General features: G+C 34.3%; 7 protein-coding genes across 7 annotated transcripts; 3 read left to right on the top strand and 4 right to left on the bottom strand.

Moving 5' to 3' along the window:
- Positions 1 to 6,179: 6,179 nt before the first annotated feature.
- Positions 6,180 to 7,753, bottom strand: LOC128549702 (uncharacterized). Its single transcript, XM_053527056.1, has 2 exons — positions 6,955 to 7,753; positions 6,180 to 6,636 (listed from the first exon to the last, which is right to left on the bottom strand). Exons 1-2 carry the CDS (start codon positions 7,488 to 7,490, stop codon positions 6,180 to 6,182), a joined length of 993 nt encoding a protein of 330 aa, XP_053383031.1. The 5' UTR covers positions 7,491 to 7,753.
- Positions 7,754 to 14,773: 7,020 nt separating this feature from the next.
- Positions 14,774 to 16,484, bottom strand: LOC123562330 (uncharacterized). Its single transcript, XM_045354970.2, has 2 exons — positions 15,949 to 16,484; positions 14,774 to 15,323 (listed from the first exon to the last, which is right to left on the bottom strand). The coding sequence occupies exons 1-2, from the start codon at positions 16,482 to 16,484 to the stop codon at positions 14,852 to 14,854; spliced, it is 1,008 nt and encodes a 335-aa protein (XP_045210905.2). The 3' UTR covers positions 14,774 to 14,851.
- A 10,921-nt stretch (positions 16,485 to 27,405) lies between these two features.
- Positions 27,406 to 33,578, top strand: LOC123562875 (D-erythrulose reductase-like). Its single transcript, XM_053527043.1, has 8 exons — positions 27,406 to 27,763; positions 28,176 to 28,273; positions 29,423 to 29,577; positions 30,136 to 30,279; positions 30,604 to 30,629; positions 31,818 to 32,014; positions 32,275 to 32,392; positions 32,923 to 33,578. The coding sequence occupies exons 1-8, from the start codon at positions 27,709 to 27,711 to the stop codon at positions 33,030 to 33,032; spliced, it is 903 nt and encodes a 300-aa protein (XP_053383018.1). The 5' UTR covers positions 27,406 to 27,708; the 3' UTR covers positions 33,033 to 33,578.
- A 2,940-nt stretch (positions 33,579 to 36,518) lies between these two features.
- Positions 36,519 to 43,138, top strand: LOC123564480 (L-xylulose reductase-like). The gene is made up of 7 exons (XM_045358115.2): positions 36,519 to 37,397; positions 38,144 to 38,241; positions 40,886 to 41,040; positions 41,643 to 41,685; positions 41,946 to 42,110; positions 42,495 to 42,612; positions 42,860 to 43,138. The coding sequence occupies exons 1-7, from the start codon at positions 37,346 to 37,348 to the stop codon at positions 42,967 to 42,969; spliced, it is 741 nt and encodes a 246-aa protein (XP_045214050.2). The 5' UTR covers positions 36,519 to 37,345; the 3' UTR covers positions 42,970 to 43,138.
- Positions 43,139 to 43,512: 374 nt separating this feature from the next.
- On the top strand, positions 43,513 to 51,082 carry LOC123564479 (L-xylulose reductase-like). Its single transcript, XM_045358114.2, has 7 exons — positions 43,513 to 44,408; positions 44,777 to 44,874; positions 45,692 to 45,846; positions 48,502 to 48,544; positions 48,783 to 48,947; positions 49,630 to 49,750; positions 50,825 to 51,082. Exons 1-7 carry the CDS (start codon positions 44,357 to 44,359, stop codon positions 50,932 to 50,934), a joined length of 744 nt encoding a protein of 247 aa, XP_045214049.1. The 5' UTR covers positions 43,513 to 44,356; the 3' UTR covers positions 50,935 to 51,082.
- Positions 51,083 to 53,283: 2,201 nt separating this feature from the next.
- On the bottom strand, positions 53,284 to 63,635 carry LOC123564478 (uncharacterized). The gene is made up of 5 exons (XM_045358113.2): positions 63,506 to 63,635; positions 62,965 to 63,180; positions 61,175 to 61,369; positions 60,630 to 60,819; positions 53,284 to 58,143 (listed from the first exon to the last, which is right to left on the bottom strand). Exons 1-5 carry the CDS (start codon positions 63,507 to 63,509, stop codon positions 57,540 to 57,542), a joined length of 1,209 nt encoding a protein of 402 aa, XP_045214048.2. The 5' UTR covers positions 63,510 to 63,635; the 3' UTR covers positions 53,284 to 57,539.
- A 4,302-nt stretch (positions 63,636 to 67,937) lies between these two features.
- On the bottom strand, positions 67,938 to 71,652 carry LOC123564477 (uncharacterized). The gene is made up of 3 exons (XM_045358112.2): positions 71,494 to 71,652; positions 70,844 to 70,967; positions 67,938 to 68,155 (listed from the first exon to the last, which is right to left on the bottom strand). The coding sequence occupies exons 1-3, from the start codon at positions 71,585 to 71,587 to the stop codon at positions 67,999 to 68,001; spliced, it is 375 nt and encodes a 124-aa protein (XP_045214047.2). The 5' UTR covers positions 71,588 to 71,652; the 3' UTR covers positions 67,938 to 67,998.
- Positions 71,653 to 72,089: the final 437 nt, after the last annotated feature.

The following is a 72,089-nucleotide window of genomic DNA, read 5'->3' as shown; positions in this document are numbered from 1 at the left end:
CACCACTCATTGAGTACACTGAAATAAAATGCCTAACGGTCACGTCTTCACTCAGGAAAGATTCGATTTGTATTCATAAAGGTGAATGAGAGTCGAGTCAACTCCCAAGAGTGAGTGAATGTTGAGGGAGGTCCTGGGGACACTTGAGTGTTTTTCAAGGTCTCATAATGTAAGTTAAGATGATACATTTACAATATTTAATTAATTAGAAGGTAAGATAACAGTGTCATGTATGTATTTAAACAGAAAGTTCATATTTGTGCAAGGTATTTTGGAAAAATATATTATGTTCTTTTTTAATACATGTTGCTGAGGGCGACAAAAACGCTAAAAGACCCAACAAATTAAAGGGAGTAAATTGATGCAAACGGTTAAAATAGATATAGAAAATCAAATAAACATTTACGAAACCTAATCTAACGGGGCTCATCAGTCACTCCCAGAAAAACACATCGTAATAACAAATATTTAAATTTCACAAGCCTAGATATTGGTTAATTCATACATTCCCTTAAATTTAATGCCATGAAGAAAACCTATGTTTATTAAATCTCATTGTTTAAATGACAATGGGAACATTTATTTTATAAAAAATTATGTTTTTAATAATTGAAATTTATTTAAAAAAATACGGCCTGGCATTCGGGAAACACAACAATTAATTGCAGAGTTAAAAATACAAATAGACGGGCAGACGGACAAACATACAGACTAGCAATAAGATGACAACTTCCGATTACAAAAATGATGATCAGCACTTTTGCATACCTTAGATGCTATTGTCATATAAACCGTTATAATCCGCTAAATCCATTACTCGAGCTGTCCTTCCGAAAGTTAAGATTGAGTGGGATTTATGAATATGACTATCGAACTCCACTCACACATCCGCAAGGTCTACTCCAGGTTCACTTGAGTGATACTTACCCAAGTTTGAGTCAAGTGTGAGTTTGAGTGACGACTATGAATATGGCCCTAAGGACGCCACTCGAAATAGTAAAATAGACACTGGGACTGGCTAATGGGAATATAGATTATAAGTCATTTACTGTTACCTGCGTTAATTGTGCCAGAGAAATTTAAATACACAACCTGACAGATGACACTGATGTTGAACAGGCAAGTTATTGGTATGATAGACATGCAAACGTTTTCCTGTGAGTGAACATTGCTTCTAAGTAATAAAGAAGTATCAGTTAGCAATTGTTTGTCTCAGAAAATTTTATATATATTTTATAGCTAACATTTAGCCCTGGAAAAAATGAGTATATAAAAGGCACATTATGAAAGAAGATTTGAGTATAGTATGTTACAATTATAGGGTAAAATAGAGCAGCTATTTGATGTATTTTGTATTGCTAACATTTAGCTCTGGAAAAAGTGTGTTTATAAAAGGCACATTATGAAAGAAGAGTAGGATATAGTATGTTACAATTACAGGGTGAAATAAAGCAGCTATTCATGTTTAGGCTGCTTGCTATATGTTTATCTAGCAGTTGCAGGGGATGTTAGAATCTGGCTTATATTATTTCCAGCATCATTATCCAGATAGATATACTACGCACAATGATGGATAATAAAATGTGTACTATCTTCCTTTGATATCCTTTCCGTGACCGTAACGTAGTAAAACGTATTAGCGTCTGATGACCCTTTCACGGTTCAGTAGAATCAACATTTATTACACGAAATTCATTTTTAAAATGTTTCTGAAATATCATATATAGGTCTGCAGCTCTCAAATACGGAAATATCTTACATCCGAGGCATATAATGACACTTTCAGACAACATAAAAAGGACCTTTTCAAGATTTGACGAAGTTCCAAATATTCCTTATACCCTTGCTCCGTTACGGACGGACCCCTATGGGATTTGTGTTTATTTCGAGTTCAAATATATTTTTGTAGATGAAAAGCTAACATGTCGTGCTAAAGCCCAGGGATTTTCAAATCGTTAGAAAATGCTGAAAATTGACTCCCCATTAGCAAAAAGAAAAACAAATAAGTCCACGCGCATACATTTTGACGGGGTGACTCCAGCGCGTGACCCCTGACTATCGACCAATTCAAATATTTCTTCATAGATGAAAGACTGATATGTCCTGCTAAAGCCCAATGTGATGATCTGACATGCTTTGCACAAGTTCCATGACTCTTCTTTGCATTTTTATAGAAATTTGCTCCTTTTTCGACTTAGCAAGTTTTGGTTAAGTGTTTTACAGTATGTAAGCTGATGTCTCAGTACCCATCAATGCAAATATCACACATTTGTTTACTATAATCATCTGACATGGTTTAGCATTTTGACAAAATTATGCACCGTTTATGACATTAATTTTCATTGACAAAGCTGTTGAATAGTCGAGTGTTGCTGTCCTCTGACAGCTCTTGTTATTTGTATGTTTGTCTTGCATGTGATAAAGCTATCATTTATATTGAATAAATTCATTTTGACCGAAACTGTTCCGTTTTTATTCCATTTTTAATATCTTTGCATAGTTTGTGTATGAAATTACGGCCACTGTGACAGTCTTTATAAGTTTTTTTCTTCAAAATTACAGAATGACTTAGTGCCATGAGAGAAAGATCACTGATAAAATCCCTCATTCCTCCTCCTAAACATGATTTATTGTCAGTATAAATTTCTTGTGTGTTTCTTGAAATTGTTTTCCTACCAAGCGCACATCACCACAGACACACAAACACTTCATCACATACATGCACCCATCAGAAATATAATATATTTTTGTCAGTTGAGGCATTGCAGTTATTCAACCTTAATTTCCATTGACAAACTGGTATTGGGAAGTAGGCGTGTTAATCACATAAGTAGTAATCCCACTTCAATGAAGAATATATCTATTTTGCCAACAATGGACCATTTGATTTCCTATAGAACTCTTGGTTCCTCAACAATCAGATGAAAGAATCTTAAGATGTGTGCCTCAGAAAATCTGCTCAACCCGGGGCTAGAGGGCGATGACGGTAGCATGCATCCTCACTACCATCCATGGACAAGCTCAATTCAACCGAGCCTGCAACATTTTCGTTTATGTCCTGTTGAACGAACTGTAGTTTTCCACTTTTTTATTTTATTATTACAGCAGCGTTGTTTGTGCCGTGTGGCGGCCGTAAAATGTCTCCCCGTACTTTCAATCAGAGCTGTTATATTTCGATCTCTTCTGATTGTTCAGCATGACATTTAAGTTGTGTTAGTGTACTTTTTAATTTTTAAGCTTGAACATTTCGGCTTGGGTGGTTCCAATACTCCCGCGTTAAAAGCTTTGGGTGTTTTTGCTTTTTAATTTTTTCTTTTGGCAGTTTCTGTGATACGCAGGCTCCATAACCACGCTCAATATCTTCTAAACTACTGGAATGATTTTCATAAAACTACTATTAGTTGTAAATCCTATCAAGAAGACACACAGACCACCACCCAGGTTACTAGGTCCAAGGTCAAGTCACAAATGTCAAAATGCTTTATTTTGTGTCCACTCTGTATTTTGTAAACAGCTGGGATGATTTTCATAAAACTAGAAGCAGATGTTAACCTCGCCAAACCAACATGCAGAGCACACAATCCAGGTCTAAGTTAAAGGTCACACTTGAAGGTCAAACATCAGATAGCTTGATTTCGTGTCTGCTTTATATTGGCTAAACCACTTGCATGATTTCCAAAAAAGATGACATCAGTATTTTACCTCACCAAAATGATATGCAGAATGCAGAACCACCGTTAGCAGAGTACACACAATCCAAGTCAGTAGGCCCAAAGTCAAGACCACATGTGGAGGTCAAATGCCAAATTATTTCCCTCACCAACATAATGCCACTGGGTCTTAGGTCAGGTTCACAGTTGGAGATCAAAGGTCAAATAATTTAAATTTGTATCCACTCCATATTGCCTGAACCACTAGAATGGTTTCATGAAATTAATATTAGTTGTTTACCTCAACCAGACGACATTCACAGCGCACAACCCAGGTCATTAGGCCCAAGGTCTTGGTATAATGAGTTCAAAGATTAAGTAGCTTCATGTGTCAGCTTCATATCTTCTTAACCACTGGAAGGAATTTAGTTAACTAGAATCAATTGTTAACCTCATCAAGATGACTTGCAGATTGTACAACCTAGGTCACTAACTTTAAGGTCAAGATCACATTTGAAGTTCAAAGGTTAGGATCAAAACACTTAGGTTTATAGTAGTCAGATTGCATGTGGTCACTAGCTGACCCCTGATGTTTCTGAGATAAGTAGGTCAAGGTAATATTGACATCCAGAGAAAAAGTCTTACGCGTAATGGCAGAGCCAGCTAAAGACCATTTGCAACATTCATCACTTGTAAATTGTAATGGTACGTTTTCTAGATAATGCTCTGTCTTTTACAACGGACAATTATCATGACTAGGGTGTGATGTTGCAATGAACACAGTCATGTACGAACCAGTTTGTAAATGCTTACACGCACTACGTATGAAATTCATCAAACTGTCCTGTAAAGTTTGACTTGGACCGTTTGAGGAGAGCATGACAGACAGTTCAAAATATCTCCATACGAGACAAATATAGAGGAAGGCAGATACACTAAGACCGTTAATATTTGGCAAAAGAAAAGGATACGTCTAAATGCTTACTGAAATAGAGGTTTTCATTAACTACACACACACGCACGCACTTACGCACACATACACACACATGTATATGTTTACTACGCTGAGGATTTAAACAGTTGCGTAGAAGCGTACAAACTTGGTATATGTCAAATCTGTTTTGAAAATGCACATTAATGGCAAGCAAAAGCTATCCAGGATCGCACTAAATGGGTGCGGTTGTTGCTGAGTAAGAGTTTGGTATGTGTACATAGACACTTTTTTTTACTTTAAACGTAGGAGCGGACTAAGCAACAATAGTTTTGCATTGGCACTGTGTCTTCAATGAAAGATTGCTTCTTTCAGCGGTGCTGCTGACATGTTTATCAATGCTGAAAATAATTAGACAGACACAGCATTTGCAATGAAATCGACCCTTCCGACATGTTTATTTTATACTGAAAATAATCATTTAGCCGACATATGCTGCTAGTCTGCTCATTATATCTCTAGCAACCATTATAGTCCAATTCCCCTAATTGAAATTAACATCATTTCCATAATATCAAAAGGATTGCAGTTAATCAAGTTGAATTGTATGCTGATGAATCGTACATATTATAAATAGATCGCTTTCTAAATTAAAGACTGAAGTGTCTACCTAATTCAAATCATCATGCCAAAATAAGCTCGTACAACTGTTATTTCTAGTACTATTGACTGCAGTATGACAACATTCCACTACTGCATGGAAATTTACGACAGAGATCGAAGATTTGATGCCATTAACTCCACCTTCCTTATTTGACAAAGATTCTAACAAGAAAGTAACACAGGAATTTGAAATAATGTTTCAAAACCATTGCGATTAAAAATAATGTCCTGTATGTGACACTTCCATATTCGCATACGTGACAATCTTGCCATCGACTTTTATATATGCTTTTCTGGCAGCTTTAACTTTTTGCATTATTGGTTTAAATGGTATTTCATGTTGCTGCAAAGAATATATAGTATTGACAGTATGTGCATAAATTGAAAAGAATTCACTTCCACTATCCTGAATAAACATGTGTTTAATTTTGAATTATGTATAATATTAGTAACTTGATAACTTGAACTTTTAACCTTCAAAAAAAAAATGCGGGTGAGCTATCTCTTGGAGGTTATCTAAATACGCTTAAGAAGGACATCTACTCTAAACTCGATTCTGAAGGATTATGTTTTTTTTCTTCATTAATTAACAGACAAGTTTATTCCATTAAAACTGTCTTCTGTCAGGGATAACTGTCTTCGTTCAGCCAATATACTGAAAGAGTTGTTTGAACGTTGGCCGGAACATTCTTAAAACAAAAAGAAAAACAGACCATGTGACCAAACAATCATTTTAAACATTTGAAACATTCGTTAAAAAGAAATAATGAGGCAAAATCGTACTGTGACGGCATCTTAAATACAAATTAATCTGATGCCAACATCAAACAAAAAAATCCATACAGGAATCACTACCACTATTAAAAATCGGAAATAACAGTTTTGACGTCTTCATATAATCATGTATCCTTGCGAGTTAACAAAGTCAATTATATCTATGTTTTCCCCTTGGAAGCTACGTTTGACATTTTCATCTCGTTGGTGTCTGCTTGTCTATGCTCGTTGGCTATGCGTCTGCTCTTCAGTTTTCTACGTCTGATGATCAGATAGACACAGAGATTCAAACATCCCCCAATGTTGGATAACACTACTACAATATGAAACAATGCCAGCGGTATATTTACATCTAGTAGTAACCAGATTCCGAAGAGCGACAGAGGCCCCCATTGAATAAAGAAAGCAACAACAAACATGGACATATTTTTCGCGGCACGTCGAGACCTGTTTGTGATGTTTGGAGTCTGTAAAATTTGGTTTAAAGAGATTGTTTCTTGCCTGATGCGTTTCCATGTTACAACATACATGACACTGTTCATGACCAGAACTAATAGAAGGGGAACTGTTGTGAAACAGATGTTGGCAGTTTTTGCTTTGACACCGTCAAAAAAGCAGCTGAAATAGAAAAAACATCTGTTAAGTTTAACAACAGGCACAAAGGTAGTATATATAATAAGTGTAAATATTACATACTTTTTATGATGTTTTAGTACGTTTTCAAACCCTGTAATAATATAAAGGGATGTTGTTGTAAAGTATTTTTCCTTTTCACTGTTTTTTTCTAAATGGGCGTTAAGTTGATGTTTTTCCTATTTGGCAAACGAATCTAATTGAACAAGTCATTTCATTACAGAAATTGCTTGCGATATATTTAAAAAAAAATCAGATGTCGAAAACAAATTGCAATGGGAATGTAAACTCTGTTTTACATACGATGATCCATTAGGTCCAAGTTGTCCAGTGACAGCAACAGCTGTTGCGCCAATAAACGGGAATCCGAATGTCCAGGCCAAAAGCCTCCAGTCGTATGTTCCGAAATTTATATTTCTTTTGAAGACCATAATCGTAAATGCATTAATGGCTACAATATTAACCATTAAGTTCTGTGATGCAACGAATTCCGCCAGCAAAAAGGCATATAACTCACACAGCTCCTTGGGACGTACATGATCTTTTGTAATGACGTAGTGTAAATGGTCCATGCTGTGAAAAATATTGAATCCGCCGTCGCAAATTGCCAAGTATATTATCAATCGTTCACTTTTGGTCCAGGAAAAGAAAGTCCTAAAGTTCCCATGTTTAAACGACAATGTCAGAGTAATGACAACACAGCACAGACTACAGCATAAACAGAAAAGTGCAGGAATATGGAGATAATAGAAGGAGCCATTAGCCAAACCATATACAGGCAAGTCATACCCACTTTTCAACACTATAATTTCACCTGCAGTGTCTGTAGAATTATTCATTTCTACCTCAAATTGGCTTATGTCTAATTAAATGCATACAACGAATTCATAGTTTGTGATATTCAATTTGAAGATTCATTACTATGTATTTCATATATTCCGTTAGATTCATTTTTGCGCTTTACTTGCTTTTCGCTTCTTTACATTATTTTTAAATTCTTCTTGTTAAATCTGGCACTTTTCTATGGTCCATACATTATTTTTGACAATTACCTCCTCTTTTCATTGCGTTCATATTTCACTTTCAAGTTTGTTTGAAATAATACTTTTCTCTTATGCTGGCATAAGTAATACAAGTGAAGTTATTACTATATTTTCACTAAACTGACTGTTAGCAACAAAACACATAGTTTTCCTTAATGTCACGAAATGTTTGACGAACCACTGGTATTGGAAGCATTCATTTACTTAATTGCTTCTTGCTAATGCCAACCAATCTTCGGGGACAATAAATGCTGTTTGTCAGCAAAGATTACTGATCTCCATCCGTTTTATTTTATTTTATATTGACCTTATTCTTATCTGCGCAAGTGTTTCGGATCTATTTTACAAAATTTATCTGAAAGAAGCATGTTTCTTATCCTTGCGAAGAGTTATCGTTGTACTTACATTCTTAACCTTTCTTTTCGTTTTATTTAGGTTCATACAAATCGTATCGACCATGTGCCTGCAAACAACTTGTATGAAGGGCTACAGAGTTCAGTGTGAGAAGAGCTGCATTTTGTTGATATAGCTTATTACAAAACCAGAACGGAAATCTTTAGTAAAAACACTAATACCGATATATGTTTAAGGGTATTGCTTTATGAAAATGTCTTATATTTTTACTTAATAGAACAAGGATTATTTCTTCTATCATCATTCTGGACAATGATTATTAGTTTTGTTGTCATGGAGCATTTAGTACACTGAAAGCTACTTTTCAGTCAGTTTAAACCATTAACATAGTGTGGATACCAGAGTGTTATAAGACTTGTTTCTCTACTATGCCTATGCAATGTTATGAAATCTTTGGCAGTGTTCAGACATAGCATAATATACTTTGAACACACCAATGTTGACATCATAACGTGCATTCATGCATTCAGACCCATACAGGTACATCTTTTACAAGCCTCCATTTTTGTGGTAAGACATTGCTCCATGTATCAATGGATTTTGAATCTACCTACATGACAAAATTGTATCATGGCGAAATGTTTGAGAAGCGTCAGTTACTGTGGTGCCCTTTAAGGTTTAGAGTTTATTTTTAATGTATCAAGATGTGCAAAGTAAAGTGACCCATTTTGCTCGAACTGAACACAATTTCATGTTCATAGCTTTGCTCTGAACAAACCAAAGTGTATAATATTGACATTAACGTATACTACATAACATGTTTACATTAGTCTTTCTAAATTTGTTTATGTTACACTCGTCGCTGTGACTTATTTCTGTTTCAAACTTTTCTTTTAACTTGTTAATATTAAGTCTTCAATAGTGACAATACATAGTTAACACTGTACTTTTCCTGAGAGGTTTGATGTGTTTAGTTCACTACGTTTTAATGAAGATGCTTATTACATCGTTGCGCAAATATGCCACAAATGCGGTCTCGATGTCCGTAAGTACGCACATGCCTATGCTACACAACTATGCACATGTAATAACCAGGGCGGTCTAAAAGAAAGACAAAACTTCTGTGATGGCGAATAAAGCACGGCTACTAAACCATTATGCCACCACTAAAACATGGTGATAAGGAAAGGAGCTAAAATTGTAAGGATTTACATTTTTTCTTATGTTTTTATCGATATATCTTATTTCGAAAATCGGATAATGTAGTTCCGTGTAAGAACACTTTTACTACAGGCTGGTTGTAGTTGTGTTTAAATATTACGTGAATTGTGGTGCTAAGAGCTTTTCTCCTATATGCGGACGTTGTATATTTTGATATATGTCTGTGTTCAAACTTCATTTCGATGCATAGACATATCAAATGAACATTATCGCGCCTGCAAATGGTTTTAATATGAATGATACTCACACCTGCAAACATTAGAGTTAATAAAACCTCCCTTAATGGAAATATGCCAATATTTTTTAAAACTGGCGGAGTTATCGCGTTAGTAGTGGTGCTATACAGTAGTGGTGGCGCTGTGGCGTGTGGTTTGCCTTTTACTGTTTTCTTGCGGTAACGAATTAACACTACCATATTGTTTTAAATCTGAACAAAGAAAAAAAAATTCTTTCAACTATAACTCCTAAATTTTCTATCCAAGTAAAGTAAAACAGAAAAGATTAAACAGTACATAGCAAATTAATTTATAAAGAATAGTGTCCAGCAAATAACATTTCTTATAGCCTTGTGTTTCTTCAAAAAATGCGTCATTATACCTCTGTAACCCGTCAAACGTCATTTGCAGGAAATAACTTCATTGCATCGATAAACAGCATACATGGAACATTATTAAGTGTAATTGTTTCGACTGCGACTTGACTCAGAAGTGACAGAAATTCGCTTTTTTGTACGTTATCTTGTGTGTTTGTTTGTTCGGGTTAAGCGTGTTTTTCAACATCAAATGTTTCAAGAACTTTTTCTAATACTTTGGAAACGGTTTCCTCCTCAAATTCCTCTTTGTTGGAAAAGGAATCAGACGACGTATCTGCCTAATTCATGACAGAGAGATATTGGCAAGATATTGTTCTTCTTTTGATTGTTTGGAGAGGCGAGATTTTCCTTTTCCGCTTGAAAATCCCCATCTGCAATAGATAAACAGCGTATGCAGAATTTATTATAGTGCTACTTGAGTATATAAAACATTTGTGTGATTCAAGAATTAATCGTTCACTAATTGTTTGCACACATGCTTCTCTTAATTGTAAAACAACAATTAAGACATGAGAATAAAAAGGTGAATGACAATCCAAGGAAGCATACCATATTTCTCATGAATAAAAATACTTATTTCGGGTAAGATATTTAACACTAACTATACGTCATAGCGCCACCACTACTGTATAGCTCCACCACTGATATGATAGCGCTAGCAAGTTCAACAAAATACAGGCATATTTCTTTTGAAGGAGATTTCATTTATTCTGATGTTTGCATTTATAAATATCATACATATTTAACTCATCTGCCGGCATCAGGATGTTCTTATAGTATGTTTATGCATCGAAATGAAGTTGGAATACGAACATATATCAAAATGTGCAAACGTCCGAATCAGGAGAATAACTCTTGACATCTCAACTTACATAATATTTTAACACAATGACAGTTAACTTGTAGTAAAGGTATTTTACATGGCACTACATTCTCTAACTTTCTAAATAAGCCCTATCAAATAAAATATAAAACAAAATATAATTTTTACTTGCCTATTTACAATATGAAACGGGTGATGCCGGTCAACTACAGAAATGCCGACAGCTCATGTTCTTATCGCCACGTTTTGGTGGTGGCGCTAGGATTTAGTAGCCACGTAAAGTATTGTAGATACAGTGCCAGCTGCTCATCCCAGTGACCGTGGGTCCAAAACTCACTGGAGCCACTGGAGTCACGACTGCACTTTCTTCCACTCCATTCACAATGAAGTTCAGATTAAACTAAAAAAAAACAGGACATGAAGGGAACCACATAATGGTCACAATATTTTAAATCTGCAGGGCAAACGAAAAAAGGCACGTTTAATACCATATACATTATACATGTAAAATACATCACTAAAAAATTCTAAGTAGCAAAGAATTAAAGTAATCCTTTATCAAAAAGTGAACAATTCTAAGCACAAGGATATATAAGAATTTGAGTGTGATGATCAGTGGCCTGTTTAAGCTTTAAAGCCCTGAACATTTTAAAAGCTTTAAAGCTCTGAGATTGTATTGTACAAGGACTGCATGCGTTTGTGTAGTATAAAGAAAAAAAGTTTTATGACAAATTAAAACATGTCCATGTATTTATAGCGAATACGTATTCTAGTTCGAACATTGTTGTTGTGTTTGGAATCATACTGCACAATTTAGTTCATAAGGTGACCTTTCTGTTTTTGATTGTAGAGGAAAAATCCCAGGCCAATCTTTCAGACATGGCGGATACCTGGGTGGGTAGAACCACCGACCTTCCGTAACAGTTTAAAGCCCAAGCAAGTTTTTTTCACTCATAATGGTGAGGGACAAGTACGAAACAAGCGGCATGAACCGCGAGGCAACTGAGGCCCCCTTTGGTAAACACATGAAGACATATTAGACAATAATGAACAATATTCGTCGATTTGAAGAAAAACTTTTCAGTCTCAATAAATATAATAATATTCATTTTGTTCTGTTCCGCACTATGTTCAAAATGTACAGAAAAGAAAATGTACCGTATTATTTTTTCAAGAGGTTGATTTCTGTTACAAAACATATTGTAAGAATTTCTTAGATGGTTTCTATAATATTTTGTTAAGCAAAAAATAATGCCGTAAGTTAACTCATTTCGCCATTTATGTTTAATAATTGTCTGCATTTGAACTGGTTTCCATCATGTTCCACCACATCATTAAGTAGTTCGTCAAGTAGTGTTGTCTGAATGCATTACCATGATATTTGATAAATATGAAAGATGTTCGTTATTTGTATGATTCTAAAAGTTGTGCATAAGTCAGCATATGTTCGATATTTGTATGGTCATGGAAGTGGCACTGAAGTTGGAAGATGTTCTTAATTTGCATGATTGGGAAGTTTTGCACAACTCGGAGCATGCTCGTTATTTATATGATTCTGGAAGTCGTGCATAAGTCGGAGATGCTCCTTATTCGTTGATTCTGAAAGTTGTGCACAAGTCGGAAGCTGTTCGTTATTCGTATGGTTCTGGAAGTTGTGCACAAGTCGGAATATGTTCGTTATTTGTATGGTTTTGGAAGTTGTGCACAAGTCGGAATATGTTCGTTATTTGTATGGTTTTGGAAGTTGTGCACAAGTCGGAATATGTTCGTTATTTGTATGGTTTTGGAAGTTTTGCACAAGTCGGAAGATGTTCGTTATTCCTATGATTCTGAAAGTTGTGCACAAGTCGGAATATGTTCGTTATTTGTATGGTTTTTGGAAGTTGTGCACAAGTCGGAAGATGTTTGTTATTTGTATGGTTTTGGAAGTTTTGCACAGGTCGGAAGATGTTCGTTATTTGTATGGTTTCGGAAGTTGTGCACAAGCCGGAATATATTCGTTATTTGTATGGTTTTGGAAGTTTTGCACAGGTCGGAAGATGTTCGTTATTTGTATGGTTTCGGAAGTTGTGCAAAAGTCGGAATATGTTCGTTATTTGTATGGTTTCGGAAGTTGTGCACAAGTCGGAAGATGTTCGTTATTTGTATGGTTTTGGAAGTTGTGCACAAGTCGGAAGATGTTCGTTATTTGTATGGTTTTTTCGTTATTTGTATGGTTTTGGAAGTTGTGCACAAGTCGGAATATGTTCGTTATTTGTATGGTTTTGGAAGTTTTGCACACGTCGGAAGATGTTCGTTATTCGTATGGTTTTGGAAGTTGTGCACAAGTCGGAATATGTTCGTTATTTTTATGATTCTGAAAGTTGTGCACAAGTCGGAATATGTTCGTTATTTGTATGGTTTTGGAAGTTGTGCTCAAGTCGGAATATGTTCGTTATTTGTATGGTTTTGGAAGTTTTGGACAAGTCGGAATATGTTCGTTATTCGTATGGTTCTGGAAGTTGTGCACAGGTCGGAAGGTGTTCGTTATTCGTTGATTTTGAAAGTTGTGCACAAGTCGGAAGATGTTCGTTATTCGTTGATTCTGAAAGTTGTTCACAGGTCGGAAGATGTTCGTTATTCGTATGGTTCTGAAAGTTGTGCATAAGTCGGAAGATGTTCGTTATTCGTTGATTCTGAAAGTTGTGCACAGGCCGGAAGATGTTCGTTATTCGTTGATTCTGAAAGTTGTGCACAAGTCGGAATATGTTCGTTATTCGTATGGTTCTGGAAGTTGTGCACAAGTCGGGATATGTTCGTTATTTGTATGGTTTTGGAAGTTGTGTACAAGTCGGAAAATGTTTGTTATTCGTTTGATTCTGGAAGATGTGCACACGTCGGAATATGTTCGTTATTCGTATGGTTCTTGAAGTTGTGTACAAGTCGGAAAATGTTCGTTACTTGTACGATTCTAGTAGTGGAGTACAAGTCGGAATATGTTTGTTACTTGTACGTTTCTGGCAGTCGTGTACAAGTCGGAATATGTTCGTGATTCATATGATGCTGGAAAGCGTGCACAAGTTGGAAGATGTTTGTTATTTGTATGATTCTGGAAATCGAGCAAATGTCTGAAGATGTTCGTTTTTCGTTGATTCTGAAAGTTGTGCACACGTCGAAAGATGTTCGTTATTCGTATGGTTCTGTAAGTTGTGCACAGGTCGGAATATGTTCGTTGTTTGTATGGTTCTGGAAGTTGTGTACAAGTAGGAAAATGTTCGTTATTTGTACGATTCTGGCAGTCGTGTACAAGTCGGAATATGTTAGTGATTCCTATGATGTTGGAAAGCGTGTACAAGTCGGAAGATGTTCTTTATTCATATGGTTCGGGACGTCCTGTACAAGTCGGAATATGTTCGTTATTAGTACGATTTTGGAAGACGTGCACAGGTCGGAAGATGTTCATTATTCTTGTGACTTGGGGACTTTACTAATATTACTATCTGTAGAATATTTGGCACCACTTGCACTGAATTCTATTGTTTTATAGATTTATAAAGAATTATGATGTAAGCATACAATGTGTCGTTACACCAGTCATTTCAAAAAAGTTTGACATAGTCAATCTAAAGAGTTAAGTGTAAGAAGAGCAATAATTTAACACTAACACAAAACAACCTAACAGTCTTAAGATTTGCCTCTCATGCGGTTTCTAGTTACTTTCTACTTCTAAAAATATCACACTATTCCGTCTTACAAGCATGTGATAAATCAATGAAACATGCGAGATCCATCAACTGTTTGTGTCCAACATGGTCCGTGATGATTTTAAACTAATACAAAAGAATTCATATCAAGTTTTACAAATATTTAAGAGAAAAAAACAATAACTACTAAAAGTAAAATCCTATGTATTGAGTGACATATCGTTCCATCTTACACGTTGGCACAAATGTGCACATTAATTTAATGTATTTTCAATGTTTACACGTAATATGAAAAACATTCTTTGCCTAACAAAGATATCTAGTTATCTAACTCAAATCGACATAGAATATGGAAAGGTAAACAAAATACAAAAAACTGTATTTACTTATAATGTGGCTACCGCTTTTTTATTATAAATATTAAATATATTCTTCTTGTTAAATCCTATTTTCGAGATTTTGTGTTGCCATATTTATCAAATGTTTACATATTACACAACTCTTCAGCATGGGTGGAACAGTCCATGATAGACGCTTTGCTGTTCATCTGGTTGGTGTCTTGCCTCATGTCCCTCTTTCTTCCACTGGTTGTCCTACGCCTTATTATCATATAGATTCCCAGGTTCAAACATCCGCCAAAGTTACTGAAAATTGTTGCAACATGCATCAACGGTTGTGGAACACGTGGTTCGACCAACTGCCATACGCTGAAAACTACAACCGCCCACCACTGAATGAAAAATGCGCTAACAAACATTGACATGTTTCTTGCAGCGCAATGTGATTTTTCTTCCATATTGGCATTCTTTAACGCTCGTGACATACGAGACGTATGCAGTTTGATCTTTCTCCATGTGAGTACGTACAGGACGGTGTTAGTCGTGAATATGATTACAAGAGGAACCGTTGTCATTGATATGTAAGATATACCGCCCTTGATTGCATCAAAGTGACAACTGAAATGAAAAGATAGTTTGCCTGCCTGTTTCAATTGTATTTTCATGAAAATGAAACTGTATACTTTTAGTCAATGCACCTTCATATATATATATATATATATATATATATATATATATATATATAGAGAGATATATATATATATATATATATATATATATATATATATATATAGAGAGAGAGAGAGAGAGAGAGAGAGAGAGAGAGAGAGAGAGGAGTTCGATCAGTAACATGTTGTGTGCCGTAGTCATCCGAATTAACCAGTATATTGCATAATTATATATATATAATAAAAAGAATATACAAAAATCTATATATTATAGAGTAAATAAAACACAAAGTTTGGTCGAGTTCTTACAACATTAGCGAATCAACCCTTTCACAGATGACTAAACACTTACAGGCAATAGCCGCATCTTCTAATAAGGCAGTTTATATCATGTGGTAATTGTGTCTCCTGGAAAACGTTGATACTTTTGATTAAACCTTTATCGTAGAAGTAGCTCTTTTTGATAGAAATATCTGACGGTTTATTTCGATCGTAACAATATGTCTAAAACTGTTTGAAAAGATCAAGAAGTTATGATCGTTTCATATAAGAATACTTGTCATAACAAAACTTACAAGACTCCGTTTGGTCCCAGCTGCCCGCTAACTGCAGCAGCCATGCCGCCGACAAACGGCAAGCCAAACGTCCACGCTAGTACCCTCCAGTCGTATTTGCCGAAGTCGACGTTTTTGTTAAAATACATCACGATAAAAGCATTTATGGCAGCAATATTCACCATCAAGTTCTGGGCAGTTATAAATTCAGTTAGAGCAACACCGTAAAATTCACATAGCTCTTTTGGATGAATATGGTCCTTAGCAACGACGTATTGTAAATGGTCGGCACTGTGAAACACGTTAAAGCCACCATCACAAATTGATAGATAGACAATAAATCGTTCACTCTTAGTCCAACTAAAAAAAGTGTTGTGATTTTTATGCCGAAATGATAATATTAGGACAGCAACTACACACAAAAGGCTTCCGAAAATGCAGAAGAGCGCGGGAACATGGACATAATAAAACGTGCCATTAGCTAAACCATACACGGGTAGGTCGTATCCCGTTTTAAGATTTCGAATCGTACCATTTTCACTTGTAATATTATCCATTGATGTTCTTACTAGGAACTGATTTTTTTTTTATGAATAAACACTTTTATAATCTGTTATTGACCGAGGAGATAAATAAGATTGACAGCCCGTGGGGACGAACACGTTTATCGAAATAATTGATAAATAAATAAAAAAACGTTACCCTTGACAGAACTTACCGATTCATTAAAAGATTAAAGCTATTGCGATTGGAATGACAAATGTTGCTGTTTGTAAAACAATTAACTCAATTCAACAACAATTTATCAGAAACCATTTTATCTGGCAAATGGAAAAATGATTTAAATTGAATGTGATGTTTCGATACTTAGAGAATTGCTTGAACAACTATGTTTCTTTTCATGTTGCTTGTGTAAGGCATTTCCGTTTTAGTGCTGACACATATCAAAATATACTTCATGTGTTAAAAGGCATATCTCCTTTTCTCATTGTAAATTTACGTTTTAGAGAAGTAATTGTGATGATGATAAAGATGATGATGATAATTAATTATATATATCCTGTGATAGAAAAATATTAACTAATTAATGTCCTTAACCTGAAAATGTGTAAAAATAATTATTTCCCCTATTTTCCATAAAAAATCATCTCATCATTATCGGGGGCATATTGTTTCTGCCTTCGCTGTCTGTCTGTCCTTCCGTCCGTCCGCCCGCCCGCATTAAGCTTGTCCGGCTTTTACAGGTCAAACATCCGGCTGGATTTCGACGAAACTTCACAGGAGTGATCAGTACCAGCTCTAATTGTGCATGTCACTGGCACGTTCCGCTTCGCTGCACAAAATGGCCAACAGAGCTAAAAATAGAAAAAATCCTGCCCGGCTTTCACAGGTCAAACAGCTAGGCAAATTTCGACTAAACGTCACAGGAGTGATCAGTACCAAGCCTGGTTGTGCATATCGCCGACACGTTCCGCTTCTCGCTGCACAAAATGGCCACCAGAACAAAAGGTATACATAGGGGGAAGACATGTTTTTGTGACAAAACACCTTTTAATTATCATTAGTTTTCGTCCAGCTACAAGTCAGACACACACTATTCACTTCATTTTGACACGAAGCGGAAACAAAGATTTTTTAAATGAGATGATAGATTTTTTAGGACTAACATACATAACAAATTTGTGTGATCATAATGAAGTTACATCACATTTCATTGACACCTGTTTACCTGTTGCGACACACTATATTAGTTACAACAGTGAAAATAACACATTTATCTTATGAGATCCAACACAAATTTTAAAACTGTACTGATTTACTTACATTGAAATGCACGTCTCATCACTGGTTAAAAGGATGTGAAAATGGAGTTAACAAATTTAATTAACGACTTGCTTTCAGTTCTGTTAATATTGATTCTTTCTCTGATGATTTTGACAAGTGGAAAGCAAGGGAAACAGTGCAAATATGAAGTTATTACTACGCATTCATTCGTAAATCTCAACTATTCATTGGGTAGAGACTTTTTTTTTATTATTATTATACCAGATTTATATAGCGCCCTTTTCATGATCAATTTCACGTTCAAAGGCGCTTTACATAGTTCAAATGCAGCCACACAGGGCGCATAATTCATCCTCTACTAGTACAGACACAGAGCGATCTGACCAGATGGACAGAGTGAGACAACGCCCCCACGACAGAGAGATCAGAAATCAGATACAGGCTTGTCCGGCTAATTTAGCCTAGCTCGTTGCGAATAGACAGCCTGGTTCTTTAACGTGCCCAGTGTATAGCACTGATGCACGCAAGGATTGCCTGGGTTCCTGACTAGTACACCTCTAGTTGGGTGGGAAACTCTGAAAATTCCCGAGTAGCTGCCGGGGATCGAACCCCCGACCTCAGGATTGGAAGGCCAGTGTGCAAACCACTGAGCTATCCGTCCACCTCTTCACGTTTGCGTTCTATGATGATAATACAGGGTGTGAAATAGACTTGACGAAGGTGTACAACAATTTCAGTAGAAACATCACCGTCCAAAGTAAAGAGATTCTCTTATGGACATCCACCTCCGATAGCCTTATTAAGAATAAAAACAAAGAACACAATATATATTTTTGGTACAAGCCGTTGGGAACCGAACGACAGACCGTCTATTATAACATGCCACAAATATCATTATATATTCAATTATGCAATGTGTACATTTCAATTTAAACATTCAATCTATATATGATTATAATATTATATTATAATATAATCAGGCATACACATGAAAGAATATACATAAAAAGTTCTGAGGTCCTATAGATATGATATACCTCATAAATTTCTTCGAATATACGAGTGAAACTTGAAAGTAATAACTTCCAGTCCTTTGCTTTTTATCTTTTCTTATATTGTACAGTTTATAAATAAACACTGTAGATCATTATTTATAAAAGTAAAAATTGAAAATCTTGCAAATCTGCTTTCATTGACCCTTTTTGAACAATACTGCAAACACCTGTATTATGCGTGAACCATTTAACCCTATGATTTTTAAGTATATGGTTTAACGATCTGAGAACTCTATACACGACACATAACTCCCTCCATGTTGAGGATTTAACACATTCATCCGGTGACCAAATTCCATGAGATACTCCATTTATGGTCACAGCTTCGTAACCGGCAAACGCCGAGCCAGATATGTCACTGTACACTTAGTCTAGAACATTGCCCTGAAGAATTGAGATACTTTACATTAAGCGAACTTAAGTTATTTTTTCCAAAATGACAATTGATATAAACTGTCTGCGGACAATTTGATATAAGAGTTCCAAGTTTGAGCTTTAAGTATATCTATACTTAGATACCGAGTCATAATTTGGGAAACTGGTCCGATGACAATATTCGTAGAGATTATCTTGCCTACAAAGCTAGCTACATTCTTGAAAGGAACCCTAGGTTTGGACTTTATTTCTAACGATGTAAGTATTGTTTTATCAATCCTATACTGTGGAATACGTATGGTGTATTCAACCTTATTCAAAATTGCACCCAGCCATTCTAATATCTTAACCGGCTCCCACAAAGATTTGTCAGCTTTCGGTATACTAGTAAGTCCCAGATCAAGTAAATCTTGCTTAACTTCACAAGCTAATTGTTCAGTGTTTAAATTTGAATATGCCGTTCCAAAACCATCATCTAAAAACATAATCACCTTTTTTCCTTCACCTCGCCATTTTGCAATTAAAGGACGAATGAATTTTGTGTACAGATAAGGGGCTACGCCTAATCCAAATGGGAAAACTAAAAATGTATAATAACAAAGACAACCATCTTCGTCAACAAAGGAAAAGTCTAAATACTCTGTATCTTTATGAAAAATGTCCAAAAATGATATGCCGAATGTATATCAAATTTTATCATCCAGTTACTTTTTTCTAGATACATAAGTGCTAATCTAAGGTCTTCATACATTACAGACTGCTTCCAGACATGTTTATTTACCATTCTTATGTTTAAGATCAAACGTTTCTTGCCATTACTTTGAACAGATACTGACAGAGGACTGACAACAACAGGTACTTGTGAACATTTTACAATTAAACCTCTATCTAACAAATATTTTACAGCGTCAATAACAAAACTACTTTCTTTTAAAGCAGACCTGTTATTTTTCATTACTGATTTTTCAGGTAAAGAAGAAAATGGAATTTTGTATCTATACATGATTGTATCTAAGATAAACTGACTAACACCAATTTTCTTCCAGAATTCTATATGATGTCTCAGTCTATCCTTTATAATTATTTCCTTTTGACCTTGCTCATAAACAAAGAAGTTATCAGTAAAACGTTCCTGATCAAATTTGACAGTTCTAAAAATAGAATACTCGTCTTTTATAAAGTCCATATCTGGGTTTTCCACTTTTCGGTAGTCTCATTTCTTAATGGGTAGTTCAGGTTGTTGGCTTCTGGTATAGGGACAAAAAGTTCGTATGTGTTTAAATTCTCCACAGGCAAAACAGGGTCCAAGTGGAAATGGTCCTCGTTGGACTGCAGGAAAGGCTGAGTAGCTTCGAAAGGAACTATTTTTTTTCCTCCAAACTGCTGTAATGAACTGTTTGTAGCTGGAAATTACGGGCTGAACAAATGACCAGCACCAATGCTATCAGAAAAGCAAAAAGCAGCAGACAGACTTTGGCTTAGACTTCTGGGTGTTTTTCTTCTTTCTGACAGCTCGTGACTCAGCTCTGTTGATACGTGACTCTTCATCGGAGTCACTTGCGAGTGGATTCGTTTCATATTGCCTGACCGTCTCCCATCCCCCTTCTTTGCTGTCAGCCATACGGATGTGTTTATCCCTGATACGCAATTTATCGTGCGTTTCTGAGTGCAATCCAAGAACATAGTCCATTTTTCCATTTTTGATGGCCCATTCTTGTTGTTTCAAGGAATCGTCTCTTTCTGAATTGAATTTGTATTGTTGCCTATTTCCCTTTCACTTTATATATTTTTTTTGACTTCCGAAACTGTCAAGGAATTACCACGAACCTCTTGTTGTAAAGAATTAAACTCACGTTTTGGTCTTCGTAACTCCTCTGAAATTTCTTTTAAATTATCGTTTATACCCGAAGGAACCGGTTCTGCACAATTTTTTTGGGAGTTTCTTCTCTGGAGTTGAGGGGCTGTCCTAAACAGTATTACGAATTAACAAATGGTCTGCTACAGGACACATTTCCAAATGTACGGACACTATCTAACGTTTCCATAAAATTTCTATGGGCTAATGACGACATGAAAAACAGTTTATAACGTTACGGGTACATATGAATTTAATTTACTATCAATTTCTGAAAGTGACATGGATGATATAACGATGTGGAATGGCATAACCATAGACAACTGTGAAATGTACATTAAAACTGTTGAATTTGGCAGGAATGCTAAATCGAAGATCTCAAATTGCCAAGTACTAATGTATACTAGTACTACAAATCGTTTGCTCTTGGTAAACTGGCAAGCCATACCCACTTTTCAACACAACACTTTCACTCGCAGTGTTTGAAGAAATATTCATTTCTTTCTTCCATTTGATCTTTGTTTTATTGTACAACACAAAAACGTTAAACTATTAACAAGGTATCCATGTTATAGCTTGTACTTTCCAAGACTTTGTGGCTTCAGTTCTATGTCCAAAGATTGTCTTTTCTGCCGAGCACGCAATTCGACGATCAGTTTAAAATTTATACCAATGTAAGTATTAGTATTATATGTTATAATTACCCTTTATTTACTCTTCAAATCATTTTAAAGGGATATTTTTGAAGTTCAGAAGTTCTTGCTCCGGGAATTTAAAACTAATTATCATTTTAAGTATAGTTTTCAGCAAATTGAATTCATGACTGTCTCCTCCAATGTCAGTTAACTGCACTCAATGGAATTTTGATTCTGAGAGACTGGCCTCGTTAATTTTTTTATTGATAAGAAAACATAGTTCATCATATACAGATAATTTTGTTGGATAAACTATTGAAGTTTCAGATATACTTCATAATATTTGTTTGAAAGAAGCAATTTAGTTCTAAGCGGATTGATACAATCAAACTAATTGCTCTCCGAGTTGGTTTACTTCCGGGCATATTCACTCACAGCTCAGAATTCGCTTCATATGTCTTAAAGCAAAATTTGATTATCAATTTTCGAATCATAGGGATCAGTAATAAGATTTATATTGCTTTTACCTACATCAAAAGCTTTAACTTTCCTCGTATAAAAATGAATTATTTATCTCTAATTAATCCGAAATATTGTATTTTGATATGACATTAAGACTAATGAAAATGTATGTTTTGTTATCTCAAATAAAACGTATATTGATTGTTACGACCCATGTCCAGAAATGAGACCGTGTTTTGAAGAGTATTGTCCCTTGATTATTAAACCAAATTGTTTAGATTTGATTGTTTCCCTTTATACCATCATATTACTTCTCGTTTTTTTTTGTAAATCTCTCTTATCTTGATGACTTTACACTGGTTTTGTTTTGTTAAACTTTGTAACAACATGGAATGAAAGTTTGTTCACAAGCGGAGTGTATACCTTGTCGGAGGCTATTTGCAGTATACATAATATTGTAATTTCTTCAAATTGGTGATTTTGAATAACATAACATAACATAACATAACAGAACAGAACATATATCTGAATGATAATCGGGTTTTGGTTTCAAAATTGAGAGTCGAGAAGCATGTTGTTTCCATTACTCAGCGTTAACTTTTAAATATATATCTAATCTTTTGACTGTATCTTTCAAGGGCCAAAAATATAAGTGAATCATAATTCTGAAGTTAATAAATTAAAAAATATTTTTTTTAAATTTCTATTCAAACATGTTATTTAATATAACAATTGTTTTTATTTAGTCTGACAAAGTTATAACATTAAACACGGAATTAGATCAACACACATGTCTCTGATATACATAACATTATAATTTCTTCAAATAGGTGATTTGGAATGACAATCGGGTATTTGTTTCAAAATTGAGAGTCGGGAATCATGTTATTCCCATTACTCAAAGTAACTTTTAACTTTGTATTTCATTTTTTGATTATATGTTTTGATGCAAAAATATATGTGTATTTCGAGTCTCCTTGAAAAAGTGTCTTCTCGATTTTAAAAGTTCGGTGTAGAAATCGAAATATACTTTTTATATATTATGGATCCGTGGCCTATAAATGCATTTTACTTTACAACAATGTAAAATTGGATTTTGAACGGTAATACAAATTATCAAAATTTATAACTTAATATTTTAACTTAAAAGTTGTTTTAGTGGCTGTAGCTGAAAGAACCGTAATATTTGTCCCTAGACGCGGGGCATGTCAAACAAACAAACATTTAATCCAATTAGTTACCACAATATACAGAAATATGTCAGCTTTCGGTTAACTGAATTTGACTTTAATCATGTATGACAGGTCATAGTGATGCTTGATTGGGGTTATGTTTTGTTTTAATGCAATAAATAATTTTAATAGTGAAATGAGCCAAACTGTATATGTGTCTCTATATTCTATGATTGTTCCTTCTCTTGAGAAGGAACACTTAGAATTGGTAAGTCACATTTGACTGAGCAACTGTCCTCGCAAACTGTTGTCATTACAAGCTGGCCAATCAAACTCAAGCTGACCTTAGAAATAATCTCTGACGTTAAAATTATTCTTTCCTAATATAGGCGACTCTCTGGATGAACGCACCCCGCGGTTTTCACATTACTAAACCCGAGGATGGAAAAGTGGCATTGCTGGAACATGTCAAACTTCCTATTTGTCACAATGCCCGGAGATTTAGGACAGATACTACTAAATTATAGCCATGATTACTTGCTCAATGACCACTTGGTTTGTTGTGTGCGAGAACCTAGACATTAGAATGTCAAATAGAAAAAATTAAGCGAAGATATGTCAATAAGATAGAATGGTCTTGTCCTTGTGTCCAATCCTGAAGTTCCACACACTGATGACCAATATTTAAAACAGACATTGCAATCAGAATTTTACAAGATGATCAATATATATTTATACAGATGTGTCCTAGAAGGAATTTTTGCTATGCTTTGACTTGGATATGGTGCCTGCTTTTTAATTTTGTCTTTTGACAGTTCCTGTGATACGCAGGCTCCATAACCTCAGATCCCCTTCCTAATTTCCAGTTTGTTTAGTTCTGCCCATTGTTTTCTCGTTTGGGGCAAACCCTTTACTTTATCTGGGGACCAAACGCCGCTCTTCATGGAATTACACGCCTCAACACGTGTATCATCGAAGGTTCCATGTTCACCGCCGTTTGAATACATCTGCGGATGTCTCTAAATTGCTTTTTGTACCTTTAGCATGTGTAAATGTTGAGTACTGCTCAACCCGGGGCTAGAGGGCGTGGACGGTAGCATGCATTTCCACTACCGTCCATGAACAGGCTCAATCAACCCGAACCTGCAACATTTTCGTTTTTGTCGTGTTGAGCGACCTGAGAAGTTTCCACTTTTCTCTATTTTTGTATATAAACTATTCAGCACCGGCAAATTATTTTCAATGTTTGTGAATTATCACACAAGAATCGTAGAATTTATGTTCCTTCTAAATTCAGGATTGTTATTACCTGAAATGTCGTTGTTTTGCCCGTGTGGAGGAGTATAATTTTATAAGTTGATTTTGTTTGTTACGCATACGCTTTTGGGGCGGCCTTAATATTTAAATGGTAGATATTGGGTCAGTGAGTCTACTGATTGTTTGAAGCAATCATAGTTAGAATTAGACATTTTGCACCTGTTACTAAGAGACTGTCTCACAGATCATGTTGCCTCCACGTGCCACTTAACTGATCGACTTAGACGCCACATTTTATAACGCGGAACTGTATGTGTGGAACCAGTATCAGTTTATACAACTGACTAATGCACCTATAAAAGAAAACACCGTTTTATGGTGCAAAAGTAGCATGGAACGCATGTTGTAAAATCAATCAATTTTGGTAAGTAGAAAATAGAATCAAACATCGATAATTATCTAAAATGTAAGTTATCATTTACTTAAATTTGTATATTTGCTATTTTCCTATACACCAATGGCGTAAATTTGAATACTCGTTTAATGTATGGTTATCAAATTACAAACATGTTTGTCTAGCTTATTTTTTATAATTTTCATCCGTTATTTTTAACAAAAAGACAATAAATGCGTTTGTATTGTTTCACTGATAAAAAATTATGCCGTTTGTTTCGTTGTGAAGTTATCATTGTCATGGGAAATGGCCATTGTGTGCATTTTTTCTCAATATTATGCAAGTCTATAACATGTTATAAGTTAATGAAGCTGTATACATACAAGACAGTTATTTCAAATCCTCTATACTGTGGGAAAATGCGGGGTGGACCGAGTTTATGACTCTAGTTTCTTCCTCTGATGGTCCATTTAAAGAGTCACAAGCTACCGCTATTACAAATCGGCGTAATCGAGGTACTTCAGTCTTGTCTCTGGCACAATAATGATTTCATGGCGAAAAGAAAAATATTTCTGACTGGCAAATTTGCTTTCTGCTTGGTTTTATGTAATACACGATATACAATGTCATGAGCGTTTCGCAATACATGAAGAAAGTCACCCATTGAACTTTATTGTTGGTACGTTTCATTCAACTTTATGTACAGGTACTGGAGAGCAGTTAATTGGGAGCAATATGTCTTGTTCTTTTATTAATGGACAACATTTGAAAAATAAACATGTCGGGGAGAGTTATTTTCACGAAGGACGCCATGACGTTTCAAAGACAAATAACGATGTTTAGTTCTGGTGTTGCTTCATCATTTGCAGCGTAATGTTGTGTTTTTTTCTCTCCATAGAATAACATATTTTTTTGAATCGAGAAATATACTTTGAGGAACAAAGAGGATTTATCAAGGCAAACAAGTGATCTGAAACATCCTGAATTTTAGCTTGAAAACATTTTATAGCGTCGGATCTCCATATATTAAAAAATAAATATATGCACCTGTCCATTCAATTTACTCAACTCTACCTTTTAAAATAAAAAAAGTGGAAACCACTAAAAGCCTTTAGTCGTACATTCGCACTTTACAGAAATGTTTTGCCCGCGTTTAGTATTTTGTGGTTTGTCCGCAACAATGAGCTATTCAACTGTCCAAATAGTGAACACTAATCAATGAAGATGTTTTTATCTCTTAATATTGAATGTATATCTCTTTTTGAAAGCTGAATATCAAGATCAAAAGAAATTATCTATTCATTTTTCGTTCAATCAGGAGGCATGTAAAAACACGATGATTTGAATATTTATACCTAATTTTTGTTGGAAGCACAAATTGATAGGTTGAACATTTTGGATTTAGGCGGCGATATTGTTAAGAACGACAAAGATATATGCCATTTGGAAGGGGCTCTATCTAGTTATTGAAATTTATTGTTTCCGCATGGACTTCTTTTTTTTTTTTTGGCTAATGGGGAGTCCATTTTTACAACTTTCTGACGATTTGAAAGCCAGGTTGAAATACCCTGGCTTTAGCACGACATGTCAGCTTTTTATCTACGAAAAAATATTTGATCTCGGAATACACACAAATCGCACAGGAATCCGTAACGGAGCAAGTGTTTTTGGAACTTCATCAAATCGTTCAAAAGGACGTTTTTGATGTTGTCTGAACCTGTCAGTGTATGCCTCTGATGTAAGATATTTCCGTACTGCTGCAGACTTAGACATTTCAGAAATAATTTCAAAATGAATTTCGTGTAATAAATGTTGATTCTACGGAAGCGTGAAAGGGTTATTATTCGTTACAGGTGCAGAAATGATATACACATTTCCTAAAATGGAATTATTAAGACGTAGTTCTCTTGCATTTTTTTTCTACCATTGTCAGTGGACTGAGTTCGGCTTGGCAATGGAAACCACATATCCCGCGAAACAGGCAGAAAGACCAAGGTCCATGTCGGCACGAGTATTTTTATTGCCAAGCCAGACTTTATCCACTTCCTTTGGGTGAAAAGTGGCGAATGAACTACCTTAATTTTTTTAATCATAATCGGCACATTCTGACTGTTTTTAAGAAGCATTTAAACAGAAAGTCATAACCACTGAGACGAATTTAGATTAATTTTGCACTTGTTTAGGTGCATTTGCGATGAAATTTGCTTGTGTTTGTTTTTTTCAAATCTTATTTAGGCTTTTACGTCCACCTCTTACAGTGTTGGTGAGGTACTAATATCAAATAAGATGGCATTATGATATAAAGTAAACATTTGAACTGTACATAACCTCTCTTCCTTTATGTAAAACCATGACCTGAAAATGATAATCTTGTCCTTGTCATACATAATGTGCCGTGAGATAGAGGAGAATAAGAATTCAAATACAATAAGCAAGGCCACAAATACACTGTAAAGGTTATCGTCGAAAATGAAGTAATTCGGTGTAATTGTGACTACTGTAATGCCAATCGCCTTTGCAAATTTTAGTGCTGTTTTTTTAACCAATTGCTATAAAATATTGTAAATAATGAGGACATTCGTCATTACAGTTGTACTACACTTAAAGCGATTTTAATTAAACACACATAATGTTATTCATCCATCGTTCAGTTGATTAAAAGGCATTCTATATTCTGACAAAGTAAATTCTGACCTTACTGATAAGAGTTAATTTAAAATTGTAACACATCGTTTTATCATTACTTGCTTTAGTTTTGTGAATTAAGAAACAATCTAAACTTTATATAAAAATGGAAGACAAAAGTTTTGAAGGAAAACGAGCACTTGTTACGGGTGCGGGTAAAGGTAGGTACACTGTCTGTTGTATATCATTTTGTGCCAGTAAAGTTAGGTACGTTGTCTGTGGTATATCATTTTGTGCACGCTGTCTGTTGTATATCATTTTGTGCCAGTAAAGTTAGGTACGCTGTCTGTTGTATATCATTTTGTGCCAGTAAAGTCAGGTAGGATGTCTGTTGTATATCATTTTTCTTTTACTTTTGAATACATTTTCTAGTGTAGATGTCTCATGAATAGTAGATAATGCGTTTTTAGATATTTAAGCTAGTTTAAAGAACCAAATATTGTAAAAATAAGGACAGTATATTTGTATTCTGACCTCCCATTCGGATATGTATTCCATGCAACAAAAACGAAAAACATACACAATTCTGTTGAAATTTTTACAATACGAAATACATGTATGTCATAATTCCAGGCATTGGTCGAGCTATAGCTGTAAAACTAGCAAGTCTGGGTGCCAAGGTCTTTGGCATTAGTAGGACACAGTCTGATCTCGATGATCTAGTGAAACAGGTAGTGTCATACTCGAACGATTATACAAAATGTATCAAAGTGTTTATCAAAATACTTACTCTTTTAATATAAGTAATATTTTAAAGAAGTCAATATATTCACTACATTATGACAGATGAATTCAACACTGTTAAATACAGTTTTTATTTTTAGTTATGTAATCGCGGTATCTGTGATACCAAACGTGAAAATATATTAGCCCATTCTCCCCAAAAACGCGCAGTTATGCAAATGGGTACTATGCTTGTTGAAAAATTGATTGGGTTAGTAGATTTTTCCGTTCGGTAACATGGCTCTGATAGTTTCATAGGAAAGGGTATAACATGTACTAATATGATATTTGTTTCTGGCGTAGGGCCAGTGGTATATCATAGTCTATAAAAATGCATTGACAATGAAAACAATCTAGAATTGATATGTTTGATACGAAAATAAACAGTTGGAATTCCTTCTTACGATCTGATAAAATGGTGTCTCTTTTACGCATTTAACACTACATGCAAAACATTGGTATCTGTTTTGGTATTTTTACAAGCTACTTTGTGTATATACATACTTTGGCTTAGTATCGTCCCAAATCTAATATTAATGTACCAGCACGCGTGCACTTAAAACTAAACATAACAGTTCATGCTGGCTTGTACTTAATTATCAATTTACTTTAAACGTTTCAAATCCGTTAAAGACACGAACAGTTAATCATCGCTCCTAATCCAAACAAAAGAAATACAATATAAATATTAATGAACGTCAGATTCATGGTGCATATCATGGTCACCATTAAAGTGTAAATATTAACATGAATATATATGTTACAATTTTGGCGGCACTTTCATAATAAGCGGATCCATTATTGACCTTGTTATGTACGAAGGCGACTTTGAAAATTGGAATTAACAGCAACATATCTTAATGTCGTCAAATTAGTGTATCAAGAAATTGTGTATTCTAATGGTGATCGGTAACATACACATGATACACGTGTAATTAAGTATAGCAATAATTAGAACAAGAATAATATCAGTTAGATGCATTTCAAAAACGCAAACTGTTCCGTTTATTTTAAGTATGCCAGTATAAACTCCAGCTGATTTGAAGGGTACTAAAACATATAAAACTTGAGAAAATATCGACTTAAAATACTTACAGGTTCCGTCAATTGAAACTCGCTTTGTTGACATATCTGACTGGGATAATACCAGAAAGGTTGTTGAAGAATTAGGACCAATAGATCTGTTGGTTAACAATGCTGGCATCACCAACTGGACAGGCTTTCTGGACGTCACCAAGGAAGAATTAGATAAGTTAGTTTGTTCTTCTTTTGTTTAATTATTATGTGAGTGATGCTGAATTGCTCAGTCAGTTTACGGAAGTTAAAATACAGAACATAACATCTACACTTTAGTAGATTTATATGAAAGTAAAATGTTTCATATCAATCAAACAAACTACAATATCTATATTTCAAGTATTTATTTTCTGTACGTAAAACAGTGAATTTATTCTCAAAGGCTAAGTCCTAAGTATTAAAATACACATGTTCATTGTTCATACATCTTCCAGCAAAGGATTACACAACATCGATATCATTTAGATTTTAAAAATGAAAAGAAGATAATCAGGAGTTGGACGTGTCTTGTTATACAATTGACCAAAATTGCAACTTGTCCCTAAAAAGAAAACAGAAATAAGATACGGGAATACATTTATATGTCAAACGTACGGTTGTTTCATAGTAATTGTTTTAGGCTTTTTTAACATTTGTTAGATATGTATGCATAATTCATAAGAAAGTCTGTCTGTAGTTTATGAAAATTTAAGATTTGTTTAATAAAGTACTTCTGATTTATTTTCCATTGCAGTCTGCATGATATCAATTTCCGAGCTGCTTTTAACATTACACAGGTAAGTCACGCGCTGTCAAAAATGACTAATTTCCAGCTAAACCTTACGCTTTGTCTCGTCTTACTTTCTACTGCGCAAAACCCAATATATCGAGATTTGTTGTACATAATTGAATTTTGACTCATTTAATGTGTTCGATCCCGCCCTTACCATATTATAAGTTATGCACGTACATGTATATTTATTGTTTGATATATTTTTTTCTGAAGAAGCCAATATATGCTAAAAATCTAAATATTATATACGGTTCGTAGTACTGTACAAAAAAGCAGTCTGCGTTTCTGCCGTGTTTCACCAGAGTCATGTATAATATGGCTTTATTCAATTCGTACAATAAATTTAGAAAGCAAAGCGTTCATTTTCAATCCTAATCATAACACAAAACTGTGTTATTGTGCAACAACATCATCGTTTGTACGTCACAGTTCTTACGTCATAGCGTCATACAAATGTACGTCTTTGCGGCGCGTTGTGACAGAAAATCACACCAAACGGGCAAATATTTGACGGTTATCATCAAGAATGTAGATAATACTCCTTGAAGATGTGCTAAAATCGAAATAATATATCTCAAACAGTGATTTGATATTAAATAAAATCATTTTTGTCGTTCATATGCGTATTCTTATATTACTCGGTCTGTGCCCTCGAGATATGATTCCTTCCTACATGAACTCCCAAACAATGCCTTTATTCAACGACAGGTCACGTTTAGAGATATATTAATAAATGCTAGCATATGGTTTATTAAAAGAGAAAATTTGAAACGACAGATACATTTTAAAGACGATTTTCCAATAGTAAAAGAAACATAATCAGATGAGTTCAGAGTTGATATGAAACCAAGTTATTATACATACTTAGTGAAGAGCAAAACAGACTATCAGGATCTTATGTTACTGCCTGTTTAAGACAGGATTTTATCAAACCCGAGGGGCAGCGTGAAATGGAAAACCGAGCGCCAGCAAGGTTTTTTATGTACGCTGTCCCGAGGGTTGGGTAAACGCCTGCCTTACTCAGGCAATTATGTAAAGATAATTTTTCTTACTGCAATATTCTCAAAGATATTATATATTAAAAATCTCTCATTCACTATGACATCATAACACGATGTCAAATCATGACGTCCATATGCGCACGTATAGCTTATCTTAGGGAAAAGATAAGGTGATCTCCTACACAGATAACCTTGTCTTTCCCAGCGTGGTATGCAAGAAAATTTAAGTCAAGCGGATGTAACAAGAATCTCTTTTTCCCCTCAGTCCGCATTGATCATTATAAAACTGAGTAACTTTCATACCACAACTTGACAAATGGATAGATTTCAATGGGAAGAAGTATTGCGTACAATAGCCGTTACTCTATAGGCAAACACTTTACAATTACTCTCTTTTGAACTAAACTTTCCAAAAAACTAATAATGTCATGTTGAACAGTTATTATCAGTGTTAGAAAACATTAATTGCGATTATATATATTGAAAGAGTATTTAATAAACACAATAAATAAAATAACAACACATAAATATGTGGAATCGTTTATTCTTTTGATTGATATTGCACGTTTAAATACTTGTGATGGAAAACTTATATTTCTACACAGTGTAACTATAAAATAAGTGTTAGTTATAAATATTAAGCAATAGCGTCAAGAGAAGTTCTCTTTTATCAGATAGTTGCCAGGGGTATGGCCTCACGTGGAACTGGTGGAGCCATCGTTAATATTTCCAGTATTGCTGCCATGCGTGTCGTTCCAAACCACACATGCTACTGTACAGCCAAGGCTGCTCTAGACATGTTGGCAATGACACTAGCATACGAGCTTGGTCCTAAGAAGGTTTGTATGTATCCATATTTTATAAAAATAACTGAATGAAAGCAACAGGCATGATTAAATGCGATGCAGAATACTGCAGAGTTCAATCATTAATTTTCCTTTGTATATATTGTCATAGAATAGAAGTATAATAATTAATAATTGTAGAGATACCACGCGAGTTCGGTCTACTATACACTTCTAGAAGCGTTATACTCATGAAAAATATCAGACAGACTTGTAGATGGACAGTAAAATAAACATGTCCGAAAACAATTTAGATTCGAGTGAACAGTGTGGACCCAACAATTGTCTTGACAGAGCTTGGTAAACGAGGATGGAGCGATCCTGTAAAGAAAGCTAATGCAATTGCAAAAATTCCTATCGGACGATTGGCAGGTCGGTAAAAATAAACTTTATTAACAATTCATTTGTTTTATTAGTTTCAATATTGAACACGTTAACAAGATATCATCTTATGAATAAACTTATAAAGGTGGTAATAGAATTGTAAGGCTTCATGTCAATGAAGTCAAGTACCATTGGAGAGCGATGGTCTGGTGTTAAATATTTAGGTTGCACATGACCGAGGTCTTGGATGTGGACCGCAACGGGGACACGACTCCATGCCTCTTCGTATGGTGTTAAAACTTATTTTTCCAAGTCTTTTTCATATTATAAACACAGCTGAACAAAATGATAAAACGAAAGGTTCTGATGGGCATTTGTATTATGTTTTAACAAATACATCCAGGAAAGACACAAATGTAAGATTGTTTTTATCACCTGTTAGATGTTTTTTTTCTCTGCTGAAATATGGTGATGTTGTCAAATAATCAATACTCTGATTGAGTCACTGCAAAATTTGATGAATACTATTTGAATGAATTTATTGTGAAATTAATAATTTAAATATGTTATATTTGCAGAGGAGGAAGACGTGGTAAATGCCACAATATTCTTATTGAGTGATAAGTCCTCGATGATCAATGGTGCGATACTGCCAGTAGATGGTGGTATGATTGTAAGCTGCGTTTGATACCGATTATGTTGTATGTAATATGATTAATAAACAACACTATTTGCCATAACATTGGTAGCGTCACGAAATAAAGAAATATTATTGGGAGATTGACGTTACTTCTATCCTTATTCCTTGTATATTTCACTAAGTAAACTGTAGGATGTATGATTGGATTTTCAATTATTTATACTGGTATCAATCGACTTACGTGGAGACCGTCAGGGTACGCAATAACATATTTTGAAAAATATAAAATAGAGATGTTCAAACTTATTGTTTCTATAAAACATTGTCTCGTAGAACACGTCGCCCGTGTTGTATCAGAACTCTCTGCTTCTGGACTGCTCTCTGAAAATAAAACGCTTTCTACCTAGAAATTTCTTTTCGTTGTGGGCCCACTATGCAAATGCGTGGCTCTGTGGCTGTGTTTTTGGTGCTCTGTGCTTCCTAGAAATCTCCCTTACCTATTTTCTAGTGTTCCGAGAGAGTACGTTATAGCCTAGCCATTTATCACATTAAATATAATAACGCTACATTTAATGGTTAAACATCGTCTATTTATCTGTTAAAGTAACACCAGGCTGTATTAGGTTTGAATTTGCAAAACAAATGTGTACGTTTTTGTAATTGGATCAATACTCTACTGCAGATCAGTGATAGTAAGATAGGAAACTGCGTTATATAACATAATAGACATATCTTCACCAAAGATCTTGGATAAAATGTTCAGCAAGTGATACAATTATGTATATTTTCTTTATTATACCATGTTGTAAAACAGTAGGTCTATAAGACTGTTTGAACAATATATATATATAATAGAAAATATTAAAAGTTACTCCTGGACAAGTATATAATAAAGTAAAGTTGTCCGAAATAATAGTACACAGTCTACGAGCTAAAGAAAAAGGAATATTAGTTTTAGGTGCTTAGGATGACAAGACTTAAAATTTAAGAGTTGTTTAGAATCAGTAACTTTAAAACAAGTAATAAAAAAGAAAAACATCCAAAGGGTTTCCTCTATCTGTATTTCTGTCATAATCATCAGGGCAGACATATAAAAAAATGTGTAGTTGCTACGCAACGTCACATGTGTACACATGTGTATGCAACGTTATTTTATGACGTCATCAATATTTGTTTAGTTTTGGCTTAAATATATCAAAAAAGTAACGTTCCTTAGACAACCTAGCTGAAACATTATTATTATGAAACTTATAAAAAGGACAAATTAAATACTGTGGGTCCATTTTAGAGCATAGATCTAAATGTTCACTAACAGGCAATTGTCTTGTTGATGGGTCTCTTATTTGCTGATCATGAACTGTTCTTCTGTTTCTTAATTTATCACCTGTTTGACCAATATAAAACTCTTTGCATCCATTGCAAATCAAAACATACAGAACATTTTGAACAGTACAATCCATGTTTTCTTTTACATGAAAAATTTTATTATTTAATTTTAAAGTAGAACCTTCTACAATGTGTTTACATAACCCACAACGTGGTTCATTACATTTTTTAACTGAAGGTGGGGTGACATTTTCATTAAATTCTGATTTAACAAGAATACGTTTAAGGTTGGGTAATTGTCTTTTGCACTTGATTAATTTGGTATTATCTATTATTTTCTTCATGGTGGAATCAGAATTTAAAATTTCCATGTTATTTTTTATAATTCCAAATAATTCTCTATTTTTAGGATTAAATGTAGAAATATATGGCGTGATTTTTTCTTCTTTATTTTCCTTTACTGATAATAAAGTACTTTTAGGTATTTGCATAGCTTTTATGATTCCTGTTTTTATAACTTGTACTGGGTATTTATTTTTAATCAGATTAGAAGCTAATTCTATTAATCTTGTGTTAAGTATATTTTTGTCCGAAATAATAGTACACAGTCTACGAGCTAAAGAAAAAGGAATATTAGTTTTAGTGTGCTTAGGGTGACAAGACTTAAAATTTAAGAGTTGTTTAGAATCAGTAACTTTAAAGTAAATATCTGTGGAAATTACTGTCCCTTCTTTTATAACTAAAATATCCAGAAATGGCAGACTACCGGCACTCTGTTGCTTTTTAAAACTTATATCTTTATGAAGTGAAGTCAGCATTTTTTCAAAAAGTTCTAAATCTTCAAATGATAGTTTCCAAAATATAAAACAATCATCCAAGTATCTTTTCCACTGTTCCATGATATAATAAGCAAATTATTCATCCTTTACCTGTTTCGCTTTTTCATATAATTGTTCTTCCAAAAAACCAAGGACCAAAGTGGCATATGTAGGTGCAACTTTTGTGCCCATAGCTGTGCCTTTAGTTTGATTAAAAAACAAAGAATTAAAAGAAAAATTGTTATTACTTAAAACAATTTTCAAACCATCAAGAATAAAGTGTTTATTGAACCTCTCATGGAGTAAATGAGGGTGTTTATTCAACCAAAATGATATGGCTTCTAGACCTAATTCATGTGGAATGTTAGAATATTAACTAACAACATCGAATGAAACTAATATAGTGTCTTTTGGCATTGTTTCAGGTAAAAAATTAAGGAATTCTATATTATCCCTTAAATAACTTTGTACTTTATTTAGAAATGGTTTAAGTAAAATATCTAAAAAGCAGCTAAGGCGACTTGTTTCACAGTTAGGGCCAGCTACTATTGGACGAAATTTTAAATCTTGAGGATCTACCACCTCAATGTATTCAGAATTAATATTTTTACAAATGTTTTGAATTAAAGTGCTTTTGCGAATTTTTGGTAAACCATAAAATGTGCTAGATCTGCAGTCAAAATCTAATAGGAAATGAATTAGAAATATTTAAACACATTGTTTTGGTTGTTGTTATATATGTATCTAGTTTTTCATTGCGTCCACTTGGAGGCATAAAATTTGACTTATTTTTAACTAAAGAATTGTTTGTACATACTTCATTCTCAAAAATTCATTTAATCTAATTTTACGAAAAAATTCCTCCATGTCATTAATTAATTCAGCAGAATTATGTTTTTCAGATGTTGGGGTAATTTTTTCTAATCTTAAACTTAATGATGTTGAAAAAAGTGTCTTGTTGATGGGTCTTAAATTTACCCCTACATCTGAAAAACATAATTCTGCTGAAGACTGGTAGACGCGATTGTGACCCTCGACTGTTCAACGCTGCTAGACCTATGTAGACTGTTTAACATAACTGCGTATCTGTAGACGGCTCAACAAGACTGGACTTCTGTTGACTGTCCAACGCGACTGATTCTCTGTAACCTGCTTAACGTGACTTGACCTCTGTAGACTGCTCCACGTGACTGGTTCCCTTCCGCCTGCTCATCTTGACCGGACACTTGGGAACAGCGTCGAGTAGTTCTACGTTTGGACTCAAACATTGTTTTACTAAAGTAAATTGACACTTGGAAATTATTGGGGACATCACAATTTTAAAGAACTTTTTCCTTGAATACACCGACCCGGAAGTACATCAATACCGGGGTGACACCAGTGACAAAAGATTTTGATATTGATAACATAATACATGCAGCAAGGACTCCAGTGCCATTTCCTACTTGTATTAAATCAATCCAAAAGCTCGTTTAAATTTAACTCATACAAACAAACCGATTGCAGTTTGACAATTATCTGTATTTTCAAAGAGGGGCCTATACTATTGGCTGATTTATTTAACACCATAAATGACACACTTTAACATTGGAAGTACAAAACAGCATTGTAACTAGGACGTCCCCGCCACAGCCATATTACCCCGATACTGAAGTTTCCTTGGCTACGCTTGTAACACACAGACTCACTCCTACAATTAAGGACATGCCGGAGTTATACACACCGAATAGGAGCAAATGGCTCAAACCATCAAGTTTGGCAGCTTTAGTTTTGCATATACTACTCCTCTAGAAGATGGAACGCTCTCCCCATCAAGATAGGTGATGCCAGCGCATTCACTTATTACCATCCCTGTACACAATAACCCAATTCAAACTACGACTCTTTCGAAACTGACCAAGAAATCTTTTATCATTACGCTGAAGCTACGATTTTTTTCTGGTACAAGACTTGAAGGTCCCTTTTCCCTTCTTCTTACAATGTAATATTTGATATTGCTGTGTATAAAACGAGATAGAACGTAGACTTTTGTGGTGATGTTTAAATCTATGTCATTCCGTTTGTAAACTAAGTTCAATGTTTACATTTTATATGCTATGACCTCGTTGCACATTTATCTGCAATCATATCAGATAGCACAACACGGTCCTGACCTACAAAATGTAATTCAATGTTTCTTTGCAAAAAGAATCAAATAATATTTCATCTGGCAAAATAATGGATCCCTATTTTCAAGGAAAACGTGTCATTGTTACGGGAGCGGGCAAAGGTATGCATAAAACTTTCTATTATATTGGTTATAAATTGAAGGAAAACAAGTTATTGTTACATTACAGGAGCGGGCAAAGGCATGCATTAAACATACTATTATCTTGGGTTCTAAATAGACTTATAACATGTATATATCACCATGACAACACTGACATTTGTTCAGCTATATGTTTTACAAATGCAGATACTCAGAGTGACAAATGTTGTATTTAGTTAGGAATATTGGAGGTCATTTTGCACTCATTATTTTACTATGCGGCGTAAACCGGAATACTGCAAGATATATCGTCGCTTAACTGGTACAAATGATAAAATAAGGAGTATTACTGTTTATATTTCTCATCAGTTTTTCTCATTTTAAACAAAATGGATATTCTACTGATGTCTTTGGTCGTGACTTGATGTAAAACATTGTAAAATATAAATATAAATGACACTAATCGATATAAGTAACGCACCTTTTAATGTATCTGAACATATACGGGAGCCATTACAAGACCTTTGGCTAAATGAATATTTCATCATATCACTCACAATGTGTCTACAGTATATTCTTAAGACCTGTTATGCATTAACCGTGTCAAAAAACTGAAATTTTCCGCTGTCTTTATTTGGTCACATGAGGAAAGATATCTTGACTTGGCAAGAATAATTTCGGTATTTTCCTCCCAATACTAAGATCTTCTACGATATGTTTTGAAACATAAAACACATTTGTTTTATAGTTTTATTGTTTTGTTTCAGGGATTGGAAGGCTACTGTGCATAAAGCTGGCAAAATCAGGAGCTAAAGTAATAGCAATAAGTAGAACTACGGAGGATTTAGACAACTTGAAACTTGAGGCAAATATCATATTTTAAATTATAAAAATGTACCCATTAATTCATATATAACGGTTTTACTTCCAATTAAAATCTTGTTAGAAGGCGAATGCTTTAATTAGAATAAGTTATATCAGAAGATAGGGCATCTTTCATTATCCTCACTGTGCCAGTCAGTTGATTATCTGTTAAGATGGTACTAGTTAGAAATGTAGAGCATTTATAAGGAAAGCTTAATGTACGCCATTGCAGAATAGAAATAGCTAATGGTATGGAAAATGGTACATTTCAGTTGATGTACCGCAAAGAAAATGATATCAAATATTTCCATTGAAAGAGTAATACATTTGACCAATCACCAAATGAATATTTTTAAAACGCGTCTGAAGCGTTTCGTTGTGTAATTAATCTCTCCCAAGAATACATACGAAACCATTAAAGCTCTGTTAAATCCAAAAGATTGTCACGAGGACAAGAATATTGTCATTAGAATGAGTCTAATATTTGCACATTTTTTTCTGCAGATGACTCATTTTCTCAAGTGTATTATGCTTTTAAAGTGACTAACCCCCACATCGTGGTGTGAGAATTTATAAAATCAAACGTTTACCTATATTGACCTTTAAGTGGCATATTTATTGTTCTAATAATGTATTTTTTCATAGAACACTGTCCAAAATCTTTGTTTTCCTAATAAATAAAAAATATAATCATTCGTGTACCATTTCTGATAGGACTTTTCCGGTTAGTAATGATACGGAATCCCAGGCCTTCAGCGACTACCTTGCAAACATCAGGTGACAGTGAGAAAATGATACTAGTAATCAATAGAGCGTATGAGTATAGGTATCGCGTAGTTTTGACGTTTTGAAAATGTAACTACATAAAACAATAATATAAAACGAAGGCAGGACACTATTGTCCTTAGCATGCGCAAATCCATCCAATTTTCTCAGAGGGGGTCCGATCGAACCCTCACTATGACAAACATGTGTCTTTATACACTTAATAATTTGATGTGACTTGAATGTGCGGATGCTAGCCGTTTACAAGTCAGGGTTGCCAATAAGTTTTTGTTGAACATGCTGAAATACAAAAGTAGCCGAACAGCTAAAGGGTCCGGGGTATCCCCTCCCCCCACCCCCCTCACCCTGGAAAATTTTGATATTCAGAGCTTAATTTCCTGCATTCTGAGGCATTTTAGGAGCTTAAAAACACATTTTCCACTGCAATTTTTTAACTAATGTACCTTTTATTTTCACGTTTTTATGAACTCACCAGTTAACTTAAGATTAAGTTTTCTTTAATGTAAAATTCTTTGTTTCTTTGAGATAATTAATATAAATATGAATTACGTCAAGGTCGTATGCAGCAGCAGTCACACAACATTTGAATGCGGTCCTATTGTTGCCTTTTCGAAAAACTATTTTCTTCCCTTCTTCTCTTCTTTTCTTTTTCTTTTTTGGATTTTCCGGTTGGGGAGGGAGTCCCTCCTTGGATCCGAGCATGCTTAGCATTGAACTTGAAGGGGTGAGGGAACCGAATCCTTTCCGTCCATATCTGCCGAGCCTGATAACTTTGATATCAAAAGACAGTTGTATGTTATTCTATTTATCATGAAACTCATACAACCTAACTAGAACAATATATGTCCTCATCTCTTATCTCGTAAAGGTTGACTTTTGAAGCAGAAATTAATAAATTCATAGTTTACGGACTTGAACATTCAAATTAGTCCATCAATATGGGAGGTGCTTAATTTTGATATCAGTTCAATGACCTGATATCAAAATAAGGTATCAAGAAAGTGATATCAGGCATTTTGCAGTTTGCATAGTAGTTGCATGATAAATTACTTTATAATTCAACTTATATCGCATTTGCAAGTAGCTGCGCGGACAAATCGTTTACCTGCCAGTCTCGGTGTTGATTGTTCGAGTACTGCATCTAACCTTATTTTATTTTTCAAATTTCATCTACAACGCCGTCAAGCCATCTTTCGATATCCAGCGTATATCTTCACTTTAAACGAGAGTGCTACTTATTGTTTTTGTTTGTTTGTTTATTCTTTAATCAAAAACGACACAATACTGTGCTATACCTATAGATACTTAACCGCTCTATTATAAGAAGCATAATAAACGCGTGCACAGTGTATTATTTGCTGCCCACGTGATGTAAGTGTCATAAAATAATGTCGCGTCTCATTCTATATTTATATCAATGTTTACAAAATAAAGCCAATGTTTACAAACTAAAGCGTTGTAACGGTTTATAAAAATGCGTGGGAAAACTTGAATGTTTCTGTAAGTCTGGAAACTGGAAACTTATCAATCATTTAGTTTCATGTATATGTATGAAATAGTGGTGCCATTTTGACTTTCGGTGATATTTTTAAAAAAGAAAAATACAATTCACAATGTATGGGGTAGTCGCTTTAATATTAAGTATGAAGCAAGAATGTTCACATAAATGTTGTCACTATCTACATTCTAAAAATACAATATAGTTTCTTTGATATCTGGAAGACTTGATGAAATGAATTGTGAATGTGAAGTGATCAGTTAGATAGATACTTAATAAATGATGACTAAATAATGAGTAATTTTTCCAAAACCGATAGATAGAGTTTTATTAACAAAGTAACATATTCTTGTGATTGCAGGATTCATCAATAGAAATCCATACTCAAGACATAAGTGAATGGAGCAGTACAAGAAAACTGATAGAGGATATTGGTCTAGTGGATATGCTGGTAAATAATGCCGCAGTAGATAGGAAGAAACCATATCTTGAAATTAAAGAGGAAGACTTTGATTAGTAAGTAACTTCTGTTGGATTATTCAACTTATCATGAGTCGTAGGACAGTAAAAGCGTCTTGTTCAAGGCGGTTATAAATCATAATTATCAGTTTGTGAAGAAAAACAAAATGTTTGTTTGTTTGTTTGTTTGTTTTGTGTTTAATGCCGTTTTACAGCAGTATTTCGGTCATGTAACGGCGGGCAGTTAACCTAACCAGTGTTCCTGGATTCTGCACCTGTACAAACCTGTTTTCCGCAAGTAACTGCAAACTTCCCCACATGAATCAGAGATAGAGGAACAAAATATGACTGCATACCCTGAAGTAATACCTGCAGAATAATAATGAGATATTGTCTGATTTAACTTAAGTAAACACGTCTTCGGTAAAGCCGATCAAGCTGATCAAGAACTGACACCACTGTTCTGTATGGTGAATCATTTATTTTCATTATAATCATTTGTAATTTATTGCTATGTTTGTAATTAATAATCTACAGTAAATCAGTGTTTGGTGCAAGTTACATAATAGGCCTTAGCATGGCCACAACTTTTATCATCTGTTTCTAGACTGTATCCATTACACTGCAAGCTAACACTGTATTACCTTCTTTCGATTCAGTATATACAACACGAACGTAAAGGCTGCATTTAATATATCTCAGGTAGGCCTTCCACAGTAAACAATTTTTGCAGCATTCTTGCATACAATTTAGTTTTATGTTAAAATACATTTAAGTACTGTAGTCTCTAGTAGACACTCCCCTTACCTATAAGAATTTTGTTAAGATTAATTCATAGATGCTATTTGTAATTACAACAACATGACAAAATCAAATTCTAAGATCGTAATGATGAAAAAACTAAATTTGGAAAACTAATTGGAACATATGTTATGAAACTGTTTACGTTATCTTTCCTACAGGCTGTTGTTAAATGTATGGTCGAGAAACAAACGGGTGGTGCAATTGTGAACGTGTCTAGTATCGCAGGAATCAATGCGGTACATTCTATTGGGACATACGGTTGTACAAAAGCAGCATTAGATATGATGACAAAAACAATGGCATTGGAATTTGGCCCTCATCAGGTTAAACATGTATTTCATGTTTTGTACATAAATTTAATCGTTTGATTTATTGTGACACTGGTATATCAAAACTTAAAAATGACACTACGAAATTCTACACTTCGACACATTTTGGTTCAGTTTACTCGTTTATAAATGTAAATATCATGTTATATAGTGTCCATCATTATAAATCATTTGCCAATGTAATGTACAATCTTTAAAGCTGTTTTAGACAAATACTTTTTTAATGTAAAATCTTATATATTTGAAAAAGTACGTAAATTATATTCAATACAATATGCAACCATACTATCAATACAATGTAACACAATATTTAACACTGCATGAAAAGTAATATATATGCATATAGCTAACATTTTTAGTAGTCTTTTTTAATCTAAGATCAGAGTTAACAGTGTGAACCCAACGGTAGTGATGACGAAAATGGGAAAGGCGGCCTGGTCAGCTCCAGGGGTTGCTGATACTATTTTGAAAAGAATACCTAACGGACGTTTTGCAGGTACCTGTTATACGAATGTAATCCATGCAAAATTTCCAATGTTTTACTGTAATACATCCACGGAAGTGATTAAGGCTCTGTTCTGCCGCACTATTTCTATTATATTTTCTGTCATCTATCAACAACAAACATCCATAAAGACATAATAGTTTGGATTTTTTTTGTCAGACACAGCTGTATTTACGAAATAAACACTATAATGCTTAGAAATATCGTCGTACATGTGCTGTGTTTCCTTTTCTTACAGAGGAGATTGATGTAGTCGACGCCATTGTGTTTCTTCTCAGTGATAAAGCATCAATGATTAATGGCATTCATATGCCGGTTGATGGTGGACACCTTTTACAGTTTTTCTAGTCCTACAAATCCTGAGCTGTACTTTATCCAACCTTATCTTATTATAGATGTTTGCACAACTGTAGTTTGTGAAAAAACACCTTTTTAACTATTCTGATGTTCTGTTTTGTATATCATATTAATTCTGTGAAGTGTTTATGGGCAATGAAATATTCATAATGTTTAAGAATCGGTGTTTCATATTGTTGTTGATTTTAGTGATGTGAGTCGTTATAGGATTATAAGGGTTTACGGAAAACACAAGATTTAAAAGACATTTATAGACAGGAACATTTCCACATATCCATACGGGTACATATTTTGAGAATTCTACACCTTGTATATAAAATAGTTAGCATTAAGACATTCTTTATTATTGTGTAGAAGAGAGACATAATTTAACAAATAATAAACGAACTGCTGTTTATAGTTTTTATTTGTGTAAAAGCACTGGCTTTTAGGCCTTCATAGGCGAACAATCAACACAAACGTACATTTCCAAACATCACCTGTCCTCGGCATAATTCGCTAAAACGCGTACATTTCATCTTGTCATATTGAGGAAACAAGCACAGTCGGTCCTTTATTTTAACATTGTAAATGTACCTTGTTTGTGTTTAACAATACATCGAAGTTAACGTATTGGTGTAAAAATATCACAAATAAATAAGGCCTTTTTACCTAAAAACATGATTTCTTTTGACAAATAGCGTTAGTTGATTAGGACAATTACCTGTATTATGTAAACTATTGTTGAAATTTTCTTGAAAAAGTCTGTGAACAAAATGGCTAATAAAAGAAAACAAAACTTTACAAAGATATTCTTCTATTTATTAAAAGAAAAGGCCGACTAATTTCTGTCATAGTAAATAGAGTAAATGCATATAAATAGTATAAAAATAAACTGCAAACAACTCAAAAATTGCACTCTTCGAAAATAACTTTTAAAATCATGAAAAAAAAAAAACAACAACTATTTTTCAAGTACAAAAACATATTCATCGTGAACATTTGGTTGTCAATATACTGAGCAGATGCTAAAAGTTCCTGACGTTGTGTTACTGTTCTTTTAATGTGCATCTGAAAAATCTGAAAACAAAATGCTAGTAATTAACGCATTGACTAAACAAAACAACATTCGCCCAATATTTAGTTAAAGAATACCCTATACTGTATACATACTCAGTAATCAACAAATAGCTTTAAGATATTGTTATTGCCTGACCTTCTCATCTGAATAGGTAAGTAAAAAAAAAAACATTTTGAGTGAGCTACGCTCTCATCTTTCACCATAAATAAAAAACATAATCTGCGTTACTGAACCATGATGTTTTGACAAACCCGTGTTTTACCCATAAGTTCCACTACAGTAAAGATATATTTTTATCGGACGACACACAAGGATAACATGGACACTCATTTTCAAGACAAAAGAGTTATAGTTACTGGTGCCGGAAAGGGTATGTTCTTATCTAATTATCTGTTGTTGTTTTTACTCGAGTCATACGATATATTTTTATTTGTAAAACATAAATTAAAAAGACACACAAAAACACCTCTCGCGAGGCCAGGCGTAGAAAAAAATGTTTCATTTGAATTAGCTTTAAAATCGTGATCTGTCAAAATAAAGGGTTCACCAGAAACTTATATATGGAAATTTCAAATCCATTTTCATTTCAAAGCTTTAAATGACAAGTGAGAAACTGGCAAAATAAAAGAAAAATGATCAGGTAAACGACAGTTTGATGGCCGACAGTGATAATTTCAAACCCTGAAAAGGCAATAACGTAGCTACGATATAAATGTATAAAATATGTTCATATTACAGGAATTGGAAGAAACTTGAGCATAACGTTAGCAAAACTAGGAGCTAAAGTGATTGCAATTAGCAGAACAGCGGAGGATTTAGACGAACTGAAACTTGAAGTAAAATTACAATTTATTCATACTAGCATTCAAAAGTCCGGTATAAACTGAATTTAGGGTTTTTTAAGTTTTTTTCCTATTACGTGTTATTTCATATCATGCATCGCGAGAATTACATGAATGCCCAAAATCAAAAGAAAATATATCTGGTTGTTTAAAATCTCTTTAAACATACTTTGTACTGCTCAGTTCGTTTTGTTTGTAGAGAACTTCTTCAATTTATTGCTTAGCTTCTTGATTTAAAGTAGTATTTTATGTGTGTTAACGTAAACTGTGTTTTGGACATTTTATACTCCATTTCCTATAAGTCTGACTGTGATTGGCAAAATGAATGAAAATTATAAGAATATTGGGTACACAGATGTTTATAGACTTAAAATACAAATGTTTAATATACACTAAATTAAAGATGCTTATTTGGACCAAAACCTAGTGGGTGACCCTTTATTCAAAACCATGCAGCAATTAATGAAAATGCTATTAATATTCATATTGTACATGGATAATATGACACAATTCAAATCTGCGTAGCAAACAGTTGCTCAATTGGTTGTATAAATCTAAAGAAGAAAACATGCACGTTGTACTGAGGTCTTGTCAGGCGTGTGCTACGGCTTGTTTCCCGGGAAAGGTGGAGTAAGTGCCCAAACATTTGGCAACAGTTTTCAGGCAATATTCATTACCTATACCAAAACCAGTCATCTGTATTCAACTGTTAAACAATAATGTAATGCCACAGATATTGAAACTGTAATGAATGATTGCACTTTCAATTCGCCTACTTTCAAAAGCCGTTTGGTTTGTTTTGTACTCAAAGGAACCTTCGATAGAGATCCATACACAAGACATCTGCGACTGGAACAAAACAAGGGCGCTAGTAGAAGATATAGGTCTAGTTGATATGCTTGTAAACAATGCAGGGGTAGATATGCATAAACCATATCTTGAATGTAAAGAAGAGGACTTTGATAGGTACGAATGTTAATAATGTAACATGACTTGCTTCAAGTTTAGTAGTATTCGAACGTCTGTTCAGTTTAAGACATGTTCGTTTTTTGTCAAAATTTCCTGGCAAGTAAGCCCTAACCCTTGAAGTAACGTACTCGTCTCAAATAAAAGTTCGTATGATACCAAAAACGTTAACTTTCTATGATAGTTTTTAAAGTACAAATGTACTAAGTTATTTTCTGAATTTTTATGAACCATCACAAGGTCATTTATAATTGTATTATTTGTACAATATTTAAAGTACCAAACCGTAAATCTGATATCAAGATGCCGGAAAGAGGACATTGTCCTTTTGAATATCATATAATTTAAGAGGTATTGTCAAGCGTTTTGGTAACTTTACTCGGGAAGATTTAATACATTTCGATTTTATTAAAATGAATCTTACCGTGAAAAATGTGAAAGAGGTCGAATCAGATAATAGATCAGGTAATATGCTAAAAACGGTTAAATGTTTTATATTACATTTACAACCAGGCTCGATGAAGCAAGTAACTAAAACCTTACTACGATATAATAGACACTACGTGATGTTATTATTATAAGGTATACTCTTATTAAATGACGGAACTTAGTAAAATAAAATGTTAAAACTATAGCCCGAGCACTGAAGGATCGAAATTTTGACTGTTTATTTGGCAATCCATTCAATACGTGTTTTATTGCATTACATCAGAAATTAATTTTCACATTCTTATTTTTTAAGGTTTGATTTATAAGCCAAGTAAACATGTGTTGAATAAAGACCGGCCATATAGAATAAACTTTGGATTGGCCATTTAGGGGTCATATGAAATAATTATAAATATTTCAGACAAGCTTACAATCTTTGTCATATATTTTAATTAAAATGATAGCTGGAGAGATTTAATAAAGGACTCATAAGGTCAGCTTGTTCCACCTTTTGCTCATATATTTAGGGTAAATCAGTTTTTGTTAGAACATTACATAATGGGTAGATTGCTGCGGGTCACGGTAAATTTAAGAAGATACACAAAAATGAAACAGTATCATATAAACAACATTCTAACATGGCTCGATTTGATTTTCAGTTAAGGTAGTTCTGCACGTTTAATAAACCGGAAGTGGTGGCGTAACGTCATTTATTTAGAAAACGTAGAAAAAGGCCTGGATTCGGCGTACGGAAATAAAAATTATTTTAAGAATTAATTGAAATCTTTGAGTAAATTCATTACAATGGCACTGTTGCTATATTTCTAAAGTCAAAATATGATATTAAAACATATGACACGTTAAAATAATCAAAATAATGATTGAAATTAGCGTGAAATGTCCGGTGCACTTTAATCATGGTCAAATATCTCAAAAATAAGCACACGGACCTAAACATTTTATTTCACCAAATTATAGGTCATGTGTTTATTTACAACTGTGAAAAGTTTTACCAAAATCTACATTGTAGGAAAAATTCTATTCGCGAAAATGTTATGAAAGTAATGATTTTTCCATAGACTCCCATTATGAAATATTGCGTGAGGTCCAAATTGTTCAAATCAGTCTAGCAAAAAATCAAGAACACGACCCTATCTTTTTTATTTGCTGAAAGTTGTAGGTATATTCTGAAGTTTTGAAAAATTAGAGTTTAATCAGATTCTACATTGTAGAAAAATTTCCGATCCAAACGTGCAGAACGACCTTAAACAAAAAAGAAAACCAAGCTCTGTATATTCTGCGATAAACAACGGTTGACGCGCGAGAGCATTATGACGTCAATTATGACGTCAAATTGCCGCATGACGTCCGATACATTACTCCTCGCGTAAATGAAGCCCATCATAATATCTATTAAAATATATCAATGACCATGTCAGAATGAAAACAATGCTCTCGTGGTTCAATTCCTACGCATCTGAACTCTGAACCGTGGTAAATCAGACGATAAACCATTTGAAGGTCTTGATTATTTGTTAGTTCTAACAGGTCGATTTGATTGCCAGTTAAGCAAAGAAGAAAGTCAAGCTTTGTATATTCTACGATAAACAACGGTTGACGCGCGGACCGGTAAGAGAGCATTATGACGTCAATTATGACGTCAAACTGCCATATGACGTCCGGTTCCAATACTACTCGAATAAATGAAGCCCATCTTAATGTTTTCCAAAATATTTCACTGAACATGTAAAAATGAAAATAATCAATGTCTTCTTGTTGTTTGTCGTCTAATTTATCACGGTTCATTGTTCAGATGCTTAGACATTAAACCAATCGGGCTAACGCCCTCGTGGTTCAATTCCTGCGCATCTGAACTCTGAACTGTGATAAATTAGACGACAAACCACTCGAAGGCCTTGATTATTTGTTAAAAATAAAAACGCACACGTAATGTATATTTTCGTAATGAATATTTTCTGTATAATTTTAAAGATTTTTCAAAGGTTTGGATTTCTTTTATTATATTTAGAAAGTATATAAAACTTTACATTTTAGGAAGATCTTTCATATTTCGAAACAGATAAAAAAAAAGATCACATAGCTTTTGACTACCCAAAGGTATAGGTAAATAAAGGATGTAAAATGATTTACCTTCATAAACTTTTGTTCCCGTAAAATGATCATGTTAACGTTTGAGACAGTAATATATATAATGTCTGTTTTCAGAATTTTCAGTACGAATGTGAAGGCTGCGTTTAATATATCACAGGTAAACTGTTACACGCAGGTAAACTGTTACATATACAACATTTATTACATGTAATGTTTTGTATTTTGTGATTGTGCATAGTCTCTAATGAAACGCCTTTCTTTTATTTCGTCTGAGAGAAATGCTAAAAATATTAATTTTCTATCTTCTATAATTCTTTAAAATGCAACCTCAATCAAAACAAACCATTATTACTCACGTTTCAGATATATTTTAAAGCATTTAAATGTCATTACAGGCTGTTGTGAAAGGTATGGTAGAGAATGAAAAATCTGGAGCAATTGTGAACGTTTCAAGTATAGCAGCAATTAGTGCTATACATTCACTTGGGATTTACTCTTGTAGCAAAGCAGCCTTGGACATGATGACAAAATCTATGGCTCTTGAGTTCGGACCCCATAAGGTTTGGCTGTCTGCGATATTTTTATTTACGTTTCTTATCAGTCAAATCCGTAGCAGGTTTACCTTTTCTGCAAGTTAGATATATAAGTAACATTCATGTTTTCATAGGAAATAAAGTAAAAAAACCTTGTTACAGACCTTATACTACAAAATCTCAATGCTAGCTTCATGCTATCGGATGTGCAATTTATAACCACTGTATTTTAAGTATCTTTGTGTCAATGAAGTCTTAAGGCGGTTCCAGTTCATACGTTGAAATCTTCTATATATGTTAAAACCGTCAAAACTTATTTTGTGTCCGTCTTCTCCGGTATTAACTTACTGACATAAATTGTTATACCATTATCAAGTTATCAAAACTACCATGCAGTTTGTAAAATAAGCAGAGTAGCTCTCTACTGAGGTAGTCATGCAGTAAAATATGCAGAGTAGCTCCCTACTGACATATATTCGAAGAAGCTTTGAGGTAGTCACGCAGTAAAATATGCAGAGTAGCTCTCTATTGAAGTAGTCACGCAGTAAAATATGGAGTGAAATTAAAGGAATTGAGTTGTGTTATTTTATCAGCTGGAACATAATTACCTCTTGATGCTTTTATCATATATTTTTATGTTTGGATGTTCATATACAGACATACCACTTACATATGTAATATTTCCTTTATTTATTGATTATATCTACAGATCAGAGTTAACAGTGTCAGTCCAACTTCAGTGATGACAAAAATGGGAAAAGCTTTCTATGATTCTATACCCGGACTTGCGGACGCTATTCTGAAAAGAGTCCCAATTGGCCGTTTTCCAGGTATATGTTATATATTGCTTTATCAAGGTCTCTTAACGGTGGTTAATCAGATTTTAGGTAAGTAATGTATTTGTTTAGAAATTTAGCAACTGATCATTCACATTTATTTTTGTTCACTGGGTGCTTAATAAAAGCATAATTTTCACTGGAAATATTTTGAAATTTGATTTTACTGCCCACCCAAGATAGACTTATTTTAGCACAAGTATAAATGTGGTTAAACTTTGTGTAAGGAATGATAAAATATAAGAATTATTCTATTACATTTTTCAAAATTTTGCATTGACAGTTATATATCTAAATTAAATTCATTAGAAATGCAAGTCTGTAAAAATATTATTACTTCCCTTTGCCTACATTGCGATTTAACTTAGTTGAATTGGAAATAAATGAGTTCGAATGATCTTAAAATTTGCAATATTCACTTCTCTAGTTGTGTCATTCATATTATCTATCAAACGTAAATGGAAAACTAGAAAACATATCGAAATCAAAAGATATGGACCGCTTTTTAAATTTATTCATATTAAAGGGAGGTAATTATAAATTTCATCAAAAGTAATACAGCATACATTCCTAACAACAATCTACATATAAATTATGTATTTGGTCTTTTGTTCCTTAAATAAATCTTTGTCAGACTTGCAAAAAATGCAAAAAAAAAAAAAATCATAAAATTTGTTTTAATTTGATCGACCGACTTTAAAGAGTTGGTCCCAGCAGCGTAAACGCAGGATTTCAGTTTCTCATTGGCAGATCACATTATTTACATGAAGTATTAATAATAGTGTAAAATAATTTGTGTATTGTGCTATTTTTACGTATATTTGGAAAATAAACCCTTATGAAATAAAGCCCGCCACAAATACCATAAATGCATTTTTGTAAGATGTCTTGGGAACATTGTTGGTGTTTATTGCACACCGCAATATCTTTAAAATCATTTTAAAGAAAATGAAGTAATTGTTTTAAATATCCAACACCAAATTTAAGCCATTTGCGTGCTAAATAAGAAAAGGAACTACCAAGAGACAGATGTCAGACACATATTAGTCCTTTGTTCCTTTCTTTCAGAGGAAGATGAAGTTGTCAATGCTATACTGTTTCTACTCAGTGATAAAGCAGCTATGATAAACGGGATACTTATGCCAGTTGATGGTGGGCATATCATACAGTTTCTGTAGATGTCAACATTTCTGATCCTAATGTCAGATATATCAACACTTTTGATATACATTATACATGTACATGTAACATAGTATCGAAAACGCGATGAAGTTCGTCATACATATACTTTGTATTAAAATATGTAATATATTTTTCGTATTTGCACGCGAGTTACTTCTTTTATTTTGCCCACAAAATCGTATTCAAGTGAAGAAAAGTTCGAGAAATTAAATTCAACATTACGAAGCTATACCATTATTTGTCCATGTGATGGAATGTTGGCCTTTTTAATGTCATATTTGGCTGTTTAACTACCTATGTCTGATAAGACTTTTAATATGTGGTGAGTTACATTGTAAATTTCTATAAATGAATACATCTAACTCCATTATATTAACCTAAAGTTGTCATTATTAATTTCATATAGCTTATGGTTTTATGATATGTACTTCCTTTCATTAGCGTGTATTCAATAAACTATCTTCATTAGGTTTGCTCCGGACAAAAAAAAGCAACCATAAAAAGGGAAATAATTTCAAAACTATTCAAATGAAGTTATATTTGTGCGATATTCGCTCCATGTTACCATCTACAAGGTAGCTTTACTCCAAATTAGAATACATGTCGGGATATGGAGACCTAAAGAAAGGTCATTTAAAAACTATTCATTTTATATGGATTCTGCGCTCTGCTTATCGCTTATTTTCTTCTTTCACTATTATAATTTTTCATCGAAACCTCTTCTGTACTGTCAGTGTTATGCTCCTAACAAAAGTGTTACAAAGACAAAATGAAAGTCACTAAAAATGACCAAGGCTAGAGTTATGGTTCTTGTGCACTTCATCACTCCTTGTCGCCAAGATTGAAGCAATTCCCCTGAACGCACTTCAAGTTAAGCTCTGACAAGGAAGGACCCACTGACGGACGGACGGCATAAAAATTATGCAGCAGTTAAGAACTTTTAAAAATCATTTTGAAGACGGTTTCTATTCTAAACTATGAAGCTTTAATATACGGACGTAAATGAATTTCATCTGAAAATGGTTTGACTGGATTTTCTATTGTTTTCCCTCAGGTGAGCGATCTAGGGCCATCATAGTCCTTTTGTTTCTTATACGTGAAAGAGTCCTTTGCTGTAAAGATAAGTATTTTGCATGCTTTCTACGAACACTCTTCTGATTATGAATCTACTTTGCACCACTGAAGCAGATGTTTCTGTGAGCTTATGGATCACTCAATATTTAAACATGAACATTCTTGGTTTGATCAAAGTGTCACATAAGATAAACAGGTGTTATGATCGTACGACTGGTAAGTAAATGTGTAGTTATATGATATACTTGTTGAATGGCTTGCCAGTCAAAATTCAAACCTATTGCCCGAGGTTCGAAGGACTGAATGCAGTTAGTCTTGACTATTGACTGGCAAACTATTCAGTAAGTGCTTTATGCTCATCGTTTTTTCTTTAATATTTGACTTTAGTCCAGAAAAATGTAGTGTTGAAGTATAGACTGGTCAATATCACAAACTGTTTTGTATAAGGAGTATGCAAAAATTATAGGTTATTAGCTTTGTATCGGGAAATATGCACGAGTTCTGCAGTGGAAATATTGCGCGACTTTAGGAGCGCAATATTCTTCCGCTAAAGAACGAGTGCATATTTTCCGATGCAAAGCTAATAACGTTTTTATTACATATATTTCTACACGTATAAATGTAATGTGAATATTATGAATTTGTTCAATAGCCTGAATAAGATTGACAATACTGAACTAAATAAAAGAATTAATGCAATGACACACAATACATTACGTCACGCACGCGATATAAAATTCAGGCATCAGTGTATTGAAAAATATTGACGTTTCCGGTTCCATTGCAACTTAACGAAACGAGTATGTAATAATGATCATTAGTACAGTGTCTATGTTCGCTGTAACAAAAGCCATAAATGCAGACTGCACCCATTTTCCTGTGATATTTCCCTTTAATTAATACATTTATAGACTTGGTGCATTACGTTACACAATTCTACCTAGTTTATCAACTAGGACACAACACGGAGTACTCATTTGACAGTAAAAAGGGTATTACGGGGACAAGAAAAGGTATTGTACAAGATATATGTATCATGATCAGTGTCTGACAGATTGTTTTAAGTATTTTAAAGACGATTTCTGTAGTTATTGTTTGGTATTTTTTTGTTGAAAATATCATATGTTTTCAGATAGAATCATCTATACCAAGACGGCATTTTGAAAAATATTTTCTTCCACATTTTATCTAAACCTTTAATCAAATGTCCATTTCAAACTTTTAGAGTATACGTATTATATCACGGTGCCATCTAAAATAATAACGTATGCTAGAGTTTTACTCTAAATTTTATTTACAAAAATATAAAGTAATATGTCATATCTTACAAAATTATAACAATATCACAATAAGACTTTTACTTTTGATTTCACATTTTTTCGTGACAAAAATATTCTCGACTATCATTTTTTTCTGCAAATACTTTTGAAAGGTTAATCCACTCCAGGTCAAATGAACATTTTGTAACTTTTAAGTTTTACAATTTTATCAAGTATAACCTGTTTTAATGTCCATGTTGCAAAGATCTAAAAACATCGATTATTTCAACTGAAATTTTTCAAAATGGGGTAGACTGCACATTCATCCATTGCTTAAAATGTTGCCAGGAAACAATGTAAATCAAACAAAAATATCTACTACTTCAACCGGCTATCATATCCATAACTTACACTCAGGAATAGCTTATCAAAATTTTATGTCTTCTATAAAACAACAAAATTTTCCGGCTAAGTGTATGTAGGGCTACAAAAAATTATGTTACAAATATTATCATTTTAAAGGAACTCGCCTCCACATCAACGATAAAGACACTTTTCAAAGACTTTTTGCGAGAAACTTTAAAAAGAATGTACAGACCCACACTTTTATGAATTAATAAAAAGAAGCTTTAAAGAGAATGTGCAGACTGGCACATTTTATGTACGCAAATTAATCAAGAGGGCCATGATGGCCCTGTATCGCTCACCTGAGTACAATTGCTCAAAATGATATGATCGTTTCAAACCAATCTCATTAGAAGCTGCTAAGGTGTATTCAGTTAGATAAAAAATAAAGGGAGGTAATTTGTCATAAATTCAGTCAATATGTATCTTCACTGATTGTCCAAGTCCATCTGTTGACATAAATGAACTTTCAGATCAGTATCTTCATTAGTTACGGAGATATATCCATTTTAATTTGAAATAAAGGGAGGTAATTTGACATAAAATCAGTCCATAGTTATCTACCCTGATTATCTCAGTCCAACTAATGACAATAATGAAATTTAAACTAAGTCCTATAAGTACTTACTGATATAAATCCATTTTGATTACAATCAGGGGAGGTAATCAGATATAAAATAACTCTGGAACCTACGATTGGATCTGATAGATTTGCCATGGAATCTAAGATCTATTGTTGTTGAAGATATTTTGGAAGTTTGTATCAAATCAAACCATAAATGAAGTCTTTATATGGCTGCAAAAGCCAAAGTAGCAAATTTTGACCTTTAAGGGGCCATAACTCTGGAACCCAGGACGGAATCTGGTCAGTTCAACAAAAGAAACAAGATCTTGTGGTGATACAAGTTGTGTGCAAGTTTGGTTAAAATCAAATCATAAATGCAGCTGCTTTTGTGCAGACAAGGTCAAAATAGCTAATTTTGGCACTTTCAGACGCCATAACTCAGGAACCCATTACGGGATCTGGACAGCTCAAGAAAGGAATTGAGATCTTATGGTGACACAAGTTTTGTGCAAGTTTGATTACATTCAAATCATAAATGAAGCTGCTATTGTGCAGACAAGGTCAAAATAGCTAATTCTGGCCCTTTCAGAGGCCACCACTCTGGAACCCATAATGGACGAAGGGTGATCACAAAAGCTCACCTTGTCACTATGTGACAGGTGAGCTAAAAAAGAATGTGCAGACTGGCATATTTTATGTAGGCACATGTAAAAAAGAATGTGCAGACTGGCACATTTTTACAATCAAATTTAAAAAGGATGTGCAGACTGACACATTTTATGTATTATAAAGCAACTTTAAAAAGAATGTGCAATTTTTATATATCATTAAGCAACTTTGAAAAGAATGTACAGACAGTCAGTTTTTATATACTACTAAGAAGCTTTGAAAAGAATGTACAGACTGGCACTTTGTATATACTAGTAGTGTCAACCATCACAAACAAGAGCTGTCACAGGAGACAGCGCACTCGACTATTTCGATGCTAGATAGCGAAACTGGGCACATCTGAGGAAACTGGAGCTGTCACTGGAGTGTTTAATATGGATGATGATATTGGACAACAGTTTGAGTCTGTGTTAAAATATTAAGTAATAAGAGAGATAAAGATAAAGTATATCAAAATATTAATTAAGTATAAAAGGGACATGGGACATGGTGCAAAAGCATAAAAACTAAAAAAAATTCGTAGCAAAAAGGGGACATAATTTATGAAATATTGGTGCAAGAGTGATGGTCCTTGCATCAAATGATATGGGTGATGATGTGGAACAATTACTTTAAGTTTAAATCAATCCATTTAGTCATAACTGAGATAGCGTGAAAATGCACAAAAACTTAAACCTAAAATTCTAAGTAAAAAGGGTGATAATTCGTGAAATACTGGTGCCAGAGTTATGGCCCTTGTGTCATATGATGTGAGTGATGATGCTGAACAACCATTTTAAGTTTGAATCAATTCCTCTCTGTAATAACGGAGATATAGTGAAAATGCATAAAAATTAGCCTTAAATTCTAAGTAAAAGGGGGCATAATTCATGAAAAATTGGTGCCAGAGTTATGGACATTGTGTCCTATTATGAGGCTGATGATGTGGAACAAATAGTTTAACTTTGAATCAAATCCGTTTAGTGATACAGGAGATAGAGTGAAAATGCACCAAAACTTTAACCTGAAATTGTAAGTAGAAAGGGGATAATTCATGAAATATTGGAGCAAGAGTTATGGCCCTTATGTCATATGATATGAGTGATAATGGGGAACAACTAGTTTAAGTTTGAATCAAATCCTTTCTGTAATAACAGAGATAGAGTGAAAATGCATCAAATGTAACCTTAAATTCTAAGTAAATGTGGACATGATTCATGAAAAATTGGTGCCAGAGTAATGGACCTTGTGACATATGATGTGGTTGAAATTGAGGAACAACTATTTTAAGTTTGAATCAAATCCATTTAGTAATAACTGAGATAGAGTGAAAGTGCATCAAAACTTTAACCTGAAATTCTAAGTAAAAAGGGGGCATAATTCATGAAATACTGGTGCCAGAGTTATGAACTTTGTGTCATATGATGTGGTTGATAATGTAGAACAACTATTTTAAGTTTGAATCAAATCCATTTAGTAATTAATAACTGAGAAAGAGTTAAAGTGCATCAAAATTTTAACCTGAAATTCGAAGTAAAAAAGGAGTATAATTTATTAAATACTGGTGTGAGAGTTATGGACCTTGTGCCATATGATTAGGGTGATGATGGGGAATAACTATTTTAAGTTTGAAACAAATCCATCAAATAATTACAGAGCTAAAGAGAAAGTGCATCAAAACTTTAACCAAGGTGCGTACGCGGAGGGTCGAGTAGGACAGCTCCCCATACTTAGTATAGTTGAGCTAAAAAGAATGTGCTGACGGACACATTTTATGTAAGCATCAATATCATATTTATTTAAGCCGCGTTTGCAAAGTTGTGAAATGTGTAGACAGTCTTTTTAGTTCGTTAGTCTCGTGTTAAAACTTGATGAAAAGTAGCTTTTACTACTAGTCTACTTTGTAAACGCATTCAGTTTGTTTGAAAAATTCTGACGTTTCAAGTTAGTTTATCTGGAGACGAGTACCTTTAAGCTTCACAATTTCTGAATTATTTCTCTTGAATAAAAATGAAGATCACTTCCTTGTTTCTCTCCCCTATTATAACGGTACATTCGACTTGTGTCATAAATATAATATTAAAGTGTTGGTCGATTACAAGAAGTTATTGCGTAGTTAGTTCGTTGCAGTAAACAGAACCTGGTTAAAATGAAATAACAATGTAATTAACACAAACAAAAAACAAAATCTTCACTGGTTAAGATATGTCCAACTATGAAATTATATTTGTTTAGATGTCCATGAATGTAAACTTCTTATGGCAAGTACTTTTGTCCTAGATGAGAAACTACCGATCGTGGATATTAATTTATACAAGTTCTCCCTCTCTACAGCTGTCAACCATTTATTGTGTCAGTACAACGAATTGAGCACTTTTATCGAACCATCAAATGTTTGCCATTACATGCGTAATATTAAATCGTCCGGATCAGTGGCCAGCTTTTTCTAAAAATTAACGTTATGAATTCAAATTCTTTGAGTTAGATAAATGTCCTTTGTCGTAATTGATAAAATGCTTTAAATAATTTATACTCTCTAAATGGACATTTTACTTTTAACTCTATTATTATGCCTCGAAATATTTTGAAATACTATCTGAAATGTTTTGGAGAGTAACCTCTGTTCGAGATGAATAAAATGTTTCATAGATCATCCTTTCCCATCATAGGTCGTGTAAGGCGGAGGAGGGCCAAAAGAATTCTCACATGTTCGTTCTTCGGAAACGTCCTTCTCACAGGGATGTGAAACACCCTCAACTGCGTTTTGATTTTGTAAATCCTCGTAGGGGGGTGGTTTATCTGTTATGACACTGGTACTATGGGTTGTATCTCGGTTGAATTCATGTATGCGATTTTCTTGTGGTATTTGCATTTGGTCAAATGGTTGGAGCATCGCTGTTTCATGAAGTCCGGTTCCAGAATTGTACACCGCTGAGTATGGCGGAACAGACGGGTTATCAAAAGTGTTAGGGACTCCAGTAACTGTTGAGTATGGAGGAGCAGACGGGTCACTAAAAGTTCCGCGACTAGTGAGATCTGTACCAGATGCTTCATATGCCGGCGGTGAAGATGAACTCTGTTGCTGTTGATTTGAAGACTGAGAAATTATTCGGCGGGCAATATCACGAAATTCAGAATCGTCAGCTTGTGTGTCAGTGTTATTGTTGGTATAGTCGTTTTGTAATGACAATGGATCACAGGCAGCTATAAACGCAGAGCGAATTCTGGCTTCCCTGTTCGATTTCTTGTGGGCTCTACAAAATACGTCATAAACCTTTAAATACCATCGTAAGTAAAAATATTTATGAAAGTTGTAAACGTAAATTAGCACTGTTTCTTTTGCTTCTTTATACACACTCAAATATTAAATACCTTTGAACTTGGAATAATGGTATACTTTAAATATGAGCTCACTCGTTTTTGCCTGTTAGAACACGTACTCTACATTGCATCAATATGAACCTGATTTTATACCATCAATTATATTTTTTGAAAACTGATGCATACTTTGAACAAGAAAAAAAAAACAAGTTAAAATCAGAAATAAATATGAAATGAATAAAAGAGTTACATGTTTCAATGACATACATAAGTAACGCCATAAATAAAGAAACAACAATCAAAATTATCTCTTTTTACTGATAAAAATAACAAAACATTTTTTACGCATGGCACGGAAGAATGCACTTTCAATTTGTAACCCACATATTTAACCTATGAAACATACCCTGAATTCATTCAAATAATCTTTATTCATCACAATATTTGCGACGACATGGTTCCGCTTGGTAGCTCATACTTTCCACAGGTTTTCAAACAAAGTAGCAATAAATAATACAAAGAAGTTTATAATACCATAAATATATCATAGTGTATGCATTGTACAGTCAAGTTTTTCTGTAAGTATAAAATAATTATTATGAATTACGATCGGTTATGTATAAGCCAAACATGCCATTCAAAGACTACGTCGAAAAATACTTATGTTCAGGGTTAATATGTCATTTACGCTTCAGTCACATATAAATAAGACGCCGCCCGATTTTTTTTTCTAACGACGCCGATTCTAAGAATTGGAAAGTATAACAGAGCACAGGCGAGTTTGTTCACGCGGTCATCAAGAAGTCGGGCACCAGACGGCTTTCCTGCAAGGACAAGCCGCGCGAACAGTTTTAAAATCTGACAGGGACCAGGCAGTGACCGGGTTGTGCCCCTGCGGAATATAACGAAACTGGACGTACACCCTTTCTGTCTGGAGGCGCCCGGTCGGTCACCTGGTTGATGTTAACAAAACAATTTCGGTCTCAGCTGAGACTGAGTTTGAAATTTAAATATCATTTTAATAAAACTTACAGGTATTATTCCAACTGAGGCTAATTACCAATACTGAATAGTCACTTAAAAATGGTTATTCACATAAAATTTAGTTTTAAACATGCAATTTAGATATACATAACTAATAAAGTTTCATTATCAAACTCAGCTGAGACTGAAAATGTTTTCTGAATTCCCTTAGCGTCCGCGTCTTTTGTGCTTTATGCGAGTCGCCCGTAGTCTCACTTGCTGGATGAGAAGTTGTTGCAGTGGAACGGTGCCATCTTCTCTGGTGATCAGGTAAGGAACGAAGCAGGAGATACCGAAGAGTTCACTCCGCGTGGCAAAATCAACGCCCAAAGTGATCTGACGGACATCATCCGATACTTGGACGAATACTAGTATTTAATATCGGACAATGCCTGTATGACCACTTGGCGATTTGAAGGTAAAAACTGGAATAACGACCGTTCTGTCATCGACCGATTGATGCAAGCGCAATCGGGGTCCCTTCCGACAGTCTGACGATGGTTTCACGTGTTTGATTAAATCAAAATGTTAACGGGCTCTACAAAGGCAAAGAAAAAAGATCGTCCGGTCGCCGCTAAATTTTGTCTTTTCTTTAAATTTTTCTCGGGGACATCTGACGCAGGACGGTCACCAGAAAATGTTGCCGTGTTTTATGTTTGCACATTTCTTTGATGTATCAATTATTGCACAGCAATAGATTTAATTCAATACAGGAGCACGAAGTGTAAAGTGTCATTGTGACAGTACTCATGAAATTGGTTTGATACTGTAGCTTCTAAAATAGCAACAAATTGTGCCAAGATATTTCAAAATCCCTTCATGGATGATAGAGTTATGGACGGACGGACGGACGAACGGAAGGTTGGCCGATGGTCTAGTGGCAACACGCTTGGCTGTTAATCCACAGGTTCGGGGTTCGAATCCCGGTCCAGGCACTGGAAATTTCTGAGATGCTCTTGAGTGGCTCCCACCTAACTAAGAGGCCTGTACTGGTTCATCCCAGGAAAGATCGGTGCTATAAACTGGGCACGTTAAAGAACCAGACTGTCTATTCGCAAAGACCTAGGCTAAGTTAGCCGGACAGGCCTGTATCTGAAATCATTTCTGTCTATCTGTTCTGGGGGCTTTATCTCACTCTGTCCCTCTGGTCAGATCGCTCTGTGTTTGCACTAGTAGAGTTAAAAAGTTCGCGCCCTGTGTGGCTGCGTTTGCTATATGTAAAGCGCCTTTGAACGTGTTTATCATGAAAAGGGCGCTATATAAATCTGGTGTAATAATAATAATAATAATGATAATAATAATAATAAGGAAAGACTGACAGAAGGACGCAGACCATATCTATGTGCTTTTTTTTCCTCGAAAATGTCTAGGTGAGAGAGTTAATATAAGCAAATACCTGAAAAATATGGCAAAAATAAGCAATCCCAAGACTATGAAACCACCGATAACAGCACCAACAAAAATGACTGGGCTGACATCCATTTTTAAATTCGGGTCGTCATAGTATCCCGGATAAGTCGTGCGAGGTGAACTTCTTGGTGACACCGTTGGCCTTCCTGTCATGACCGTAGTTTCCGCAGTTGTACCTATAAGAATTGCCAAGATTATTAATTATAATGTCCTTGTTGGTATTCATCATAAGAACGTACTATTATACAGATATACCTTACTTATAACCTATACATAATGTCATGCACGATCATACCATTATTTCATCTGGTTTTGTTTTCAAACATATGGTTTCAAGATAGTGATATTATTATAAGTTGTCAAAATCATGTCATGCAGTGCTTTCACGGCATTCATGACGTCACGTCTCTGAAAATGTTCGGTGACTTTTAAAAGCATTGTAAGTATTGAAATAGTGAAGAAAATACCTTCAGATTGGAAATAATAATTGACAATAGATTACACCTTCTAAATACAAAATATTTTAAATACCGTCTTTAATACAAGGATCACTGTAACTGTCGCTAGTCAGCCATTCGTTTCTCACACAATGAACACTTGACGACGCAGGTTTGTATCCATGGTGACATCTATACATACAATCCCTTTTGGTGCTTGAACTGGATACCGGGCATGTTACTACATAACCATTTTCGAAGAATATATTTTCACACCCACTTACTGGATCTGTTTTATGAACGAAAAGGACAGGTAAGCACATTACAATGAAATTGTATATTCTGACACTCTGATATATAAAAATTAGTTGTTTTTATACTAAAATCTTAGATGGTGTTTCTAAAAAACAGAAACATAATCAGCATTTTTTCTAATATTCATGTACTTCCTGTCATAATATGGTTGATCGTCCTACGATTTACTAATGTGTTACTTTTGAATACTTTCCGTTTGAAAGAAAAAAAAAAGATATTAATTATCAGAAACAATCTTTTAATAAATACTCTTTTCGTAAGTAGATTCTGTTAAATCATCATTAATTTTATGTATAAAGTATACTGTTAAATTCTACCAAATATTTCGAAAATGGACAGTTTCTTTACATTGACTGCATAGTAATAAAAACAAGAGCTATCGAAGGAAGCAGCGCTCGACTATTCAACAGCCGCTTTTCAACTAAATAATCGAAAAAAGTGGCATATTTGTTTTAAAAAGCAAAAAAAGAGTTATGAAACCTGTGTCGGGTAAGTCAGTTCTTCATATTGAATAAATGTGAAGTTTCAATCTATTCCCACAAGTGGTTCCAGAGATACCAGCTTACATACAAAAACTTAAACAAATTGGGATGCCGACGCAGACTCAAATGCCGACGTAATGAGTGAGTCCAATACCTCTACCTATTCTTTGAATAGTCGAACTAATGAAAGCAGTAAGTTACAAATAACAGGGTTTTCCCTCGGAAATTTTGATAGGGGGGTCATCATGACCCCTTCATGTTTGACTTTGGGGGTCATTTTCATTTTCAAGAGGTCATTTTTTTAAGTCTCAAAAAATGAATAAAATGGTAATGAAATCTGTACTGTATAAAAAAATCCAATAGAAAACAACTTGTTTTTGTTAACTTGCAATGTGCTGTTTAGAACAAAAAGAAATACATGTACATCTACAAATTAATTTTTTACACTTTTTTTTTTAAATCAGACAGTAATTGCAACCTTTTGAATGCATCTGCCTAACTGAGGGAACTTTCGTGAAGAGTAAATGAAGAATTTTCGCAGCTCAATACAAAAGGACGGTTTTGATACACGGCCATAATTTCATTTTGCCATTTTCAACAAATAGCCAATGTTTTTTTACAGAACCCTTTCGGTGTGCAGACTTTTATATGAATGCTTGCATTTTTGGTCGAGACAGTTTCAACAGGGTTTTCCCCGCGTGCAGATGACAAGAAAAACGTCATCTTTTGTTGATGCACCATTTTTGTTGAATGGCTTACCGTATAAAGAGACGTCGATATCTAGCCGATAATTAAACCTAGAACGCAGTCTACCTTTACTACTTCGTACCTACGCGCGAATCGGTACTTACTTACAATATTGGGTACGAAAATTCGTGTCGCCATAATTTCGGCCGGTAGTTGAGTTGCGCCACCAATGACGCGTTCAGAATTATTTTGAGGGTCATTTTGAAAATCAGTGTGCTAAAACGCACAAAAAAGTGCGTCAAGGAAAACCCTGAAATAATGACTGATATTCAATTATTATCTTTAAATGTAGTAAAAATCCCTCGCAGCAGCAATATCTTAAAACATAATGTGCACATACCTGTACTTTTTCTGCACGCTGGAGAATCTTGAGTTGGATGACTTCCGGAAGGTACCCATTTATCATTTCCGGCACAGTAGACAGTAGATGCTGTTTTCACATACCCATCGTTGCAGTAGTATCGACAGTATATGCTGTTTGAACTGAACACTTGGCAGGAACTTGTAGCAACAAATCCATTCTCAATGTTGCTACTATAACATCCGCTTGCACCGGCTGTGTGATGGAAATAGAATAACTGTTTCAATTTCTACATCTACGTTGACATTATACTGTCATCTTTGACCATGATTTAACGGTGAATTTAAAGTATTTACAATTTGTATTGTAAAGGTGTTTATAACAAGAAATAATATCTACTTATGTCCTTATTAAGACACACAATTTTGCTCCAGGCGAGCAGCACACGTTAAAAGTCTCTTTCATATAAATATTTTATATGCACGTTGACCTGTCATGTTATTTACGATATCAGTTCAAACTGACAGAACGTTATACTTATAGGGTAAAATAAGTTAGTAATTAACAAATTTGTACTTACCCATTTTATGACTGCATCTCTGTTTGATATGATAAATAACTAATTATTAAAAGTTTCTGATACACCTGTATTTCTGATCAATAGAAAACAAAATGGCCGACACGGTGTTTACATTTACCGTCTAGACGAGAATGAAATAGAGCATAACAAAGGTATATATTTAATCGTACGCACTGCACAATATACTGACTAAAGGTTAGGGTTTGGTTTAACATAGGGTTAATAGTGTACTTTAAATGCTTGCGTACACTCAATGCGGGAGATTTAATGCCTACGTATAAGGTATCGTTTATCAGTACGAGCTATATTTAGCATGCAGGTGTGCTGTAAATGCAGTTTTCCCTTGACAGCAATTCGTACTCTAATTTTAATGCGATGCCGTTCAGTAAAATCCGGCGTTTTGTTATTCATCATCATGTATACATATGTTTTAATATGCAAAGTAAGTTAGAATGAATCATATGGTAATAATGACATAATTATTATCGTCGAAAAAAGATGTTTATGCAGTTCTGCATTGATTAAGAAGGATATAATTTTGACAGGTTTGTTATACATGTTATGTTTAATAAATATGCGTAATATTAGGTATACTTATGATAGAAAATCGTAAATTGATGTTGCCTGTATTTTAACGATGAAATTACGGCAATAATAGAACGGAAGTAATTTAACCCATACCTTGCTAAATTTCTATAATGGAATTGTCCATCTTCCAATTTGGACAGTACCATTAACTGTTAAAAGGGGTGCTTACCAAAAAGATACTGACTGAATGGCGAACAGTGCAGGTCATGATCAGACTGCACGGTGGATGCTGATCATGATCTACGCTGGTCGCAAAAGGCAAAAGCAATCGTGTCCAGCATGGTAAGGGTCAAAGTCAAACATTATTGCAGCTTCGTTCAGGTAGCAAGGTACACTTAGATGCGAAAATTTTGGGCACGGACGGTCTTACATGTAGCGAGTCGCAATATTGCACTTCCCCTATGAGCAAAATTTGGGTGGCTATTTTATAAATTGTGTGCATGTTTTGTGCTTTTAATTAATGGCAAGATCAGGATTCTCATACAAGAATAAAGAAAGTTATCAAAGCGAAAGGTTTACATCATCCATGAAAACTAGCGTGCCAAAATCATCAATTTTGCACCTTTTGAACAGTCTACAATGATCCCGCTGCAAGAACACTGTCCAATTTTATTGCATTTCTTAATTTAATAGTCCTTACTGAACGTCAGGACATAAACGGAATGGGGGCCATCCAGCTCGTTTTTTCGGAAAAAAACGAAAATGTTCCCGAGTATCAATCAACAAGCACACTCCCTTCCGTGAATTGAATTTTTCCGCGAAATGGTGTCTCATTGATCATACAAAGCTACCAGCAGTTAGTTTTCCAACTGACATCAGAATTTTACATGTATCGGCTGTATAAATTTTCTAAAGAATTAATAATCATTATCTCTCACCTTAATTTACAGACATCCAAAATCACGATGTTCTCTTTATAACAAATATTGACGGGGGCCAAAATTCGAAAGTGTACCCTGCTACCTCATGACTTTAGACTTTATTTGAATCGTCTATATCAGTGAAAATAAATAAATTATAATATTGTTTTTGTTATTTACAAACTATAACAATAATGTACTGGACTTATCTATGGACGTGTCTGCATTTATTCTGACAGTTCTAAATGTAGATAGCTATTAATAGATATACATTGTATTGGTTTCCATGACATCGATTCTGCAGTTGTTAGCGTGTTAACCAGTACAAATTTGTGACACGTAATATTACATGAATTGAAGAAGGGATGAGCTTGAAATATTTAATGTAAGATGTGGCAGTAGAATTCTTGAAGATAGGAGCCAAAACATCCAAGGAATTAGAAGATACTGGTGAAAACTTTAATCCGGAGGAACAACCATTAAATGCACAGAGCGGTAACTATGTCAATGCGGCTTCAGCACATCAATCGATTGGAACGAGACACGATAGTAAATTGGAATACTTTTTGAACGATTTATGTGAAAAAGAGCTGAATTTTAGAATTGATTTAGACGAAGAAAAGTCAATCAAGAATGGAATAGAAAAATTGGTAAATCTTATTGTACAGGATACAGTACGAATGCGGAGTTTCAAAACGTTTAGAAAGATGTGGAATAATACTGTGTGTGTAACGAATATACATGAAATTGAAGAAAGTGAACATTTTTATGATGCTCGTGACAGCTTTGAATATTTTGAAAAAGAGGTTAGGCCAGGAGTTACTGAAAATTGCGAAGAAGCATCGCATTGCCAGTGTCAAAGAAATACATCAGGTGATATTTCAGTTGATGAAAACGAGGAAGTTTTCTATGATGCGATTGAAGATATCCAGTATGGTGTGCATGACAGCATAATGCATGAAGATATGGGGACAAAATATCAAACTTCAAAGTCATTATGTGCAGGTTTTATTCAAGACAATGCCATTATGCAAGGACTTGTTTCCAGTAATTCTGAAAACATTTTAAAAGTTGGTAGTGTGTACGAAAACAGTAGAAACCACTTTCCAGATGAATTTGATTTCATCGCAATAGTAGGATGCTCAGACACATTGCGCGGACTCTCATTTTTAACGTTGTTTCATAACTGTTTACAAACAGTCTTAGGCCGAGACAAACATAAGAAATACTTCCTTAGAACAGAGCAAGGTCATCAGTTATATTTCGACAAATATGTGACTGCGCGTGGTCCCGCATCAACTCTACAGTTCATATATAAAAATAGTACCAATAACAGAATTATTATACATGTTGACATTACACCGGCTGTCCGCCTTACAAATGCAAAAGATCATGTAAACAGGAAAACACTAGCTTTCAAAGATTGGTACGAAGAAATCATCCGGAGGAATTGTTGCCTGGCTGTATATGTACAAGATGCTGACCAAGCCTTTCACAAAGGTAAAGCAAGAGTAACAGTAACAGAATTTGAGATGCATTTTATGAGAAATGTCATATCAGCAAAGCATCTAAAGGTATATAAAATACTGAAATATTTGATAAATGGCAAGGTTGCCAAACATACAAAAACAACATGTTCTATATCTTCATATGTAATTAAAACGTTTCTTTTTCGTCATCATTATTCTTGCAGTAAAAGCGATAATAAATTAGCCGGATGTCTTCTTGATATGATAGAAGAGATAGAAAAACATGTCACCAACTGGACAAATGGTAGTTCGGGTTCTGAAAAACATACAATACGCATACGGGCATGTTTAAACCAAGAGCTAGAAATACTGAAAAATGACACTTATGAACATTACATGAAATTAGGCAAAGCTTTTAGGAATCTGAAAGTACAGCTGTATAGCTTGCATTTAAGTCAAGATGTCTACAAATATGAAGACTGTGATATTTCTTCGTGGGCAGAATTAGCAAATCATGTTTTGGAAATACAGTTACTTAGAAATACAGGTCTGGTTCTCAGCGACGGATAACTGTGCCATTGCACTGATTGCAGGAAGCAGACTCACAAAGGAGGAATTTCAAACAACACTAAAAGCATTGATAGTAAGCAAAGCAGTGTAGTTTATCTGCTAAAGTTGTTTTTTTCAAAAATGAAACGGATCTTAAAACAGCTATCTATAGACAGTTAATTTTATTGTAAGGTACAAGAAATGTTTTTTAAATCTGTAACAATGCATATGTTTGCCTTGTATCAGCTCAGTAAGGAACATTAGTTGACTAGTCTTCATTTTATCAAAAGAAAACATGTGATATGACGATACAATAAAACATGTGATATGACGGTGCAAGAAAACATATGAAGGTACAAGAAAACATGTGATATGATGGTACATTTTTTCACGATTAATATAGGTTATCGTTTTCAAAATTTCAGAAATTGATTGACGTGTTATGCTACCGATATTTGCCATTATAAATAAAAAAACTCTATACTAGTATTATATTTCCTGTCGATCCCAAGAAATGTCTGAAAAATACATGAAAAGATCATATCTAATATTTCAGCTTAAACGTTTCAGTATTGCATAATTCTACTCCCCGCACAATTATAATTCCACCATAAAGTAAATTGAAAAATTTAAGAAACTCAGACATACAGGTGTATTCATAACACTGATAAAGGATTCTTCCTATACTGCAAAGATAAGAGGTATGGAAACTTCCATGCTATAGCAAGACACATTATAAATAATCCTCCATCACTTGTGATTCTGTCTCCACAGTCAAGATGGAAAAGTGAGTCATATGAGCTACATTTTGATAGCGTGAGTCTAAACACAACTAAAAGAAAATAATAAAAAAAAACGCTCCTCGAAGTGTTGCGTAGTCTTATCATATTAAAAGTTACCTTATATCGACTTTATTTTTATAGTCATTAAAAGTCGTTGTTGGAGAGGCATAAGTAATGCGACTATTCAGTGCAAATATCAATTTATTTACAGTCCTAGATATAGATGACGCTCTTTGTCAAAACATCTATTTTCCCGTCATGGAGATGTTTTCTGTCGGGATGAGATTTGGAGGACAGTCTTTGCTGTTGTCGTTCCTCAATACCCAATGGTTATGACAGTCAATCAACTTGCTGATACATGCGGTGTTGTTTGGAACGGTTATTCTTCCAGCGCTTCCCAAACTGTAAATGTCAAATGCATAAATAAATATGTCATTGAAAAATAATTCAGTTACAAATACCAATAATGGGTCTCCTCTTACTAGACTAAGAAAAGTGATCAAACTGTGACCTATTTTCATTTAAACACAGTAATTTTAGTCACTCAGTGAATACAAAGGTACACGTTTGATAGCACATGACTGCTGCCATGACAAATGCAGATAAAAAGAGGACTTGAGTAACAATAAGTAAACGGCGAATGAAAAGTATCTTATACATATTGTATAACGATATACTAACTACCTGATTTTCTTGTAATTACACATAATGTCAGTTTCGGTAAGAAAGACATAGACCATGCAGGAAGTGTGGGAAGTTATGGTGCCTATTAACAAATTAAAGCCATTATGATTTTCCTTATTTTCTTTGCACATTTTTGCATAAATCACATGATAGATCTATGCTTGATATGTAGGTAGCATTTTCATAATGAAATAATAACATGACTTAGAAACTTTGATCATACACCACCACTATAATTTGGGGTCTCATTTTTAGCTGATTTTGCAGTTTGTGTGTTTGACTGAAAGTATTTTTCTTGAATCAGTTATGACCACCAAGTTTCTTTTGATTTTTATTCAGCACTGACAATATTCTTCAAGAAAATGTAATTAAGTTACAGACATTTAAAATGGGTGCTGCGGCCATTGGACATATATCATATAGAATAAAGAAGAACAGGTATTTAGTGTATTGTAACCTATAACGGTTACCAGACATTATTCATCAAACGTGCAGATCTACCTTTAAACGAAAGCAAAGCGAAATGTCCCTTTAATCCTGTTACAGGTTTCGGGAATCAATGAACATTTTAAAAGCGCGGAACGCAACTATGCAAACTAAGAGGATACTCGATCGGTTTGATTCAGTCTGTTCGCAAGTGGTAGTGGAAAATAAAATACACATCCGGCAAAAAAAAAATATTATGCGAATTTAAATCGGATTCGGTCAGTATATAATAAAACATTGTGTGAAGGTAGAATTGATAGAATATTACGAAGTACCAATAGTGTCTTCATGATTTCATACATCACAACTTAACCTTTAGCCTGCTTGTGGCAAGTGATTCTGCCTTTGCGACAAGAGCAGACCATGATCAGCCTGCGCGTCCGTGTAGGTTGATCATGGTCTGCACTGGTTGCAATTCAGTCAGTAATTTTTCAGTGAACATCCCTTTAAGTGATAAATGATACTGTCCAAATTGAACGATTGACCTGTCCATTTTAGAAATATAGCAGGATTAAGGTTAAAACGTGAAATATTGAACTATTGAAATAATCACGTTATTGTAGAATTTACACAAATTATTTGTTCACATTTGTACATAAATACACAACAGCATTCGTCTGTTTTTCACTTCAGAAAATAATACATTAATAGTACTGTCCTTAAATTAATTATATCTTATTCAAGTCAATATTCATCTTTCACGTTCAACTATAAACATGCCATATTAGTTAAAGGGACCCCCGTGACCGAGTGGTTGAAGTCAGCGCACTTGTCCCTCACCGATGTGGGTTCGACACCTCACTTAGGCTGTAGAATTCATCATGCAAGGAAGCCATGCATCTTGCTAACGGAAGGTCAATGGCTCTTCCCAGGTGTTCGCTAATGATGAAGTAGTGATTGGAAGAAAGCACCCGGAGCCTGAAGTCTTCCTCCTGCATCCAAAGCTGTATGTGATAAACACTCCCGCTGAGCATGCCAAAGCGAACTATCGTCTTTTTAGAGCGTTTAGAAGGCCAATTGCAATTCGCAATGAGATGAAAAGGGTATGAAATTCCTCTTAGAGCTAGCTTAATTGTGAAAATAAATGACCAATATTAAGCTATCAAACAGAGAGTGATTCTTTTTTTATATGTTTTAATTACCACCAACTTTTATTCATACATACGTACTCGCTCAATGATTTCAAAATATACAATTGATATTCACTTACTTATTTCTGCTAATGGCAATTTCAGAAAATTGTAAACTGTTCAGAAGATCGTATTCATACATACAGTTAGATCAAAGTAAGATGAAAAGAAGTACAGTTGTAGCGGATTAATAAGTGACAAGAAGAGTAACGTTTCGCAAAGTGTCTATCATAACGTGAGAAGAGTAACGTTTCGCAAAGTGTCTATCATAACGTGAGAAGAGTAACGTTTCGCAAAGTGTCTACCATAACGTGAGAAGAGTAACGTTTCGCAAAGTGTCTATCATAACGTGAGAAGAGTAACGTTTTGCAAAGTGTCTACCATAACGTGAGAAGAGTAACGTTTCGCAAAGTGTCTACCATAACGTGAGAAGAGTAACGTTTCGCAAAGTGTCTATCATAACGTGAGAAGAGTAACGTTTCGCAAAGTGTCTCTCATAACGTGAGAAGAGTAACGTTTCACAAAGTGTCTATCATAACGTAGTGGAGCCGTAATGCCAACCAGCAAATTTCGTAATCTCCGTATTTTACGGAAAGACATATACGCATCGAGCAATGTTACGTCCAAAGAAAGCTGAACCACCTAATGAGAATGCGTGCTTCCTCCGAACTTTACACGAGTGCTATTATAAGTCTATTACTTTGAAATCAGCTAAATAACAAAAAGCTAAGTAAGTGAACATAATAACCATATATGTTTATTTGTTTTACCCCTATACAGGTTGACTTACGTCTGACAGTCTAATCCATTGTAACTACAAGTACAGTGCGTGCACATGTCGTAGTCCTCGAACTCGGTACCCGGTGACACTCTTATATTGCCATGTTGACAAAACGGCACAACTCTTCCGTTAACTATAAATATAAGTGATAATCATATAGGTATAATCAGTCTTCATAATATGAGCCGCACCATGAGAAAACCAACATAGTGCGTTTGCGACCAGCATGGATCCGGACTAGTCTGCGCATCCGCCCAGTCTGGTCAGGATCAATGGTTTCTCTAGTTGCAATATGCTTTGTAAGCGAACAGCATGGATCCTGACCAGACTGCGTGAATGCGCAGGCTGGTCTGGATCCATGCTGGTCGCAAACGCACTATGTTGCTTTTCTCATGGCGCGGTTCATATAAACTTTGAACAGCAGTCTAAGCAAAGACGTTACAAATATAATCAGAACGAGTTTCATATGAAATATTTCAGATTAAAGAATTTAGCAATGTATCTTCAAGTTAAGGATATAATGTTAATTTAAGCAACAACAACACAACGCCACAAAAAACCCCAAAAAAACAAACAAACAGAAAAACAAGTAAATGTTTGAAAAGGTATAAAAACTGTGATATTCCTTTAAGTATTTATTGATAATTGTGACATTTTACCTATTTTAATCCCGATGTTTGACTTAAATGTAGCTCCATACACGTATGCGAAGCAAAGCAAGCACAGAAACGCATACACTTCCTTTCCCTTCATTCTGGAAAATGTATCAACAAATTACATCAGTTAGCTTTAAATATGTTTTTTTTTTAATTTATGTACGAGGCCCTACTTTAAATTCTACACTATTCAATGCTTGCCATACCTAACGACTATTAGTTATTTGAATGACAATATTTATAAACTCAGAAGGCATTAAGTTGAACATTTCTGTCCTAATATTACCTTTCGGCATTCGTGTTTGCAAACATTTCGACGTGGCTAAGTATTAGACACACGCTTGCATTAAACCTTTAATATACCACAAATACACATCAATCAACGTATCCTCTTTCTTAACAAGATAATTAATCGAGATACATTCGACATTCTTTTATTGAGCCTTATTCAATTTGCTACCATTGTGTTTTGCTGTATTTGATTTTTGCACCGGTCTGTTTTGGCCATGGGAATATCAAACTGCTTTACTGTCATTTTATGCCCCTCTGTATTTAATATGCTGTCCATTGTGTGTAGAAGTATGTCCAGCTGTATTCAG

This window comes from Mercenaria mercenaria, chromosome 2, assembly GCF_021730395.1.
Source record: "Mercenaria mercenaria strain notata chromosome 2, MADL_Memer_1, whole genome shotgun sequence".
Lineage (NCBI taxonomy): Eukaryota > Metazoa > Mollusca > Bivalvia > Venerida > Veneridae > Mercenaria > Mercenaria mercenaria.
This window is presented reverse-complemented; position numbering and strand designations above follow the sequence as displayed.

Excerpts from the sequence above, each read along its gene's own strand:
- LOC128549702 (XM_053527056.1), bottom strand. The coding sequence starts at position 7,490 with ATGAATAATTCTACAGACACTGCAGGTGAAATTATAGTGTTGAAAAGT. Across the intron at positions 6,637-6,954 it reads CTTGGACCTAATGGATCATC|CTGCTTTTTTGACGGTGTCA; the intron begins GTATGTAAAACA and ends TTTCTATTTCAG.
- LOC123562330 (XM_045354970.2), bottom strand. The coding sequence starts at position 16,484 with ATGGATAATATTACAAGTGAAAATGGTACGATTCGAAATCTTAAAACG. Across the intron at positions 15,324-15,948 it reads CTGGGACCAAACGGAGTCTT|TTGTCACTTTGATGCAATCA; the intron begins GTAAGTTTTGTT and ends TTTTCATTTCAG.
- LOC123562875 (XM_053527043.1), top strand. The coding sequence starts at position 27,709 with ATGGAAGACAAAAGTTTTGAAGGAAAACGAGCACTTGTTACGGGTGCG. Across the intron at positions 28,274-29,422 it reads TCGATGATCTAGTGAAACAG|GTTCCGTCAATTGAAACTCG; the intron begins GTAGTGTCATAC and ends AAATACTTACAG. Across the intron at positions 30,280-30,603 it reads CCAATATATCGAGATTTGTT|TTCTTACGTCATAGCGTCAT; the intron begins GTACATAATTGA and ends TGTACGTCACAG.
- LOC123564480 (XM_045358115.2), top strand. The coding sequence starts at position 37,346 with ATGGATCCCTATTTTCAAGGAAAACGTGTCATTGTTACGGGAGCGGGC. Across the intron at positions 37,398-38,143 it reads TGTTACGGGAGCGGGCAAAG|GGATTGGAAGGCTACTGTGC; the intron begins GTATGCATAAAA and ends GTTTTGTTTCAG. Across the intron at positions 38,242-40,885 it reads TAGACAACTTGAAACTTGAG|GATTCATCAATAGAAATCCA; the intron begins GCAAATATCATA and ends TTGTGATTGCAG.
- LOC123564479 (XM_045358114.2), top strand. The coding sequence starts at position 44,357 with ATGGACACTCATTTTCAAGACAAAAGAGTTATAGTTACTGGTGCCGGA. Across the intron at positions 45,847-48,501 it reads AAAGAAGAGGACTTTGATAG|AATTTTCAGTACGAATGTGA; the intron begins GTACGAATGTTA and ends GTCTGTTTTCAG. Across the intron at positions 48,545-48,782 it reads CTGCGTTTAATATATCACAG|GCTGTTGTGAAAGGTATGGT; the intron begins GTAAACTGTTAC and ends ATGTCATTACAG.
- LOC123564478 (XM_045358113.2), bottom strand. Across the intron at positions 61,370-62,964 it reads AGCGTGCAGAAAAAGTACAG|ATCCAGTAAGTGGGTGTGAA; the intron begins GTATGTGCACAT and ends TTCATAAAACAG. Across the intron at positions 58,144-60,629 it reads ATTTTTGCCATATTTTTCAG|AGCCCACAAGAAATCGAACA; the intron begins GTATTTGCTTAT and ends CGTATTTTGTAG.
- LOC123564477 (XM_045358112.2), bottom strand. The coding sequence starts at position 71,587 with ATGAAGGGAAAGGAAGTGTATGCGTTTCTGTGCTTGCTTTGCTTCGCA. Across the intron at positions 70,968-71,493 it reads AAACATCGGGATTAAAATAG|TTAACGGAAGAGTTGTGCCG; the intron begins GTAAAATGTCAC and ends TTATATTTATAG. Across the intron at positions 68,156-70,843 it reads AATGGATTAGACTGTCAGAC|TTTGGGAAGCGCTGGAAGAA; the intron begins GTAAGTCAACCT and ends TGACATTTACAG.